This window comes from Hydra viridissima, unplaced genomic scaffold (assembly GCF_058129835.1).
Source record: "Hydra viridissima isolate aposymbiotic clone 2 unplaced genomic scaffold, HvirCarnegie_v1 scaffold_12, whole genome shotgun sequence".
In the NCBI taxonomy this organism is placed as follows: Eukaryota; Metazoa; Cnidaria; class Hydrozoa; order Anthoathecata; family Hydridae; genus Hydra; species Hydra viridissima.
Window position 1 is genome coordinate 8,439,973 of NW_028324311.1, and position 60,948 is coordinate 8,500,920.

General features: G+C 30.2%; 3 protein-coding genes, 1 long non-coding RNA gene and 1 pseudogene across 14 annotated transcripts in view; 3 read left to right on the top strand and 2 right to left on the bottom strand.

Moving 5' to 3' along the window:
* Positions 1–5,538, top strand: part of LOC145194564 (DNA topoisomerase I, mitochondrial-like) — a 29,316-nt gene extending 23,778 nt beyond the window's left edge. For 4 of the 9 annotated variants that reach the window (XM_090068569.1, XM_090068568.1, XM_090068567.1 and 1 more), the window contains exons 11-17: positions 1–101; positions 639–1,012; positions 1,131–1,300; positions 1,471–1,713; positions 1,921–2,097; positions 5,041–5,111; positions 5,283–5,538. The exon at positions 1–101 is cut by the window's left edge and continues 129 nt beyond it. In XM_090068569.1, coding sequence (XP_089924695.1) covers positions 1–101; positions 639–1,012; positions 1,131–1,300; positions 1,471–1,713; positions 1,921–2,097; positions 5,041–5,111; positions 5,283–5,385 — 1,239 coding nt within the window. In that variant the 3' untranslated portion in view covers positions 5,386–5,538. Of the gene's footprint in view, positions 102–638; positions 1,013–1,130; positions 1,301–1,470; positions 1,714–1,920; positions 2,098–2,192; positions 2,250–5,040; positions 5,112–5,282 lie in introns of all 9 variants that reach the window. The other 5 variants (XR_016445553.1, XR_016445551.1, XR_016445550.1 and 2 more) reach the window with 2 other exon arrangements.
* A 5,192-nt stretch (positions 5,539–10,730) lies between these two features.
* On the top strand, positions 10,731–13,663 carry LOC149881091 (uncharacterized; annotated as a pseudogene). Its single transcript, XR_016445999.1, has 2 exons — positions 10,731–10,893; positions 11,353–13,663. The product of XR_016445999.1 is annotated as an uncharacterized LOC149881091 (transcript).
* A 4,028-nt stretch (positions 13,664–17,691) lies between these two features.
* Positions 17,692–22,260, bottom strand: LOC145190917 (zinc finger MYM-type protein 1-like). The gene is made up of 2 exons (XM_090069264.1): positions 22,066–22,260; positions 17,692–21,761 (listed from the first exon to the last, which is right to left on the bottom strand). Exon 2 carries the CDS (start codon positions 19,438–19,440, stop codon positions 17,893–17,895), a length of 1,548 nt encoding a protein of 515 aa, XP_089925390.1. The 5' UTR covers positions 19,441–21,761; positions 22,066–22,260; the 3' UTR covers positions 17,692–17,892.
* Positions 22,261–34,931: 12,671 nt separating this feature from the next.
* Positions 34,932–36,251, top strand: LOC149881092 (uncharacterized). Its single transcript, XR_016445777.1, has 4 exons — positions 34,932–35,445; positions 35,570–35,617; positions 35,715–35,915; positions 36,011–36,251. It is a non-coding gene; the product is annotated as an uncharacterized LOC149881092 (long non-coding RNA).
* Positions 36,252–43,408: 7,157 nt separating this feature from the next.
* LOC145193888 (serine/threonine-protein phosphatase 4 regulatory subunit 1-like) lies at positions 43,409–59,630 on the bottom strand. Of its 2 annotated transcripts, XM_090069887.1 has the most exons (18): positions 59,475–59,630; positions 56,864–56,975; positions 55,840–55,943; positions 55,406–55,545; positions 55,024–55,170; positions 54,799–54,903; positions 54,503–54,568; positions 53,501–53,551; positions 53,257–53,364; positions 52,981–53,150; positions 52,353–52,812; positions 51,580–51,765; positions 51,315–51,434; positions 50,920–51,062; positions 50,284–50,404; positions 50,074–50,186; positions 44,148–44,305; positions 43,409–44,067 (listed from the first exon to the last, which is right to left on the bottom strand). In XM_090069887.1, the coding sequence occupies exons 1-18, from the start codon at positions 59,542–59,544 to the stop codon at positions 43,502–43,504; spliced, it is 2,940 nt and encodes a 979-aa protein (XP_089926013.1). In that variant the 5' UTR covers positions 59,545–59,630; the 3' UTR covers positions 43,409–43,501. The 2 variants fall into 2 exon arrangements, with proteins under 2 accessions (XP_089926013.1, XP_089926014.1); XM_090069888.1 differs by lacking the exons at positions 54,503–54,568; positions 54,799–54,903; positions 55,024–55,170; ... (2 more) ...; positions 56,864–56,975; positions 59,475–59,630 and adding an exon at positions 53,790–53,916.
* Between the last annotated feature and the right edge of the window lie 1,318 nt (positions 59,631–60,948).

Here is a 60,948-nt window from a genome sequence, read left to right on the forward strand (position 1 = left end):
ATTGAACCACCTGGTCTATTTCGAGGTCGTGGTGATCATCCAAAACAAGGGAAGTTAAAAAAGAGAGTCTCAGCAAAAGATGTTATTATTAACATTGGAAAGTAAGTGTATAAACCACAAATGCTTTTAACAAAATAAAGTTTTGCTATAAAATTAAGCAATTTAAATAATTTAATGCATATTTTTTATACTTGTTGAAATTGAATAATACTGTAAATGCTGTAAGTTTTTATTTTTAAGATATAAATTCCAAAACAATCAACCATAAATTCCATAACAATCAAAAATTCAAATTGTTTTAGTGTCAAAGAGGTTTTTTATGTTTAACAACAGTAAGTTGTTAATAAATCTTAGCACTGTCAATCTCTTTGACATTGACTGTGACTTGACTTGGCTTAGTTAAAATTTTTATATAGTAGTTATGAAATTGATGTTTAAGTTTTTTAATCAAATTAAACGTCAATTAAACATTGCTACCTAAGATATTTCTTTTTTCACTTTTGTCCTGATTGCCTTAATAGCTAGTGTTTTTTAAATTTGTTTTGATAGCTATGATTGTACTGATTTCTTTCTTTTTGTGTGTGTATGTTTAATTAAATTTAATAAGGCTCAATTTTAAAAGGAAATAATTTAAATAGGGAAGCAAAAGTGCCTAAACCCCCTGAGGGACAAAATTGGAAAGCTGTGCAACATGATAATACTGTTTCATGGCTAGCATGCTGGGTGGAAAATATTGCTGGAGGATACAAATATGTAATGTTAAATGCTGCTACTCGTCTAAAAGGAGAAAAGGATTGGCAAAAGTATGAGACTGCTCGTAAGCTGAAGGAATGTGTTGAAACCATTAGAGAAAATTACAGAAATGATTGGAAATCTAAAGAAATGAAAATTCGTCAGCGTGGCGTAGCTATGTATTTTATTGATAAACTTGCCCTTAGAGCTGGCCACGAGAAAGAAGAAGGGGAATCTGCTGATACTGTAGGCTGTTGTTCTCTCCGTGTTGAGCATATTAGTATGTTGATTTTACTTCAGGCAAAATATTTTCGTTTTATGATTGTTAACTAAGTGAATTTGAAAGTAAATTGCATCATCTTAATTTTTCAATAAAAAGAAAAAATTTGTTTTTCAAGCTCTTCATAAAGAAAAGGATGACCAAGAAAATGTGGTTGAGTTTGACTTTCTTGGTAAAGATTCTATTCGATATACAAATAGTGTTCCTGTGGAAAAAAGGGTATTTAAAAATCTTCAGCTCTTCATGCAAGGAAAACAAGCTGGTGATGATTTGTTTGATCGACTATCAGTAAGCAATAAATTTTTTATGAATTTTGATTGTTTTATTTAAGAACAATTTAAAATATTACCATTTCATTTGCTCTTCCAATTCTCATAGTTTACTTATTTCACACTAGTAGACTATTAGAAATATGCTCGGAGATAATATGGCCAAATCTGAAATTTTAATTTCTTTAGACTACTTCATTGAACAAATTTCTTGGAGAATTAATGCCTGGATTATCTGCCAAAGTATTCCGTACCTATAATGCCAGTATAACACTACAACAACAACTAAATGAACTTACAGAAGATGGGGCAAGTGTTACAGCAAAATTTTTACAATACAATAGAGCTAATCGAGCAGTGGCCATACTATGTAATCATCAACGTGCTGCTCCAAAAACATTTGATAAACAAATGGAAAACATAGTCAATAAGGTTTTCTATTTTAATAGTGATTTACATATTTTTATTTAGAAATTGTAGTTATTTTTTTGTAATTTTAAATATTTAGACATTATAGTTTTAGCATTTTTGAGTTTCATGAAGTTTTTATTTAAGAAATATTTAACAGCTTGAATTAATCACTAGTTTAATCCTAATTTCAAATAATTTGTTTACATTATTGAAAAATATTTTTTTCAGTTAAAAGATAAGAAAAAACAGATGAAGGGTGTTAAAAAAGAAATAAAGGAATTGAAGCGCGAATATCATGAGAAAGGGAAAAGCGAAAAATTAAAATCTACTATAGAAAAGAAAAAAAAACAACTGCAGCGTTTAGAGGAGCAATATTTTAAACTCGAAGTCAACATGACTGACAAGGTAACTTAAATAAATTGAATACTTTGAATTTGTACCTATCAGTTCATAATTTACAATAGTTGCCAAAAAAATGAGACCACCTCTTTTTTTATCAGTTTTTGCTTTGTAACTCTGAAGTTTACTGTTAGAAATTGGTGGAATCTTTATAGTAGGTAGTTGTTAGTATTACTTGTTAATTTTCTTTAGTTTCTTTATTTTTATTGTGATATTTTACAACTTGAAAAGTAATTTAACAAAAACTGTCCTAATCAAAATCATGCAGCCATCACATTTTTGCATTAACTATGTTTGAATAATTTTAAACCATTATATAAAATATAAATCATAAAATTACAGAATAAGAAGATCACAAGAAATCTTGCAAAAGAAATTGGAACACATTCATAAAGTTTGAAGAGTTTTATCTCAGTAACAATCAGTAGCTTGATTTGTAGTCTTAATGTTGAGATTATTACAAGATACTTCAGGAAAACCAGATTCTCAATTGGTTGAAGAATCACACAAAGTATGTAGAATTATCTGCTGTGTCAAAACTATGTCTGCATCCTTTAGAGTTGTTTAAAGAGGTGCCCTGTCAGTAATTAATTTTTTATAACAGTTGCGTCACTCAAATTGAGTTAGTCAAACACCATCTTCACTGGACATCAAAAGATTGGTTCAATAATCCCTGCAGTTAGTCAAAGTTTATTCTGTCTGGATTTGGTAGAATATAGTATGTTCAATGTTCTGCCAGTCGAGGATTTGATTCCAAGTATCAACTTCTGAAACATTATGGAAGGTAATTCCATGTAAAAACATCTAAATTTTGGAAAAAATGTTACCCAAAATCTCAGATTTTGCTGATTTTTGCACCACTAGAAGGTTCTAATAAAATATGAATGTCCCCAAACTTTTAGTTTCTAACTCCAACCTGTTAAAGATTTTGCAATAAAATCTCTATGCAATTTTTTAACATTTGTTTTGCACCTGGTTACTGTTTAGTGTGCAATAAAAGAGAAAAATGACACGTTCACAGATTTTGAGGGAAGGAATACACTGAAACAACTTAAAACAATTTAAAATAATTAGAAATGTTTGAATTTAAAAACTTATAAATTGATTGAGCTTAAATAGAATAATGCTGATGTAAGGGAGATTTGAAGGTGGTATTGAAGGTACTTGACTGGTGTTAACATTTGGTTATTTGTTAATTTATTACCTAAGGTTGCTTTAAGATAACATTTAATGTATAATTTCCATTTCTAGCTGATTTGGCAAAATTTAAGGTGACAATTTTTCAAGTTACTAAAATTTGCTGCTAATTCGGCACTGAATTGTAAGTTCATGTAATTGTGATTTATACAAAAAAATAAAGAGCTTTTTATTGTTAACAAGTGTGCCATTTTTAATAGTCTTAGGTCAAGATTGTGCTGATTGAAAATGACCAGCTTGGTACTGGATGGATCACAACATTTGATATTGTTTATGTTCAACTGTTTATATTTTTTGCATATTATGATATTAATGGTACCACATGTTTTATATTCCTGCATTAGTGTAATTTACCGTTGTTTTAGACTGCAGTAATAAGAATCTTCACAATTGGGACATGGCTGAAATGCCTTTGACTGCACAGTCTTTAACATCCCACAGTCAAAGATATCTTAAAGACTGTGGTGGACCAAAGTATTCTAAATAAAAGCAGGCATTATCTTCACTACCTCAAGATTAGCACTTTAAAGTTGCCTCAAAAAGCTGAAAAAAAAAAGCAGGAGAGTGATGTCATTGTGCTTGGTGTCAGCTTGGTGCAGTCTGAGAGCAGTTGAATGGAACTTATCAAATACTCTCTGCATGCACTGGTAGGCTGAGGAATTGGAACTTATCAAATAATCTTTACATGCACCGAAATATTCTTCTATGGATCAATTTTATAGAGCTGCATAAACTGGTATATAAAAATGCTTAAAAACTAAATATGTTTGCCATACTTCAAATGAGGATATGCAAACCCTTGGAGTACAAACAAGCAGGCTGGTAAAGACTGGTTCTAGATATTCATGCACTGTCACAAGAAACTCCTTATCAGAAAACCAGAGCCGTTTAAAGTTGGAAGCATGTCAGCTTTCAAAAGCAATAATTTTGGTTTGTTCTGCAATAATATTCATGTGTTCTATCTAAGCACCAGCTTGAGCCAAAACAGTTTTGAAATACCCGAGGAAGTTCTGTGCTTCACCAATAATTGAATTAAATTATGCTTTTTTTTTTTTTTAGATTTTTTGCATGTTTCTTAGTATTGTTTTTTCTTCAGAATTAATCCTTTGCTATTCTTTCTCTGACAGTTGTGTTTATTTGTTTTTGAGAAAAGTGTTAAGCGTGGAACTTTTTGAAGTTGGATTGATTTATATGTTTTGTGTATGCATAATAATGTTGTATTTTACAATTGTCAAGCAAAGAATTTTTATTCATGGCCATTTTGGGATTGTAAAGGATCAACATATTCTTTTTTATGAGATCTAAACTATTTAAAACTTATAAAAATTTAGTCTAAATCAGCATTTAACTATTTGAGCTCGGTCATGTGAATTTCGGTTGCATGCTCTGGGTGTGGGTTCACATAAAATTGTTCTGGAGGAAGCATAATGTTTTAGAGCTGTTTATGCGAAACACAATTTTTCTCTTGCATCTAACATTATTCATACAGTTTTCGTTATTTGTTTTTAAAACTTATAAAATAGTACCCTTCTCTATCTCAAAATATTGTTCTGATTTCATAAAAGACCTAGAATAGAATTCGGAACAGTATTTTGGGACAGGGAGTACAATAATAATATAGATAGCTATAAAAGATCTAACAGTAAATTTCAGTCACAAAGCAAAAAAGCATTAAACTAAAATTGGTTCATTTTTCTTCTACTGTATTTATTCAAATCTTTTTATTTTTGTTTCGTTTTATTTTGTTTGCAGGAAGAAAACAAAGAGATAGCTTTAGGAACATCCAAACTGAATTATCTTGACCCAAGAATAAGTATAGCATGGTAAGTTTTTTAAACTTTCGCCTATGAGTTTTATTGACGACGATGTGATGAGCAAATGGTAGATTTATTCCCATATCGGTTCGTATTTGAAAAAATTTATTTCAAAACTTTTGCTAAAAACAGACGCTTTTCTAATTGCTGCGTAAATCTATGTTTAATTTCTGTTTTTAGGTGCAAAAAGCATGACGTTCCGATTGAAAAGATTTATAATAAAACTCAACGTTTAAAGTTTCAATGGGCAATCGACATGACCGAAGCAGATTTTGAATTTTAGGACTCTAAAAGTATTTGGGCAAACAGTTTTGATGTGGTCAAGGGAAATAAGTCTCTGAGCAATGAGAACTGTGTCATTTCTATAACAATCGAACCTTGAAAACTTTTAAATGTATTTTAAACTCTATTCAGCTTGTGATATCCTAAGTTTAAATGGTTGTTATATAATTTTCTTTGTCTATATTTAATTTGACTTAAAATCTATATTTTAAAAGATAGTTAAAATATGCAAAGAAACAGCAAGAGTTAAAGGCGCACAGTTATAGTAATATGTATTAAAGCTTTAGGTAAAGGAATATGTTACGAAAACAAAAAAACTGTAAAAGGAATTTGTTTTTCAGCGTCCTGCAACCTTTTAAAGTTTTTTTAAAACTCCTCATCCACTACACGATAAAATCTAATTTGATTTTCCAAAAATCAAACTTTGTTTTTTGTGTAAATGATTTAACCGAGTTTTAATATTTTAAAGTTAAAATTATTTTATTTTTCCACAACGACGCCATTCATGTGTTTTATGATTTATTCCTCAAAATTAGTTGCGAAAAAAAGGTCTGCTAGTAGCTTACTTTCTGTTTTTTAAATACGAAACAGATATAAAACACATTTATGAAGAAAAAAGTCAGTGGTTATTATTTTTATCTGACCTACTTGGGTTTTAATTTCAAAATATAAAATTGTTAACGTTTTTATGGGTTAAAAATGCAATTATAAAATCAGCTACAAGCATCAATAAGGTACGAAATGATGCAGAATTAAATCTTGAACATGTTTTATTTAAATAAAATTTTTTCCCAAGAACTATATTAAATTATTGCCAAAAATCTTTTTTGTTTTTTAGTTGAAATAGTGGCATATATTACAAAAGTTTATGACAACTGATACTTTTAATATATTACAACTATATTCACATTAACTCTTAAAAATTTTGAATTAATTTGAAATTTTTGATTAATTTCCTGAACCTAATTTTGTTTCGAATAATTCCATCTCTGCGATCGTGTCCAGCCATAAATGCTGAAGTTTCAATAAACAAGTTTTACATGTCTTTCAACATTTTGGCTGTGACACTCATGTCTTAACTTAAATAATTTTTCGATGAATCCAAGTATTTTATCTTTTTCAATCAGTCTCAAAACCGGTGGAGTTGTGTGCCATTGGGAAATTGGGATCAATCTATAATAACATACAGATTTGAAGCTAATCTTGGGTTTTAGAAACACTCTTACATCTTGATTTATTGAAGGGTAATCATTTTCACTAACATTGGCTTATCACTCTCAGCCGTTCCCCCTACAAAATCATCTTCTTCACCATGAAAATCTTCTACTTTTAAAAATATAAAATTCTATTAACTGCTTTCCTTCTGACCTCTTCATCTTCGTCGGCTAACATTCCAATTAGAATATGTTCACCATGAGCAAAATAACACAGGCCTGCAAAATGAGAGTCATAACTTCCTCTCCGGAATTTGATAGCTGATTCTAGGGTATTTTGGTGCGCTGATTACGAATATGTACTTAGTTTTTCTCTATCACCTCCAGATTTTTCAAAAAAGGCACAGATAGAAAATAGCAAAAAAAACAGAAGATTTCACATAAAAAAATATATATTTAAAACAGAACATTATTTTTAACTTAAAAAACTACTAAAATATAATAACAACTTAACACTAGTCTAAATAACATTTAAATTTCATTTGTGGAACCTGGTCCTTTTCTCCTGGAAGCTTCGATCCAAACCGGAAATTTAAGCGAAATTTTCGCTTAAATTTCCGGTTTGGATCGTCGCGCTTCAATAACCAACAATAGTCCGCCATCATGTTGGTATTCCATCTTCCTTGATACCGGACTTCAAGCTCTTTCAAATCTTGGTGAAATCTTTCGCCTTGTTCTTCGCTAACGGCTCCTAGATTTTCTGGGAAGTAATCAATATGAGAATTTAAGAAATGAAGTTTAATGCTCATATTACAACCCATTACACCCAAATTGGAAATCATTTTGGCCACAATTTCTTTATAGTCGGAGCTTTTATTGTTTCCCAAAAATTTTGTCACCACTTCCTTAAATGACTGATATACTTGCAACTCGATATCATTAAGTTTTTCATCAAACTTTTCATCCGACATTAATTTCCTAATATCAGGGCCGACGAAAATTCCTTCTTTTATCTTAGCTTCTGATAAAGATGGAAAAACTGAATGCAGATATTTGAAGCCTTCCCCCTCTTTATTTAAAGCCTTCACAAATTGCTTCATTATACCCAATTTGATGTGCAATGGTAGCAGTAAAACTTTTTCTCTGGGAACCAAACTCTGTTTAAGTACGTTTTTGAATCCTGGGGTTAGTTCAGTTCTTGGAGTCCATTCCTTTTTGGTTCAATGATGTTGTTTATCCCGGCTATCCCACTCGCAAAGAAAGCACGGGTATTTTGTATAACCACCTTGTTGGCCTAGTAGCATGCTTATGATTTTCAAATCTCCACACAACATTCAACCGTGTTGCTCATAAGCTATATTAGTCAAAAGCTTTTCCAAATTTTCATAACATTCCTTTAAATGGACAGAATGTGCAACAGGTAACGAGGCATATGTATTCCCATTATGCAGAAGAACTGCTTTCAAACTTCTTTTTGAGGAGTCAATAAACAATCTCCACTCGTTAGGATCGTATTCAATGTCGTACATTTTCGTCAAGCCTGGAATATCTTTACAGAACACTAAATCTTCATCTTCAGCGAAGAATGGAAGAAAATCTTTTTCTCTGTGACGGTACCATGAAAATGAAGTACCAGGTGCCAGCATATTTCTTTCTTTTAATCGTGATCCGAGGAGTTCCGCCGCATCTTTAGGAAGATTCAAATCTCTTGTCAAGCCGTTTAAATGTGACTGTGAAAAGAGCTGACAAGCGTCAGAATCTTCATGAAATTCAGGATCAGATTGGTATACATCCTCTTCCTCTATATCACAGTCAGAATTTAGAGCTGGAACCGGGGGCTGCACCATTTTTGAATCGCCAAATATTGCAGGCGTAACTGATGACACGTTTGGATAGTTTATGTCCCTTTTATTTTTTGATTTGTATCCAGTTATGTCACAACAACAAAAGTAGCAATCTTTAACATGGTCGTTAGGCTCTCTCCATAGCACAGGCGAAACGATTTTGAAGCTATTTTTCTGTCCTTTTGACCACTTGCGAAGTTCTAATAAACAAGTCGTACAAATTTTATGAGGTGCCCAAGTTTTGTCTTGGTTACTTAAAACGAGTCCAAAATAACTTTTATAAATATTTTTTACAAAGTCTGTAATACTGTTTCGTTGTTTTATCACCATAAATTTCCCGCAAATATAACAGAAACAATTAGGAGAGTTTAAACAACTTCGCGATGCCATTTTAAAGTTTATGTTGCAAGATGCGCACTTCAGCTGTTAAATTTCTAAATCAGTGCGGGTACTTATACAAAAATCCTTTGGTTTATCTTAATTACACCCTTTTCTAATAATATTCACAACAATTAGTTAATATTACCAAATCATTATGTAATAATGAGCTCATTACTAAAATAAGCCAAAATGACCCGTTTTTGACATGTTTAATGCGAATTACTAATACTTATTATGTAGTCATTAACAAATTACTAATTGGCATTAATTTCTATGTTCCCTTACACTAATTATATGAAATAAAAATTGAGCTGAAGTAAATTAATAACGTTTTAGACATTTCAAAAGGTAGGCGCTCAAACATTTTAAAGCAAAATCTTAAATATTCCATATCAAAAAATCCTGACGTGATAGATTTTTTTAATTATTTTTCTCGTAATCAGCACATCAGAAACTATAAAAAACGTTACTCAGATTTTAAAGAGGAAAACCATTGCAGGCCTGTGTAATTGTTAAAACTGTGAGAAGGGAAAATGAGAAAATTATGAACATCATCTTCAAGTTTTACCCGACTCAAACATATTATATTCGAGTGCAGAAAAGAGCGAATCAACAAAAACACCAGGTAGACACACATGTCGAATGACATGAAAAATGAATAAGTCCCACCATTATTGTTTAAAACTGTTTCCACAAACATGACTAGAAACACAATGATAGGAGTTTTAGTAAAAATTCTTGAAAGTTCTGTAGCCATTCTGAGACAAAAACTAATAAAAAGAAAACTTGTAAAGCCTGTTTTAGTATACGATGACCCAGAAGTTGAAACAAAGCACTAAATGATTTTGAAGAAAAAGAGATCGATGGTCTGTACGAGAATTTAAAAATAAAGTCTGCGGACAGATAGAAAAGGATTTTATGAGAAAATCTTACAGATTTCTTTCAGGATTTTTTTGGGAGTGAGTTTTTCTTTTGGGGAACTTATTGATGAATTCTTATTGATGAAGTTTTTGAAGATGTATTAAGAAAAGAATTTTAATAGCTTTAAAGAGGATTTTATGAGAAAAGAGTTTTGAAGACTTAAAGAGAATTCAATGAGAAGAATTTATGGAAATTTTAACCCCTTCGTACACGGGCACATAAAATGTGTTTAAAAATTTTTTTTTTGAAATAAAAATAATGTGCTAGGCCTCCTTATGGGGTATGTAAAGTTTTATTAAAATATTTCATCAATTATTCGAAATAGGGCATGTGTACATTTGTATAAAGCGTTTATCAATCTTACTGTAAAGGTTTTTGTAGACAATATTACATCAAAAAGAAATCCTTACAAAAAAACTCAAAGCTAAAGCAAATCAATAGTTCATTTTTTAACCTTTCATTTAAAGATATAACAATACCTATATCATGTAGTTACCTCACAACATTACCAAATCAATACAAAAAAAGAACAAAATGTTTTTCAGTTCCTTGATGCAGACAGGGAAATAGTCGAACCGATCATAGCGGATCTCTACGGCTGGTCTTTCTACCGGTCTTGCCCGCTTTGGAGGAGGTATAACAACAGAAGAAGTTGATGTTGACAAATCACCTGAATCTGTGACTGGTGCTGTAGCAGTAATTCTTGGCCTTCCAACTGGTCGGCAAGCAATTAGTGTTGTCTAGTAGGCTTTCACTAATGTGGCAGCAATCTCATTTCTGAAATTGAGGAGATCCAAAGTTTTTCTTTTACACTCTAAAAACGACTCTGTTAAAATCGTAACAGAGTTCGTCCATAACTCATTGAGAAACAGAATAGTCCTTAAATCTAAGTGAGCATTCCGTTAATTTTAAAAGTATTTCCGTTCGATCAACGGAGTTAAACAAGGTTGAAGCTTGATAACGGACGGTGTTGCGTTAAAAAAGTTAGTCGTTAAAAAAGTTTATTAAATGTGAAATCTGCGCATGCGCGAAATATTTGCAACTTTTTTAACGCCTTACGGCGCACAGTGGAGTATTTCAAAGTAATAGTCGATCAAAAGTCGATTACAAAAATCTTGTAAAAGTGTACTATTAACTATATATCATGAAAGATTTATAAAGGCTACATCACTAAACAACAATTTTAGTGTTGCCCACTCCCCCTTCCAGGTATAAAAAAAGTTTAAACTCGGACTTCGCGTGAGCTCATTGTATTTGTTTTTTTACGCTTCCTGTCAAACACAACTTTTAAAAGTATTATTTAAGCTTGTATGCTGTAAAACCTTTAATAAATCACGATGAACGTTGAAGAAGAAGTTATGTACATACAAAATAAATGTGTAGTTTCTTCATTTTACTTAACAAAGTGAGATTTTTTTAAATATATATTCGAGATTAAAATTGTTAGATTTTTTTTTGTAAATACCATATTCAAAATTGTTTTCGTATATGAATTAAGCTGAATTTAGCAAAGATTTTTTATGTAACTTAAACATTAGTTATTCTAGTTAGCATTTTTGAAATAAAATGTTCCCAAAAATCTTCCATTTTTTAAAATTTAATTTTGATTAAATAATACGACAAAAACGTTGTCTTTTGAATAAAAACTTATTTCATTTTTTTTTTCAGAATCCCAACCAATGGTCAAAGAGATGACTAGAAAAGAACTCTACGATGTTATGAAACAATGCCCAAAGAAAAAAATTGATGACAAATTTGTGTTTTTAGAAGATCATCTCAAAATTATTACAAAATGTACTGAAAATGAACAAAGTTCACTAAAAAACGCCTTAAATACTTTCAAGTTTCATTTTAAACAAAAATGGATAGCTGCTAACTAGATAGAAGAACGTTTTTTGAAGCACAATGAACTATGGCTCAATGGTATCATAAGTTTACCCACCTGTATAATAAAAAGGCCTGGTCGACCATCAAAAGATTTCGAGTTGTTGAGTTTGCCAAGCAAGGCAGCATAGGTTAGTTGTGCATAAGATTATTCGCGACCAATAATCTTATGCACAACTAACCTATGCTGCCCAAATGAGTCAGCGTGATGCAGGACATTGTGATGCGTCTAGAATAATGAAAGATATTAGCTGCTCACCGGAAAAGGCAAACAAATATATAGAAAACTTCAATTCCATTCAGACGAATGTTAGAAAAAAACACACACCATCGGAAGCATTATCAATTTTTGTGGAAGCCAATATGACAAGGAGACAATATGAAATAATTCATGCAGCTAATAAAAATATTTATCCATGTTATTCGCTTTTGAAAGAATCAAAAAAACAATTTTATCCTCCACAAGAGTCAATGACAGTTTCAGAAACATGTTGTGAAATTAAACTACACATATTCTAGACCACACAACTAGACGCTTGTGTGAATATTTAGATGAAGTTTTGGAAACCTTAAACGAAGAAGAAAGAAGCAATTTAGAAATGTTATCAAAATGGGGTTGTGATGGCTCACAGCAGCAAACATTTAAACGAAAATTCCAAAATAGTACAGATAGTGACTCTAACATCTTTCAAAGTTCATTTGTGCCTCTACGGCTTATATGTCATATTGGTAGCCAGAAGATTATTTAGCGAAACCCTGTGCCCTCTTCTACAAGATATTGTCGCCCAATTCGAATTCGTTTTATCCATGAAACTAAAGACATAACAAATGAAGAAATCTGCTATGTAGAAGATCAAATAAAAAACTAAAAAAAAACTGAAATATCGAAGTTTTTAGGTGGTATTATACATATAAAGCATACCTTGGCATTTACAATGGTTGATGCAAAAGTATGCAATGCTGCAACCAACACGACATCTACTATGAGGTGCTATATATGTGGACTAACATCAAAAGACTTTAATAATTTAACCATAAAAAACATAGATAATCCAGATGCCCTTAAATTTGGTTTATCGATATTGCATACAAGGATTAGGTTTTTCGAATCTTTACTACATTTATCATACCACATTCCCATAAAAAATGGTAAGCGAGAACACAAGATGATAAAATAATTGTAGCTGAAACAAAAAAAAACATTCAAAACAAATTCAAAGAGAAAATGGGGCTGCTGCTGGATATTCCAACTGCAGGTTTTGGGAATACTAATGATGGCAATACATCAAGAAGATTTTTCTCAGATCCTCAAACCTCATCCTGCATTACAGGAGTTAACATTGGACTTATTAAAAATTGTGGTATCATTTTGGAAACCTTGTCAAGTGGATATAAAATAGATATCAAAAAATTTGAAAAGTTTGCAGAACTAACAGCAGAACAAGATATTGAGACATGGTGCCACAATAATTGATCAAGCTATATTGCCTATTGGTCAATTATCGGAAGAGGCGGCTGAGGCTCGAAACAAGCACTTCCGTGATTATAGACAGAATTTCTCGAGGAAATTTTCAAGAGAAATTTGTAATAGGGATATCATAAACAGACTTCTGTTAAGTTCCGATCCTTTGTTGAGCAGTGTCAGAAAGAGGCTCAAGAATAAAAGAAATGCTATTTCCAGTGAGGCATTAGAGTTCTTGCAACTAGAAACATTGAACGAACTACAGCAATATGAAGAGGAGGCATCTAGCGAAAATGAATCAGACTAATGTTTATTTTTTATCGTTTTTTAAGTATATTTTTTTATTTTATGTTGTTTTTACCTTTATAGTAGGGTTTATTTCACCTTTATAGTATGTGTATTTGTATATTTCCTTTTGTTTAAATTGTTTGTATTTGCATCATTTTTTTAAAACATTTTTACTCTTAAGGCATTTAATGTTTTAATTGAAGTTTAACAGTTTATATTGTTGTTTAGTTTTTTTTTTTATTTTTTTATTTTTAAACTTCTTTTTGTATGGTTTATATGCAAAACTGTGTTTTGAGTAAAAAAAAACCTGCACAATCATTTTAAATATTATATTATGATTTCAAACTGCTTTTAATTGTTTATCTAATTGTTAAAAGCCATAAAATAATTTTGATCAACTTTTTACCATAAATACTCCACTGTGCGGCGTTAAAAAAGTTTGCCCGTTAAAAAAGTATTCAAAATGGTACCGTCAACCGGGGTAACTTTGGTCGCCGGGGTAACTTTGATCAATAGTTGATTTTTTTTTAAATTCCTAAAATCAAACATGTTTTAATTTTGTTAGAGATACAAACAATATATATCGACTATTATATCAACAATTTTGGTATATCAACAGTTTTTGTGAATATAGCACAGATACTTCGTAGACTACATTGAGTTTATTTTGGCATTTTTTGACACTTCTGATACATTTATTGTACCATTTGAATTCTTAGCCGGTGAAAATCCCGAGGAAATATAAGCGAAAGCGTGGTTCAAGAGCATATGCAACTTCATACAGTCAAGAAACGTTGTCCAATGCTATGAAAGAATGTTTAACTGGAAGAATGAGCGTGAGAAAGGCTAGTCGACAGTTCGGAATATACGCTTCTCATTTGCTTCAACCGCTGGACGTTGCTGTTTTCCGTCCGCTAAAGATAGAAACGTGCATCAAAGAATCAATACCAAAAAATCAGTTCCTCGGTCTTCTTGCTTTACTGCAACGTCAATTGAAAAGCGACAATTTGAGATCTGACTTCAAGGCTAGTGGAATATTTCCCTTCGATAAAGAAATGGTCATGAAGCGTTTGCCACAGGTTTACAAAGACATTGGAGGAGGTACCGGTGGTACTGTTAAGGAAGTATTCAACGAAGATATAGCAGGTCTATTAGTGAAACATTGTGGACAGGATGGGAAAGCAAATCGCACCAGAGGAAAAGAGATCACACCTGGCAAAGCGATAACACCGCAAGATCTGGTGAATAACACAACTCCTACCACATCAAAGAATAACAATAACATCAAGAATAACAAGAAAAGGGCAAGAGTTGAACAAGTGTCATCATCCTCAGATGACGATAATGACCTACTAGAAAATGACTTTTGCACAATAACAGGGAGTTAGTTGCAAAATTTTTGTCTATTTAAATGTTTTTTTCATGTTTCTCTAAGTGTTTAAGGACTGATGATTTTTTAAAACTCCAAAAAGTGACCAATGTTACTCCATAGCAGGGGTATTATTGATCAAACATGATAAAACCTGGGGGTAACATTGGTCACTTTTCAGCGTTTAAAAATAAATATTTGTAATAGAAAAATTAAAAAATTAATATAGAGGCCTATAGCCAAGACCTATAATGTTATTACCACAAGAGAAAACTGTAAAAAATTAATAAGATTTAGAGATGTTTAAGAAAAACTGCCAAAACTGACAAAATTACCCCGGCTGACGATACTCTTTTATTTGCGCAACCCTCAAATCCACAACAGAATATGCTTTGAAATTTTGATTAAGGCATAGGGAGGCATTCTTTTTTTATTTTTGAGCAAAAGCTCTCAAAGAGAGTTTCAATTATTTTTTCCAAATTTTTTTTCCCCGTAATTTTCTAATTCTACAAAGTTATACAATTTTCATGACATTTTTTTTTTTCATTTGACCTCCTCAGAGTATCAAAGCTTTTAAACTCCTAAATAAATTATATTTCATGAAAAAATAGAACACAGATACTCCTAAAAGAATTATACTAATTATAATAATATATACAAAATCAAATATTTTTAGTTTCTGACATTATAGTTCAGAAATATTAACATTTCACCATGAAGTCCTGTTAAACTTTTTCTCTTTGCAGTATATACATTTCCACCAATACTAAAAAGTCTTTCACTCTCCACAGAAGACGGTGGGCAGCTTAAATACTTTAAAGCAAGCTTTGCTAATAGTCGCATTATGGTTTTCTTTGATTTCCACCACAACAAATGATTGCTTTCTTTGTCAATAAGGTCTTCATTTAAGTAGAGTTGAATTTTGTTTAACAAACTTTCATTTGAAATTAAAGTTTGTGGTTGACCGATTTATTTAGAATTAAATCCTACAAGTTCTTCGAAGTAATTGTCAAAACCCATTTCTACTATATCTTTGTATTCATTTAGTACTGTACGATTATTTTCATATTCTGAGTCAATATTTTCAATATCACAAGCTGCAGACCAATCATTTTCAGTAACTTTGATGTTTTTTATATTTTCATGGGTTTTAATAAGTTGAATGGTTATGTTTTCAATACTTGTTTTGGCAGCTGAAAAGACGTCTTCATTTTTGAACATTTTTAATTTGAATCTGGGATCAAGAAATGTTGACAAGATGATGTTATAGTTATCAGTATATTGTTTGAAACTATTCTCCATTGAATTAGTTGTCATCGATTAAAGCTTTATTAATGAAATGTTTCAAAAACTATCTGTGGTATAATATCTAAGACAATAGAATTTCTTTCACTCAAGCAAACTCTTGTTTTGTGGAAATCTTTTAGCAAAACACAAAACTGTCCAATAATCATCCATTTGTTTGCATTTAATAAAGGAAGCTTACCATTTTCAAGTGCATATATGGTTAGAGGTTTCCTTTGTTCATAAATTTGTTCTACATATGACAGGTACTATTCCACCTTGTTGGAACATTTTGAATAATTTTGTGCTTAGGAACATTGTTTGCTTCTTGAAGAGCTTTAAGTTTAGGGCAGGCTTGGGGAGAATGGCTGAAATGCGCAACAACTGAATGGTAGTTTTCAATGACATTCTTGACAACTGTTTTTTCAAAAATACACTCATTAATTACTAGTTGCAGTGTGTGTAAAAGCAAGCCATACTATTATATGGGCTATCTTAATAATAGCCTTAACAATATTTGTACCATTATCTCTAGCTATTAAATGAATTTTTGAAGGTGATATTTTAAATTCAGCCATAATATCTTCAATCAATTCAGCAATATTTGCTGCTGAATGCCTCTCAGGAAATGGAGCTACTCTATGTACAACAGTTTTCTGATTAAATGTATTATCTAAACAGTGACTTGTCAGGCTCATGAAGCTTTTATTTGAACTACTGGTCCATATATCAAAATTAAAGCTTATGAATTTAGCAACTGAGTAAACATGGATAGCCCTTTTTAATATAAAGTATAAAATAATTTCATTAACTGAGTAAACATGACAGCCATTTTTAATTTAAAGTATAAACTAATTTTTAATATTTTACATACCCTAACGAAACATGCAACTTTTTTAACGCCAAATTTCATTCCCTAACGAACGCTTTTTAACCATACTGCGCACGCGTAACGCATGCGCAGAACTATTTATTAACTTTTTTAACGACTAACTTTTTTAACGCAACAACGGACAACTCACTCAGCTAAAAAACAAGGGACTACTCTGTTGAAAATTCCGTTATTTTTAACGGACTCGTTTTTAGAGTGTAGGAGTAACATTTTGTATTTCAATGTCTTGATACTCAAGCCATGAATTGACAAGGGCAAAGTCCACGAAGTGAAAAAATCATGCGTACAGGCCACTTCTTAGTTTTTGCCTTTATCCTATACAAAGTTATGAGGAAGTCCATTTTGTCCACTCCGCCATGTTTTCATTGTAGACTTTCACAAATTTGGGTCTGTCCACTTGAATATATTCCTTTTTGCTTTCACTCCACCTTTTTACTGTGCCCATTTCTTCGATTCCAACAAAGCTGGAGGCAAGAGTGACAGCTCTATTGTCCATCCATCTGACCACACATGTCGCCTTCTGCTGAGACTTAGCAGTCGGTTAATCTGCGTCCATCCTACTTCATTTCTTTTTCAGATTTTAACGGACACCCAATTAATCTGTTGGATTTAACAACACCAAGGGACGGAATCTCTAACATTTTCAGCTGTTTAATTAGGATCATGCCAGTAAAGTAATTATCAAAACAGAGCTTGTAGTTTATATGTTGAATAGTTTCTGACAATCTTAGGACCAGGGCCGGCCTTACGAATTGCGGGGCCCAATTTAGCGAATGCTTGTGGGGCCCACCTGATTTTTTTTTTTTACAATAACTACTATTAATAAAATTATTGAAACACATTTATTATACAAAAAAACATAACTCCACAAACGAATCAATAAACAATAATAAAAATATTACAATGAATTTAAACAAAACAGTTCTTGTTATTGTCATAATAAACAAATAATCTATAAGTCAAAGTGGATCTTTCTTGCTTTTTTGCTTGCGAAATCTTTTAGAATTTTTTCATAATTAATTTCTCTACTTATAGGGATTCAATTGATATTAGTGCCAAATTGTTTAGTCGTTCTTGGTTAATTACTGACCTAAGGTAGGTTTTAATTAATTTTAGTTTTGAAAAACTTCTTTCACCGGAAGCGACTGTAACTGGAATTGTCATCAGTATTTTTAGGGCTATGAACAAATTTGGAAATGCAGTCGACCTATCATTACAAGCCAAATATTTAAAGACTTCTTTGGGTTTTTGTTGTTGAACGGGCAGTATTGGCTTATTTGCCTCCATTTCTTCGGAAAGCATGAACCCTTCTATATCTTTTGTAATGTCTGTCAAAGCAATTTCTAGGTCGGCTGAATGTTTTCTGAGATCTTCTTTAGACATATTTTGAAAATTATATAGAAATCCAAAAAGTTTATGGTGTTCTTTCAGCTGCATAAACCGTGGTTGAAGAGATTGCAATGCTTTGTCTACAACTTGATTGAAAAAATTTACCCGGAATTCTGTCTTGGGGTCTAAAATTGGTTCGTCAGAAGATTCATAAAGAAACATTTTCTTTTTCTTGTAACAGCGCTTCTGTTGAAATATGGGTTCAACTTCTAACTCATTTGCAAGCTCTTTGGCATCAATCAATGCTGCTTCAAAGCCTGTCTCTCGGTATGTCTTCAACCAATCAAACAATTTTTCAAAAGATGTCAGCCCCGCGGCAATGTCTATGGTATTGCTTTGAAGTTCCTTGCTAGTAAAATTTACTTGAAACAATAAAGAGTGCCAAAAACATAGTGCAACCAGAAACCTATAACTTGTCATTTGGCTTACTAATGATTCAGCCTCACTTTTCCCTTGAGCATCATTTGTGCTTTTTGCTAGTTCTTCTAAAGCATCACACACTTCTGCGGCTTGAAATCGTACAGCTTTAACACTTTCCATTCTACATTCCCATCTTGTTTCTGATAATGGTTTAACAGACAGGCATTTCACATGCTTTTTAAAAACAGTCCATCTTTTTGTAGATGAAGCAAAAAGGGTGTAAATACGCTGCAGGGTTCCAAAAAATGTCATGGCATCTGAACACGTTTTAGCCATATCTCCTAGAACAAGATTATAATTATGGCACACACAAGGAGTATAGAAAGCTTGTGAATTTCTTTCCAAAAGTCGTGCTTGCACTCCAGAATTGTGCCCTTTCATATTAGCTCCATTGTCATACCCTTGTCCTCTGATGTTTTCAACATCTAGTCCTAGCATTTCAATTTCTTTCACAAGAGTGTTAAATAAATTTTCACCAGTGCTGCTCTCAACTATAATAAACTTTATAAAATGTTCATAAATTCCTGCTGGGACATCTGAGTGTGTGCCATCAGCGACATATCTTAGCACCATTGACATCTGTTCCTGATGGCTGATATCAGGAGTGCAGTCAAGAGTCACTGCAAAATACTTTGCCGACTTAGTTCTAGCAATAATTTCCTGTAGAACAGCTTGGCCTATAGTATCAATAATTTCATCTTGTATGGTCTTGCCTAAATAATGATCATGAATGTCTTTGTTAATAATTTTCTGTATATGATCTTGCATAACTGGATCAAATTTTCCTAGCAATTCAATGACGCCTAGAAAATTGCCATTATGTGGATTTCCAATTTGTTCTTCAGACCCACGAAATGCCAAGTTCCTTTCTGCCAAAAACTGTACAGAAGCAACAAGTCGCTCAAAGACTTGATTCCAGCGTTTTGCTTCCTGTCTTATTAATTTTTCATTTAATGTATCAACAGTTAATCCAGTAGATAACCTTTGCTGCAGTTCATAGCAATTAAGTGTACATTGCAAATGTTTTTTTGATTTTTCATGATCCTCTAATCTTGTATGAATATTTGACCAGCTGTCAAATCCAGAAGTAGCAAGTGCAGAATCAGAATTTGTGTCAAAAAGTTTGCAATAGTAACAGTAAACTTTATCAAATGATTCAGAATATATTAGCCATGGTTGTTCTATAACTTCCCCATTTTTTAATTTTCTTTTACAATGAAATTTCGAAAAATGTAACCCTTTTTCATTTTGCGGAAAATTTTCTACAGTGATCTTAGGGGGTCCTTCGTTCACTAAATAATCTCTGACATTTTGATTTATTTTATTTGGTCATGTAGCAGGGTCATCTTTTATCTTTAAAATATCACATAGTGCTGGGTTTGAATTTTCTTCTCTTGATTCTGAAATATCCTCATGTATTTTGTTGAGCATTACATCCAGAAAGAAAACTACTACTACCTTCTGATATAATTTCTTTAGAAATATTTGTTTCAATGTCGTCTGACTCGACTTGTTTGTCTGATTTTTCAGTTTCAAACAGATCTACTGATTTACTCAAATATTTATCTAACGCACCTTTTTCTTTTTCTGCTTCAGTTTTCTTTACCTTAGCTAAGGTTCTCTTCATGTTACCACTTAGATATTTTCTACCGACGTCCCTTTGTCTTTTACTCATATTTTGGCTTGTGTTCTTCAAAACTAAAAACTTATCTCTTTTTTTACTACTAAATTGCACAATAAAATAAAATAGTTTAATTAAACAGTTTAATTAAACTATTTTATTTTATAAGATTATTATTTTTTTTTAAGAGTCTTAAAATTATCCAATAAAATTTATATTGTCTTAAATATAAAATATTTACTGAAAAGCGAGAAAAGTTTGCGTTAAACAAAAGTAAATAAAACTAATAGTAAACAAAATGAAAAATAATTATAGCATAAACAAACAAAAAATATATTACAAACATTTCAAAAGTAAATACAGCTTAATCTTTAACAATATAAAAGCTGCCGCCATGTTCATTGCTTGCCTCGTGAATTTTCGGAAATAAGTACTTCTGGAACTTTCGAAAGTAGATTGGAAACTAATATTTTATACCATATACCGCAATAACTAAGATAAACTAAAAATAACAATAGAGGTTACCATGCGCATTAAACGTTCAACGTTAACTGTACTAATTATATTAAGATTGATAGAAATTTATAAAAAAAAATTACTGCCATTTATAATAATATGCTATAAATTGCGGGGCCCCTACCAAGCGCGGGGCCCTATTTGGAGCAATCGGTCAAACTGGCCTAAGACCGGCCATGCTTAGGACGATAGAAACACCAAGTCCCAGGTGTTTGTGCTCTTCCGATATGCCTGTACCTGCACCCTGATATAGTTTGAAATCAACTGCTCTACAAGAGGTGCCACAGACAACAAAGTTTTTAACCCCTACTGGATTCGGCTTTCCTTTGATGTGCTGTTTAACAGGTACTCTACCAGTGAAAGGGATCATCTGCTCATTCACAGAGTTGTACTCTTTTCTTGTTATCTTGAGACAGCAAGAACGTACTGTGTTTATCAGAGGCTGAAACTTTCCAGAATTTAATTGTTCCTTGTTCTGGATTAGGATCAGCAGTGCTTTTTCGTAACTCTAAATAGCGATTTACAGGCATTACATCTGCCACTACATTTACTCTAGTGGCTCTTTGCCAGTACATCCTTATTCTGGGAAAACCTAAATTTGCCATTACTATTGTTATACCAAAAAATTTCAGAATTTCAGCTGTTGTAGTATTAAAGTTTTAACAGTTTTGCGTAGATGTCCTGCCATTCTGAGCTGCTTTCAAATGCACCTCGAAGAGACTGTCACTTGATTTGAGTCTTTTTTTCTCTTTTGTTCCCACTGTTCACAGATGTGCTGGGCTGATTATCTTCATCTGGTCTTTCAATTTCATCCTCATTTTCATCAATCAGCATATCAGCAGCAGAAGGGTTAAAGGTCTCATCCCCAGACTCATCAGAATCTGATAATTCAAGTTCCAGACATTAAGATGCTGCAACACATCTTCAACTGTAAACCGCCTTCGTGGATTATCTGAAAATATATTTAACATATTATACTTATTTATCTTTCATTACAAAATCAATTTGATAAAACTCAGTGAAAAAATAAATATGACAGGCTTAAAACAGATGTTTGATTATACAAACACAAAGGCAGGGATATTAGCTTCAATAGGTAGGCTTAAATAATTAAAATATTCTATTTTTAATGATTCTATTACTACCTTTTGATATTAAATGAACAGCTGTACTACTAAACAAAATACATTTTTTATCTGAGATTTAAAGAAATATATATACACACATGCAATTATTAACTCAAGACAATTACTCACAAAGAAATCCAATTTTGAGTTTCATCTTACTAGTTTTACTATTCTCTCTTCTCGTTGCTATTGGCACACAGTGTGTACAAATGTACACAGCATTATAAAAAAAATTCTTCAGCAAAGAATAGTCACCTGTTATATTTTTAACTTAAGTGTATGCAATTATAAACATATTATTAAATACATCTGATACAAAATTTGACTAGAGATAATTTATAATTCTAAAACTACTAGGGTCAATCAAAAAGTTCATATAATCAATTTTTTTTATAACAAAGAATAAGCATAGAACAATTAAATTAAGAGTGGATCATAAGTAGGCACCATGCTTCAAAATAATCTCATTTAAATCTGTTTTCAGTTTTTCCAGTTGCCGTTGCATATGATCATGTGAATGTGACCTAAAGTTTGTCTCCATGGCTTCTTGAACCTCTTCCTTTGTCTGAAAATCCAAATCCTTGCGATAAAATTCAAATGAAGGGAAAGCATATCTGTCCAACAAGTTAAAGTCAGGGCTATATGGAGGTTGAATGACACGAGTGACTTTTTTCTCAGCAAGAAAGTCTCTGACTGCAGCAGACACATGTGGCCTGGCATTATCGTGTTGAAGGAGCATTGTGTTCCATGTTACTCTTTTCATGCCTTTGTTGACAAAATTAGAATGCATATTTGATAGGAAAAGCATGTACACTTCTGAATTGACCGATTGTCCATTTGGAAGTACCTCAACATAGGCCTTGCCATCAAATGATACTTTTTGCATCAAATTGTGATCTTCTGATACGTTTCGGAGCTTCTTCACCCTTTGAAATCAAAGCGCGATTACTGCGTTTGCACCCGATCGATCTGTGGTAAATCCACTTCTCATCCACATCAATTAGACGTTGTTCAACAATCAATTCATCTCGTAGGATGGTCAGAAATTTATGCGCAAATTCAACCCAATTTTGTTGATTTGCTTGGGTGAGGCCATATGAAATCCATTGTAAACAAATTGATCTTTTCATCAATTTTTCGGTGATTATTGAATAAACTGAATTATTAAAAATTTGTCTTCATCAAGCAGTTGTTGAATAATCTCAATGTTGTCTATAGTTGTTGAGGTACTGGGTCTACCTGACCTCAATTCATCTGAAAACTGGCTATAATCACTTATGTTTGATGTAGGATACTTTTGATAGTACTTGTATGCTGTTTGAATGGAAGTTGCATCCTCACCCCAGGCAGTAGCTATGAATTTGTGAGCATCAGATGGAGACTTCTAATTACGACGACAAGTCTCAATTAACAATCTAATACCAACTTTGTAAATTTGCATTATAGCTTTAATTATTTAAATGATCTAAATTTAAAAATATCTATTTTATTAAGCATATACAGTATTGGACAAAACATTTGCAACCAAATAATGCTAGTTTAGTTTCTTTATATAAAAGTGCTGCATTTTTTCAATTTAGAGAAATAACTATGTAACTGTTTAGAGACAAAGTTCTTCAAGTTTTATTCATCACAAAGTTCATTATTTGTACACGAAAATTAATAAATTAATCAAAAGTATTAAAAAAAGTTGATTTCCTTCTGGACAAAACAAGTGCAACTCGACAAAATGTTGACCAAACTGTATTTCGCTATCAATATTTTGTGACGAATCCTTTATTGTCGATCACAGCCTTGCATCTTCGAGGCATAGATTCGATCAGGTGATCAATGAAACTTTGTGGAATCGCTGCCCAGGCCTTTTGGATTTGTTCAAACAGCTGATCCTTATTACGAACGCCTTCACGATTAATTCTGCGGTTGACGATCTCCAACAGGTTCTCGATAGGGTTGAGATCCGGAGATTGAGGCGGCCAATCCATCACCGATAGGTGGTTGTCTTAAAACCACTGCTTGACTACTTTTGCAGTGTGTTTCGGATCGTTGTCTTGCTGAAAAACCCATTTTATTGGCATATTCCATTCAGCATGAGGTAACATAACATCTTTCAGGATATTTTTACACATGAAACGGTCCATTATTCCATCGTTTCGATGTATTGGACCTAGACCGTTAGCAGAAAAACACCCCCAGACCATTACATTGCCTCCACTATACTTCACGGTCTTATGGCAGTAACGTAAATCGAGGCGTTTTCCGGCCGGTCGACGTACACGGCAAATGCCATCGCTCCCAATGATGTTGAACTTCAATTCATCACTGAAGAGGACAGTTCGCCATTTCTGCACATTCCAGTCAATATGAGATGTAGCAAACAGGAGTCTTTTCTTCTGGTTTTTTAGTGAAATCAGCGGTTTCTTTGCAGGGCGTCGAGAAAACAATCCGGCTTCAACAGCACGTCGTCTGATTGTTCGGTCCGATACAGGCAGCTCTAATTGCTTTTGTATCTCGACTGATGATATCCAGGGATCCTTCTTGACGGATCTGACGATCATAGAATCCTCTCTAGAAGTGGTGGAACGCGGTCTTCCACCTTTGTTATCTGTTGCCAACTTCCCCGTAGAACGATATTTGGAACATAGTCTTGATACGGTCCATTTTTTCACGCGATATTTATCACAAATACTTTTTTGTGACATTCCACTTACGTAATCGCAAATAATTTTCTTTCTTAGTTCCAATCCAAGACTGTCGGGAGCCATTTTTGCACTTGAAGTCATAAAAATAATAAAAATAAATAATCTCGCTTCTCAAGGCTTACCGTGTTACATTTACCTTGTGATGATACACTAATGCTCTGTGGAACACAACGTTTTGGTTGGATGTGAACTGTATTGATGTAATGAAACACTTGTTGTATTTCACTTCTTGTATTGATGTTCTTCGATAAAACACTTTGATGAAACTCACTTTGATAAACTGTCTCGATAATACTGACTGATTGACTTCCATATACTAACTGAATTATATGTCGATTTACATGTCTCTTATATAGTAAAATGAACCTGTGTGAACCTGTTCTGGAAGATTCTATATGCTTCTTTTCGATGCTTCTGGAAGCTTCTGGATGCGTCTGGATGCTTCTGAATGTTTCTGGATATTTCTGGATGCTACTGGATGCTTCCAGATGCTTCTTGTGGAAACTTCTGGAAACTTCTGCATGCTTCTGGAAACTTCTGGAAACTTCTGGAAACTTCTGCCTGCTTCTGGAAACTTCTAGAAACTTCTGGATACTTCCTTTAATTATTACAAAACTTCCGTGACGTTGACACGGACCAGACTTAAGAAAATGAAACAAACCAAAAAAGTTGCACTTGTTTTGTCCGCTGCAAAATGGCACTTGTCAACGAAATTCTGCCTGTGTGCTGTCACCTGTCAGCTGATTGCTCATGTCATGGCATGCTATGACTCCAGACTCCTGAACTGTTTGCTGTGGTAGAATAGTTCGTTTCATTTTTAAGACATGTAAAATTAGGAACACTTTTTAGCATTGTTCGATGTTGGTTGCAAATGTTTTGTCCAATACTGTATGTACATAAGTTAATGTTAAGAATATCTATAAAAAATTTTATTGGCGAGAATATTTAAACACGAATTATACGAACTTTTTGATTATACTAATATAATAAAGAAAAAACTTACCACGAAGTATTTTTTTTTTGCCTTGCGATGCCATGTTAAAATATCTAGATATTTAAACATGGCAATCTTACTTAAAGAAGACAAACTAAACGAAAATAGGACTGGTGTGCACTAATGTACGCATGTTGTTTCAATTATTATACAGCACTTGTTTAATAAGACTGTTCAGGATAAAGTAACTACTTCACGCGTTGACAAATTACTGAAGAAATTACACCAAGGTAAAGGAAATGAGTTGTCGGCACGAACAAATTTTCATCATTTTTCCAAGATAAACATTAGTAAATTTGGGAACTTTTTTCGAGTAAACAAAGCTCCGTCAATAATAAAATAGACCTGTAAGGATAATTTTAAAATGACTAAAAAAAATATAGCGAAATATAAAAAAGCTGTCTGGTTTTATTCAACTCCTTGGTCCTTCATTCACCAGGCTTAATTTTGTGTATTTTTAAAATATTTTTTCCGATATGTCGCCATTTTTTGCCTCGACTACTCTATAAGCTCCATAATACATATTCCAATATGCATTATTTTTTACTAGGTGTATTTTTTTAATGGAATTTTTTATAATTCATTTGATAATGCAAAACCTTATAAAAAGTTATTCAAATTTATAACTATCTTGCAAAATGCGGCCAGATAATTCATGTTTTCGTTTTTCATATTTCATATATTATTTCATCTGTCATAAAAAGTACATAATAACCCTTTTGGTTTTGTCAAATAAAATTTAGTTTATATATAGCTGGTTAATCATACCATGTTAATATTAAATAGAGGAACATGGGGTAAGATGACGAATGAGGCAAGATGAAAACATATTGTTATCTTCAAAACTCAACTAAAAATGAAATCTGACTGTAGCACAGTGGGCCATTGACTGGACAAAAGTATAAAAACCAAAGTCAGAGTTTTAATGTCATAATGGTTTTAAACAATTATATAGATATTATAAAACAGTTTAAAACTGTTTATATACACTTAAAATTTTAATGCATATACAAATGATGTGGTTGAAGTAGACGCAAATGTAAATTACAAAAAAAAAAATTATAAAGAGAAAAATTTTGTTTAAAAAATCGATGGAAATAAATAACGTTTACATAAAATATCGCGCTTTTTAAAATATTATATTATAACTCTATATATTATCTGGATTTTAAAAGTTGTTTGACTCAAATTGGTATGTAATTAACAAAGTTGCAGCTACTTTAAACAAGCTTATTATTTTATATTTTATTGTATGACTTTTGTTTTTATTTGACAAAGTATTTTTTTTTATTGTTACATCTTGCTTTTATACTTAGATATTTTGAAGCTTCTATATGTTTCCTTTATTAATTTCATAAATATGGCTGCCACTAGGCGCCACCTTGGTTTTCTTTCACATTTGAACATCTCTTTCCTAACAAAAAATCTGTAATTGCGCTCAAAAATTTTTATTTGCACAAAATTTTAAAAAACGCGGAAAACATATAATACGATCTTACTCATACTAAGCGTAGTACTGAACAATAATATATATATATATATATATATATATATATATATATATATATATATATATATATATATATATATATATATATATATATATATATATATATATATATATATATATATATATATATATATATATATATATATATATATATATATATATATATATATATATATGTATATATATATATATATATATACATATATAGATATCGTAATTCAAATTTAGTTCTTGTTAATTTAGCGCTTGTCAAACCAAATGGATTTAATAATCTATTTTAATTGGTTTGGTTGGGGTTACTCATTTTAGATGTTGAACTGCTGTTTTTATTTAGGTTTAATGAGTGTCACAAGAAACGAAATTCACCAGTTTATCAGACTCAACAGTCTGTCAATACATAAAAAAGAAGACAGTATACTTGTATACAACTTTATTAAAGAACATGATTTGAAGCTTCAAGGCAAAAAGTTTGAGAGTCAATTTCATTTATTTATTTCTGAATATGGTAAAAGATGGACTCGAAGTAAACGAATCGATGCTAAGTTTATTTAGGAAGAATTCAGCTTGGCTTGAAAATGATTTTAATACCACATTAATGAAGGAGAGTAAAAATAAACAACTCGGCAGACCTATATTACCATTTGAAGATTCGTCTTCAAAAACAAAGAAAAGAAAAGTTGCAACTTTGTCAGCTTCAAATTCTTATGAGCTGTTGTTTGCTAGTGGCACACACCTGTGGAAAGAAGGTAGAAGAAAAGATGCTCAGATAGCAATAAAGTTGGCTAATAACAAAGATGCTGAACTAGATCATTCTGATAATACATCTGAAGAAGCGTTGGCTCTTTTGTTAGATAATGAGATGAGCAAATCTCAGTATCAGCGCTTAAGAAACAATGCGAAAAGCAAAAAAAGTAATTTATATCCACCATACAATGATGTACGTGAGGAGAAATAGAGGTGTTTGCCTAGTCGTGAATCATGGACAGCAACAGATTACTCTGCAGGCATCAATTTCCAAGCATTGGTAGATCATACTGTTCTGCGGCTGCTGGAAGTACAACATAATGTTATCAATTCGTTTGTTTTTGATAGGCTAGTTCTGCGCTCAAAGGTAGGTTTTGATGGGTCAACTGGGCAAAACATTTATACACAAGTTACTGACGAGCTGGAAAACAGAAGCTTTGTCCAAGAAGCAAGTTTGTTTCTTACCTGCTTTGTACCACTTGAATTGACAGGATTCTCTGGTGAAGTGGAGAAGATTGTTTGGAGAAATCCACATCCGTCATCAAAATTGTACTGCCGAATTGTGCGGTTTAGGTTTGTAAAGGAGACAACTGATGTAATGAATGCAGAGCATCAATTTCTTGAAAATGATATTGGAAACTTAACTACAACTGCTTTGCCTAAGTATGAAAACTTAACTGTTCTTCACAAAGTTGATGTTACTATGATAGATGGAAAAGTAGCCACTGCATTATCTACAATTACTAATTCCAGTCAGTGCTGCTCAGTTTGTGGTTCAATACCAACTCAAATGAACCAACTTAATATTGTTTGCAATTTGCCATTAACTCCTACCGGATTGAAGTATGGTTTGTCAACACTTCATGCATGGATTCGTAGCATGGAGTGTTTGTTAAAAGTCGGCTACAAAGCTGGAGTGAAGAAATGGGCATCAAGGTCAGATGCAGACAAAGAAAAAGTTAAAGCTAAAAAGAATTTAATTCAATCTCGGTTCAGAAATGAAGTTGGGCTGGTGATTGATATCCCCAGGTCTGGTGGTTCTGGATCATCAAATAGTGGCAATACTGCCCGACGTTTCTTCAGAAATGCTGAACAAACAGCAGCAATTATTAATGTTGATGTGCATTTAATTAAAAGGATATATGTTGTGCTTTGTATTTTGTCATCTGGTTTTATGATTGATGCCTATAAATTAAAAGACTATTGCTTAGAAACAGCACAGCTTTTTATAAAACTTTATCCCTGGTACTACATGCCACAGAGCTTGCACAAAATCTTGATACATTGGGTGGCAGGTTGTTGATGAGATGGTGTTGCCAATTGGGATGATGAGTGAAGAGGCCTTAGAAGCACGAAATAAAGACTTTAAAAAATTTAAAAAAGGAAGTGTTCGCGTTTAAAGACAAACGAAGATCTTTTACGGCGCTTTATGTGCTCATCCGATCTAGTAATCAGTGCTTTACGATCACCTAAGCACCCTAAAAAAGAAAATTTTCCAGATGGTGTTGTGCAACTCTTAAAAGAAAGCCATTCTTTTATTTTGTAATTTCGCCTTATTTATGTTGTACATAATTAATTTGTATTTTTAAATATGTAGACCTAACACTTACTAAGCTTGTACTACTTGTAGCATACATTGTCAAAGATTTTCGGTGATTGTGAATGCATGGGTACAATAATACCCATACAAATTTGAAAAGTAATGTAGACGCTTGTAAAATCTGCTAATTAGAAAAACTAATTAACTAAGCTAGAATATAATTATTTTACAGGAAACCAAGTTTATCTAGCGACGAGTAATAGCACGTGTAATAACACTAGTTAATATGACACGTTTAATAACACATATTAAACTGAAAAAAGATTTGCTTTCAGCGAGCGAGGATCAAAGGGAGGATTTCATAATAAAACACGTGCTAAATAGTGTACTTAGCACAAATAAAACATATACAACTAATAAAATTTAGCTGTTGCTAAGTAAAATTAGGTATCCATAGCAACTAAATAAAAAATATGTTTACTTTTTTAAAAAGCGTGACCTCATATTGGTACTTATGTAAAGTTTGGTGAACATAGCACTTGTAAAAATATCTTAAAAAAAAACTATGTTTTTGCTACCCAAAATTAGGCATCCATAGCAACGAATTAAAAAAATAACACCTTCATAAGAAGCGCAGACATCATATTATTACTCATCCTAATTTTAGTCAATATAGCCCTAATATTAAATTAGGTATGAACTTTGTCCAGTAAAAGTGAATTCTGGCCCACTGTGTGTAGCTGAGAGGGAAGTAAATTACATCTACGAGATTTATTTATGCTTTCTTTATAAATACTATTTTCAAAATCAAAGATAATTATTAAAAAGGTTTTTCTTATATTAAAGAAAAAAAAAAATTATCCACTTGTATTTGATTTATTTTATCATTACATTACCAGCCAAAGGCAAGCAAGAATTTCTCATTCAGTTTGCTCAATTTGGAAGCCATACAAGTAGTATTAAGCTATGATAACTTATTTATGTAGATTAAGTAGCCTAGGGGCAAGATGAACCGGGCAAGATGACTCGTTCGTCGTTTCGCCAAAGTACGTGTTTTACCATAAACCTGTACTGTAATAACCTTTGTGTAGCTTAAACATTATTACATTGCTTTATTATGCATTGAAATATTTTGTTTGACATTTGCTTTATTTTGTTGTGAACTGATTAGTAGACTTTTTTTGCATAGCCCTATATAAATATATAGTTTAATTGTTTAAAAAATCACATTGCTATTACATATCTTACTAACTAGAATTTATGATATCGTGTTATTTGAGAAGGTAATGGTATAATGAAACTTACCTTTTTTAAAGTCGCCATCTTGCCCCGCATATGGGGCAAGATGACAATTTGAGGTAACTTTGGTTAATGAGTTTTTTCCAGGCTATTTTTAATTTTTATATGGTTTTTTTTTATACATACGTGACACATAATAATTTGTTTTCCACTTTTTAGTAAAGTTTTACTTTTTGAAACAGTAATTGAATAAGATATAAGTGCTTTTCAAAACGTTCGTCATCTTGCCCCATGATCCCCTATTTAGTTATTCTTGTGGTTTGCCATAAATTGGCTTTGCTAAATTCTTTAAAACTGTGACAAATTACTTTTTTCTTTATTGTATTTACATTCATTTTATGTATAAGTTATTTATCCTTAACTGTATATATTTCTGTTGTTAAACATAAAAGTAGAAAATTCTATACTATTCATAAACTGGAAGTCTGCAACAATATAATAGATGGAGTAGTTCCCTGGACATGAAACCATTGTGCTCCAGGTAGCTACAAAACTAGTTGATATTTTGTATCATTAATTATATCTCTAGCTATACAGGTACTAAAGTAGTTAAGTAAATGATCTCAATTTCTATATCATCATCAGCGTTATTTCTTAAAATATTAAGAATGTCTTGATTTAAAAAATTAAGCTTAAAACTTGATTTATTGCTGTTATCTTTAATAAGTAAAAGGAAGTTGATGTGACTGGTTAGATGAGACCAAAAACTAGGGTTCATTATTGAAATTGGAAATTTCGAAAATTTTCGATTAAATCGGCACCGAAATACTTCTTTTTTTTCGAAATCTATAAAAACTTATGAAAATAATCGAACTAGCCAAATTAATTTCGGAAATAAAAAAGGAATTTCGAAATGTGAAATTAATTTCGAAATAAAAAATTGCACTTCGAAAACTGAAATTAATTTCGAAAGAAAAAACAGAATTTCGAAATGTGAAATTGATTTCGAAAAAAAAAAGTGTATTTCGAAAACTGAAATTAATTTCGAAAGAAAAAACAGAATTTCGAAATGTAAAATTGACTTCGAAAAAAAAAAGTGTATTTCGAAAACTGAAATTAATTTCGAAAGAAAAAACAGAATTTCGAAATGTGAAATTGACTTCGAAAAAAAAAAGTGTATTTCGAAAACTGAAATTAATTTCGAAAGAAAAAAAAGAATTTCGAAAAATGAAATTAATTACAAGAAGAAAAAAAAAGAATTTTGGAAAGTTAAATTTATTCCAAAAATTGGGGCAAGAGGGGCAGTGCACCCCCAGGAAATTTATACTTATAATATATTATCACGGATTATCATGAGGGCGAGAGTATCTAATCGCCCCCGAGATAATCCGTGATAATATATTATTAGTATAAATTTCTTTGGGGGGCACTGCCCCTGTTGCCCCCGTGAACTCGGCGCCTATGTATATAATATATATATATATATATATATATATATATATATATATATATATATATATATATATATATATATATAATATTTATATATATATAATAATAATATATATATAACAATTATACATATAAAATAATTATATATATGTAATAATTATATATATGTATAACAATTTGCCATATATACATATATATGTATAATATATATAGATGTATTTTACATATACATGTATATATGGCAAAATAAGACTATCTTGGTAAATTTAAGGTGGCACACAACTGAAAACAAGTTGTTTTTTTTAAATAATCAAAACTATGATTTTTTTTTTTTGATGAGAATAAATTTATATTAAAATAAAATAAAAAACAGCTTTTTTTTTTTTTTTAATTTTACTATCCATAATGGCCAAAAATGTGTTGTAAAACACGTGTTTTTAGTTAATCTTTAAAACCTAATAACTTGATTTTGCCTCAACAACTCGAAATGTACAAAAGACAAAGCAAACAACCAAAATATGAAGACAGACTGCAAAGATGCATCACAGAATTCAACAGCAAAAAAATGGATTAGGAATATTACAAGTTTTGACGTTTTTCTCAGGAAAAAATAACTGGAATTGAAACTTTGCTTTGTAAGAATTGAAGAATTGTTATTTACCAGTGAATTTACTGCATAGATATTTTTGTCATGTTTTTGGGATGAATAAAAATTCTGAAAACCAAATTTGTTAGTTACTTACCAGCTATGTATTTAATGGGATTTGATGCAAAATTTGAAAATGGATTTTCTTCCACGGACGGAGTAACCAGATTTAGAGACTTACCACCTAGTAACCACCAATGATAGTACAATCATACCCCCCCCCCAAAGGATTTTTCTGGGTCATAACATCAAGCAATATTTCATTTTTTTACAACAATTACCTAAGTAATGTTCTTCGACAGCGGTCAAGATGGAGATTGCCAGTCCTTATGTTTTCTACCGAACTTCATGTTATTTCAATTAACAGTCGTACACTAAATAAAAGAATGAACTTACAAATATATAAATGATAATCAAGAAAGTGACAAAAAATTCTGCGGTGAACACAAGAATTATTAGAAAAGTAACACGATGAAACTGAAATTTTTAAAGGGACTTCACTTATATTTTTAACAGACGATAAAAATGTAAATGCACTTTATGAAGCAAACTACTTATTAAGTCTCATACAAGTCTTGCAGCCAAATCATGAAGCAAATAAAGATATTAACATTTCATATAATTTGATATTGACTTGTTTACTTTAAATCCAGCAGTATTTGAGGCTTTTCCCAAGATTTTGGTCTTAAAGTGATTTGTTTTAAAAATTCTATGGCAGCTTTTTAGCGTGACAGTTAGAGAACACAAATTTATAGTTAGAAGGAAATGGGATGATGTGGGAAACTTCTTCTCAAAAAAAACCTATATCGTACTTTGTTCCTTGTTCCACTTCTCATCACCCTCCTACATGGTGCTTAACATTTTGTTAAATGACAAAGGCTGGCGTACTATTAAACGACGGCCGGGTTTACTTTATAGAAATATATAGAATAGGGTTAATAAGTGCTCCATTTTTTTTTTCTAAAACTGGTTATAAAAAGTAACAGATTTCCTTTCTAAGAAGCAGTTGCTTTTTGAATTTCTAGAGAGTAAACCAAAGTTACTTAAAAAGTGGGAAATGTTTGTCACAAATCATGTAAAAATCAAGTAAAAACTCTGCTACACATGTTAAATATTTTGATGTAGAAAAAGAATTTAATGAGAACAATTATAGTATGGAATAAACTTTAAAGTTTTATAGTCAATATTTACTGTTTGTAGATGTATTTAATGCGGAATATCAAATAAAACACTCTAAAAATAATCCGTTAGAAAAAGTAATGGATTGCGTGTCTCGGTTAAATTAACAAAGTAATTTGTTTCCAAAAACAACAAAATTAACAGATGTTCCACCCTAGGTCTGTTTTTAAACGAAGCCTGGCTTGGGGTGATGTTTCTGAAACAAAACTGATGAAAAAACTGAATATATTGTTTAATCTAAAATTTAAACTAATTGATTACCTTTGGTTTAAAAGATATTTTATATGCTCCAACTAAATGTAACACAGAGGTAAAAGGTACCTTTATATTTGATCAGAGGTACCTTTATATTTGATCACCCATACGCTTAAGTACGCTGTTTTATGATCCCCTCCCTCTCCCTATTAGCGTAAGTACTTTATGGACGACCCTTTATCGGGCTTATTTTTAATATATTGAGCTTAAAAGTTTCCCTCCTCGGTAGAAAGTAACAATTAACCAAGAGCGCGTAAAGAATGCAGGCAATTTACTGGATGCTCCAATGTGGTCAAAAACTAATATGGCACTGAACTTGAGCATTTTCTTATTATAACTTTATTGTTATATTAATTCAACTCTACATAAAAAGCACGCATGGACATATGTTTGTCCGAAACATTGACATAAGTTTGTTATAATACATATTTCATTTTGTTTAAAGAGAAAAACCCTTTTGATAAAGGGCATCGACAATAAATATCTGTATCACAAATTTGTACCTTAATAATCAGAAATAATTTCATTTAATTTATATTACAGATCAAACCGTAAAAAAAAAATTATAGAAAAAAATCAGCAATCGAAAAAGATAATTACTTTTAAAACTTTCAATATCCACAAAAATAATTATTTTAAAAACTTTTAATATCCATATTTGGGGTATGCGTGTCAAACTCGGGGTAGGTACCCCGAGTTCGGCATCCCGAGCTAGGCCCTGCGTAAAAACCAAACTCGGGATGGAACCAAACTCGAACCAAAGAGTAAAGTTACATAAAAAATATTAAAGTTTTGAATTGTTTTTCTATAATCATATAACGATAAAAAAAAATATAGATGTGTTGTAATTTTTAATATTTGTATCATAACCTTATATGTTTTTAGCTTTAATATGTAGTTTAAGCAAGTTAAGGAATTACATTGACATCAGCTTACAATCGTTTAATCATGTTTAAGTATTACAGTTATCTATTCCTTGTTATTGTATTTTTTTTAAAAAAAAATTTATCAGTTACATCAGAAAAATATTATAAAAAATGAGTTGTTAACAATATCTTTTGTTTACAGGATCTTTAAATCACATTTACATCGTAGATAAAAGGTTTATTGCAATAAGTTTAATTTGCCAGATTTTTTATAGTTATGCAGTTTTAGTATAAACTAAATGGTTAGTTACACAATTATCTTTATATGGCTCATTTATATTCTTATAATCTGCTACTTTAGACACATAGCATGCAATATCACACTGTGAGTTTAAATTAGTTGTAAAATTAAAAAAATTTTAGGTTTTGATTTGCATTTCTTTTGGTGGGGATATTTTTTTAGGTTAGGTACAACTAAGTTTATGTATGCCTTGTTTATATTTGTTTAGAATTTACTACATTAGACACGAGGCATGTGGTATGAAATTGAAATTCTGGTATTGTTATTTTCATTTCTTGTGGTGTGCTTATTTATTTTTGTTTTAATTTATTGTTATTTAAGTTGGAGACCTTTTTTTATTTTGTTCCTTACAGGTTTTGAAGTATGTGGAAATTATAGAACCTTTCAGTTATCAGATAAGATTATCTTTTGTTACACATTTTTATTAAAGATAATATTTAGTTGTTGCATTGAACTTTTATCTTTAGAAAATGGTATCAGAAATTAATAAAATAAAAATATTTCTATTATCAATTTATAAATAAAGAACTAGCAACAACAATATTTCTTAAAAGGTAATTAGTAAAATTTTATTTTCATTTCGTACTATTTATATCATTTAGGTTCCATATTTTTTTTATTGTATTTTATTTTATATTTACTTTTGAAGAATTGATAACACGTTGCTGGAATTGAAGCGTGAAACATGTGCTAAGAACAGCAGCGTTAAAACCTAAAACCTAGTTTGTTAACAATTGGTTTAGTTTAAACATCTATTGTATATACGGGTGTGTGTGTGTTTGTTTTATACAGATGTTTTATAACCTAAAATATAATGACTATTAGAAATATATTTAAAAACTATTTTGATTGTAATTAAAAGTTTGTGTACTGAATAACATTATTATAAATATTTGATTAGTTTTCAATGTCCAGTTAAAGAGTTTTAGAAGCTTGCTAACAAATTGAGCACTATATTTCTCCTAACCATGTTAGTTTGTATAATTAGTACTGCTTGTATCATATGGGTGGTAATTATTACATTTATAATGGTAAGAACCAATGTGTATTAAGAATATCATAATGAAATAATCCATGTATTAAAAAATGTAAGGATTTTATTATCAAGTTACAATACTTTGTGGCTTAACTCGTCTTTAATTATAAAAGAGTTATTTTAACTGATTATTCCTACAATAACGTATTTTAACTGAATAAAAACAGCGGATAATTTGATGCATTAACGTAATAACTCCTTTATTTAAAAGGATTGTTTAATCGGAAAAATATCAACGGACTTCAATCCGTTAAAAATTTAATCCGTTAACTTAACGGAAAAGCCGTTGGTGCAATAGCGATGGATTGATCAGTTACCCAATTGTATACAATGAATTTTTTTTTTAGAGTGTAGAAGGTTAATGCTAAATACCTACCCCTAAACAAATTTTAACCTTTCTTGGAACCTTTTGTAACTGTAAAATAGTAAGGAATAGCTTAAAAGATACTTCATATATTGGAGATGGTGACATCGTTTTTTGTTTTGCTCCAAAACCATATAGAGATATAAGTATTGAGAAACTTAAATGTGTTATTCACGTTCAATAGCCAATGGGCACTCATCTTTGCAACTTGCAACAACGCCTTAGAAGTAATACTGATATTAAACTTGGTCAAATAAACATATCGCGAGGTTAGAATTATTTTGTTCTATCTCCAATTTTAAAAGTTGGGAGAAAATGAGTTATTAATTTTAGTAATAATAACTTTTAAAATACGCATTATTGTTTAATTTTTTTTCTAAATAATTTGCTTAAACATAAATTAATTAAAGCATAAGTTATTATTTCTTTAAAAATAAAAGCTAAAACTTTAAACAATTTTTTCTTTTAGAAAAAATCAAAAACTTTTTCCCAACATTTAAACTTGGAGGTAGAACAAAATAATTCTAACCTCGCGATATGTGGCACATATGTTAATGTGACCAAGGTTAACTGTCAGATAAAACAATCAATTTCAACACTATAGTAGGATGGTCAACTGGGAAAATATTGAGAGTTTTTACAAAATGCAGAAATAAGTGTGGGTTGTCTTTTTCTACAATTGTGAGATTAAAGAAAAAAACCATCTGTCACCAATTCTGCCCAAGATCAAAAATAAGCGTCTATGAAAGTTGGATTAGTTAACTAATTTATCTAACTCAAAATAAAGAGAGCCTCCATTATCAACTTGCAAATTTCTGATACCAATATTCCAAGATCTTTTTCATCAAAATTAGGGGCCGACAAATCGCCAAAAAAGGGCGATGTACGATACATCGTTTACGATGTACAGGTTCTATGTACGATATGCTATGCATGCTTCGATGTACGATGTACATTGTATATCGAAAATGCATCGTATAAGGCTTACATCGTAAATCGTATCATCTATTATTTTACAGTATTTTATATCTATATATTAATATATTTTCATTACTTTCTTCAGGTTTTAACTTAAAACACTTCCATTAAATTACATTCCAATATATTAAATAAAATTTAATTGAATGTTATTAAATGTAAAAAAAAATGGTTTAATTTCATTTTAATTAATAATGCTGTATTAAAAATGGTTATTAAACCAATCAATATAAATAGATTTCATTTCTTTAATATCAATCATTCAAAATTTGAACCCAAACAACTAAACAACTATCCTAAAACAATAAAATTGTCTACAAAAGCAATCATAAAAATTATAACTTTAAATCATCATAAAATAGTTGAGAACTTTAAATTTTTTTTACAATGTACGATTTATTGTTTCGATGTACATCGTACATAGAAACAATAAATCTATAACAACGGTTAGTTTCGAAGTGCGATGCACAGTGACTCAGAACGATCAAAAAACGGTAAAAATTAAATAAAATTTGACATAAATTGTAAATCAATAATGTTATATATCAAAATAATAATTTTTGGGTCAAAGATTTCAAATTTATTAATAAATTTTTTTTTATGCGTAGCTTCGACGCGTATAACGCGCGCTTATGCGCGTATACGCGCGTTTAAGGTGACTATACGCGTACAAAAATTTTTTTTTCCAATTTTTAGAATCTTCAAGACAAACACATTATCTTGATATATTACTCTACTTGATATTTTTATAAAAATGGTTTTTAAAGGAGGTTGATACATAGAGAAAAAAAAACTGTATTTATTACATTCATTTTATTATTTACATTACAATTAATTTAATAACTTCATCTGGTAACGGTTTTCCTCGATAGCTCTTATGTTTTCTAAAAGATATGCTTGATACTTTTGGATCTGATCTTACTAGAAGGTAGTGCATCTGATTCATCATTGTGTTTAACCTTGAAATTTTTGCCGTGTGCTTAAGTCTAGAATTTCTTATCTGTTTATTTAAACTCTCCAGTGCATCTTCCGAATATACCCCGACTGGCAAAGGTAATTTATGTGATATGGAAGAACTATGAAGCAGCAGTTTATGTACAGTGGGAGGCATAACATACCAGTTGTACAAACTCACTATACGTTTAGCTGTTTCAGTGCAGTATAAATCTAATTCATTGATGTTAATAGAATATGCACAAGATATGGTTATGAGAATATTATGCAATCTTTCAATTATATCACAATCAACTTTAGTAATTTCAGAAAGAGCTTTACTATTTTTAAATGCTCTTCTGGCAGTATTGCCGTCATTGGTATTTCCAGACCCAGTTTTAGGCATGTCAACATATAAGCTTAACCGTTCTCTGAAGAGTACCTGAATCTGTTTTTTTTTTAAGTCTACAGATAATTTTTCCTCAATTGTTTTTGGCTTATACTTTTTAATTTCAATTTTATAACTCAAATGAAGAATAAATTCCAAGCATTTTATCCAGCAATGCAAAGCTGAAATTCCAAGCCCCAAGGCTGACTCATTCTCAGTTTTTGCTTTTAATAAACCAATATTGTTCATTTTGTTGGGTTTAGCATTGCAAACATTGCAGGATTGAGTGGATTTTGTCTCTGTAAGTGCATTAACTACTTTATTATCAAACATTGTAAGATCAACTCTATAGCTGATATTAAAGGTCACCTTTCTTCCTGCAATATCAAAAACTTTGCAAAACGTCTTTAAGGTATTTATTTGATTTTTTAGATCTGATTCTTCTTCTCTGGATAAAATTGGACTCTCTTTTTTATATTGTAGATGAAGAGGTCTACAAAAGTGACAACTTGAAGGATTTGCATTTTTCCAAATTTCGCCATCTTTTACTTTGAGCAATAAAGGCACAAAAGCTGTACTAAAAAGATTTTCTTCACTCTTAAGTTCTATACTTGTGATGCTTGTCTCAAAGTATTTCTGTTTATAAACACTTTGGCTTGATGCTCCATCAAAACCAATCTTTCCATATAAAACTCCAAATATTTCGTTACCTTGACCACAATTAGGCATATCAATCATTTCAGTTATTCTACTCACAGTGTGATCTAACATGCTTTGAAGAGTACACTTTGCAGAAATTTCAGAAAAATGTATATTCTCAGGATAACATTTCAATTTTTCCACCAAAATATCGTGCAAGGTAGGATAAATATGTACATTGTGAACAAGAGCTGAGTTTCTGATCATTTGATATTGTTTATCGCTGAGATCAGTGTTCATTTTTAATGCAAGAGCTTCCTCTACACTCATAATGATGGGAAAGGTTTTATCCAAAGTTTTATCAACTTTTTCTATCTCTAAAACATCAGACATATTGTTTTTTAAAAAAGAAGCTTTTTTTTTTTTCTCCAGCAGCATTTGCACTTTTTGCAGAAGCTAAAAATAGAGCTTCATGATGTTTAGTGGCTAGTTCTTTTAATTTTTTTTTCTTTTGCTTTGCTCTCCAAGAACACTCAATTGCTTATGGGGCCTTCCAGAACCAAAATGACTATTTTTATTGTTCATAAGATTTCTTTGAAGCCAACGATTTTCTTTTTGTATAAATGTATCATAGTTTACTTTATTTAAGTTTTCTTTGCGAACTTCTTCAGTATTTTTTATTTCATTAAGTAAATCCTTCCATAATCTTAATTTATCCACTCCTAGTTCACGCATCATCTTTGGGATAAGATCTAATCTTTTCATTGTTATTGTTTTTAAGAACCATCAATATAATAAAACTAATAAATCAGAAACATTTTAAATTACATTATGTATTTTTTTACTTTACACTGTTTAAAATTTTATTTTGTAATGGCTTTAACAATTGTCACATTGTTACATCCTGTAATAACACTATATTACTAAGTTAACTTTATATTACAGGAAATACTAAAGTTGTTCAGTTAAGCTTTTTCAAACATGTTGTACTTATCAAATAAATACTTTTAAAAATGGCGGAAAACGAGGTTTTTAAGTGTTTATCAACATTTTTATTTCTTTAATAACTTCCAATACCGCAGGAGACCGCAGTAATCCCTTTATAATTTTAAAGTAGAAATGTTAATTAACTAGAAAAAATGTATATATTTTTGGAACTCGGTGGAACATTTTTTTAGCTGATATATAAACAGAAAAAATACAATTTCTTGCAACCTTTTTTTTAGAAAAGTCTTTAAATTTAAACAAAAAAATCAGACTTTTTTTTTCTTTTGAGTAAATTTGAAATATATAGAGCCAAAAGATTATCTTTAAAAAATATATACACTTTTATTTAAATTAAAAATAAAAATCTCACATTTTTCAGATTTCTTTGAAAATAATATCAAATTTTTTTACTTCTTTTAACTATAAAATACAAAACAAAAGTTTTATGAAACAATTATTTATACTTTTGAAATAAAAAATTATTGCAATTTAATATTATTTAAAAAAGGGCACTTAATTTATAGAAAAGTTGTGAGGGGTTTATTACCATTTTTTTGCTGTTTTGAGTCACTGTGCGATGTATAGGTTCGATGTATGTTCGATGTACGATGCATCGTCGGCCCTAATCAAAATGCAGTCAAATTCAGAACAGCATATGTCTCGATAGTCAAACACAGAACAACGATAAAAATCTGAATACTGTTATTTGGAAAAAATGTCTAAAGGATATTTAGGTAAGAAGTGTTTGGAACGATATTTATGCTCAGATATAATTTGCCCGAAATTTTAGAAATAAATAAGAGGGGGGGGGGGGGGGTAATGATAAATGCAAAAAAGTCTTATAATGTATCACACATATTGAAAACAAATCAGAAAATCAGAAACCCATCAACAAAAGCATAAGCTAAAAGAAATTAAAAAAAAGATTCTTGGATAAAGAAGCAGAAGAAACTGGCCCTTTTTATGTACCTGAAGCATTTTAAATGACTTTTCTTTCTGCTTTACAATAATTTTAATAAGTAAATATAATATCCAGATTGGCTAGTTCTTTCTCTTCCCAGTTTGTTTTAAATACATTTGAAGAGGGTCTTGGTAGCAGAGGGTCCAGTTGCAGAAAAGGTAGCTGGAGGAGGTCTGGTAGCAGAATAGTAAATTTTTGCTTTTTATAAATTTATACTTTGGGCATCTTAATAATAAGGCAATTATTATAATTTTTGAACAATAAACAAAATAGTTAATTTGCTTTGGTACCTAATGTATATAAATTAGCAAAAATGTTTAAAAGCGCTAAAAAAAATTTTTCCTAAAAAAACATCCTAAATAAGGTGTTTTTTTTTGTTTTTTTTAAATTGATAATTTTAGCTAAATTACAATATAGAGTAAATTTAATGATATAAATTCTTTATTAAACAAATTTATTTGAACTGAAGTTGACCACTTTAATTATAACAACATTGTTCTAAATTTTTACACATATAAAAGGGGATTTTTTACATTATTTTCTTACGTTAAAAACTAGTAAAATTAATTTACCATGAAAAAAAGCTTTCCGAATGAGTAAAATTTTATTCGGTTAACCCTTTCGAGACTCTAGGTATATAATTTAGTGGTACATTTATGTACGACTAAATTATATAGCTGATCAAGACGCCTTTTCTGAGCAAAATTCGCTTGAAATGCATATATTTTTATTTATTGATGATGCTTTAGGAACGTGCAACAAAAATAGAAAATAAGACTGCTCAAAATGTTGTTTCTTGCCCAGAGATGATTGCATTTCATCGAAAAATGGGGGGAAGGGTGGATTTAGCGGACCAAATGATAGGACTATATGAACTGGATAGTAAATCGAATAAATGATGGAAGAAAGTGTTTCATCGCTTATTTATGTCCCTTGTAAATGCTTGAATAAAACATAAGGAGGCCACAAAGAACGAAACTCCTTTGTAGCAGTTTTTGGTTCGCCTGGCGGAGGAAATAATAGATAAGGGAAGAAAAACTAGTTGTACAACGTTCATTGTAGAGAGGGAGACCATCTATGAAAAAACTATGACTGAAAAATGTATCTCCACAACTTCCTGTGGAAGGAACACCAAGACGTAGATGTAGAAGATGTGCGGAAAACCAAACACAAAAACGGACAAAAACAACTTGTCTGGAATATGACCTTCCATTATGTTCAAAATATTTTGCAGCCTATCATACATAAAATATTTTGTAGTGTGCATGTATGTTTATGTCAATTAGTTATGTTATGCTCAAAATATACAATATTTATTGAGCAAAAATACTCTATTATCTAACAATAAAGAATTCAACTTTTTTTCAAGAACAATATTTGTATGGTGCTGATGGTACACATATGAACCACCACAGAAGACTGCTGGTACATATATGTACCCCCCCCCCCCGCCAACCCTTTGATGTTTTATTTGCACTTTTCCAATAGATTAGGTACTATTGACTAACAAAATTATAAAAACACAAAAAAAACATATTCATACTTTTTTGAAAAAAACCTTCTCGAAAGGGTTAACTAGCAATTCATAAATGCTTACTTTAAATAATATATAAGAATAAATATTAGTTAATACAAGCAAATATACTGTACGACAGCTAACAACAAATTACAGTTTTTTTTGTTGGCTCCTCAACCTGTAGCACCAATTACATCTTCTCAAGAAAAAACGATAAGCGGTTTTTTTAATGAAGAAACTTTAAGTAACGGAGTATTATATTTAGAGCATAAAAATGTTAAAATACAATTCTAGTACGAAGTATGAAACAATAAAAACATGTTATGTGCAAAAAATGATCAGCTTTTAATATCTGGATCTAATATACATATATTGTCATTTAGACTAGTCAGGAAACTCTCTTGGTCCAATTCGTTACCTTCTGCACTATCTCTATGATAAATAGATTTTAGTTCATCATTTTCACACTTTTGATGACTAATTTCAACTCTTGTTGACATCTCAACAGTCTTTAACGATTGAATATCATTTTCAAGACCCACGTAATATTCGTGAACTGCAATATTGTCTTTGACTTGATTTAAAGGGTTTGTGGGATCACTTGTTTGAAGTGGATTAATTTTGTTATGGTCAAAGAGTGTTTGTTTCAAATATTTACTGTCCGTTTGTGATAAATTGTCACTGGGTTGATCTCCATCAAAAGACCCTATCATGAAATCCTCGTCACCATCATTAAGTGAATATTTATTGAAGGATTGTTCTAATTTGATTGTTTCGTTAGGTTGAAAAGCCATTCCTTTAGAAAAGTACCTTACATCTCTATCTACATCTTTTGATAGTGCTTCAAGGGTGCATTCAACAATATTTCTGACATTGTCATCCTCCGTCAGACTTTGAAAGTATACTAAAAAAGACGAAAAAGAGCGTAACCAGCAGTAAATCCATAAAAAAAAATTATTTAAAAAATCTTATAAATCAGCCTACTGGTACTTTGATAGGCTAGTAGAGCTTTCGAAGCAACGAGACGGACATTTGGAACGCTATCACCACACAACTGTAGTAAATTAGGAAGAAAATCTTTAGTGAAATTTACTAGATCATAGCAGCAGTTTCGCAGAAAACTTAGATAAATCTGTGAACATCTGGAAAAAATAAATCTTTTATTTATAATAATAATAATAATAATAAAAAAAAAAAAAAAAAAAAAAAAGTGTACTAAATTTCTGAAATCTCTTCTAAAGCATTTACTCTGTAAAGTTTTGTTCTTTTTTAAGTCTGGTGAATCATAAACTTGAAATTAAAAGCCACAGCAAATGGGCACTGTTGAAATAGGACGTTCGGTATAAACGTTCAGTCTTAAAAAAATAACAGGTTTTCTAGTTTGTCTCTGCATATCACAACAATACCAATATTTGTAATGAGTCATGAAAACGACTATTGCCACTTTTATTTGATTTTTGAAACTAATTTCGCTTCTTACTTGCAATTTATTCTCATGACTAGGGACCGGAGACCTGAACTCGGACTCGGGTAGTTACTGTGAATAGGTTTTAACCCACCATAAGTTTATTATTAATTTTGATTTTATCGTAAAAATATAAAGGACTTATGAAGTAAAAAATAATCAGGTCTATAGACACATATATTATAAACAAAAATATCTAGAAATAATTTGATAAAATATGATACAAAAAGAAAGAACAATTAATACTTTGTATGTCCGCCTTTTGCGTTGATCACAGAAGCGAATTTCCTGGGAATTGATTCATATAAATTTCTAATGAAATTTTGTGGAAAATTGTCCCACTCTCTTTTTAATATTCGAAAACATTCTTCGACATTTTTGGGGTTATATTCAGCCTTTTTTTTATCCAAAAAATCCCAAACATGTTCAATAATGTTCAAATCTGGACTTTGAGGAGGCCAGTTCATTACTTCGAGAACTCCCTCCTCACACATGTCCTGTAAATAATTTTTGGCCACTCGGGAACAATTTTTGGGATCATTGTATTGCTGTAGAATGAAATTATTACCAATTAGTCTCATTCCAGATGGTATTGCATGATGTCTTAAAATTTCTTTATATTGTTCTCCTGTCAGTTTGCCATCAAATCTGATTAAATCACCTACTTCAGATGATGAAATATAACCCCAAACTAAAACAGAACCTCCCATATGCTTAATTGTTGGATGTAGACAATCAGGGCAATTAGGCTCTCCTACCCTTCTTCTTACATACTGTCGTCTTCTGCTACCGAACAATTCAAATTTTGATTCATCTGTGTATAGTACACGGTTTAACATTTCTTGGGTCCAATTATTATGTTGTTTTGCATATTTAAGTCTTTTTTCTTTATTGCCACGACGTAGTAAAGGCTTTCGAACTGCAACACACCCTCTTTACCCAGCTTTTAGCAAATGTCGTCGAATGCAAGATGAGGAAACATTTGCCCCAGTCGCAGCCTGAATGTCTTGGGCTAGTTCACTGGAGGTGTTTTTACGATTTTGGAGAGACACATTTTTAAAGTATTTTATGTCATGTTTTTTTTGGGTTCAAATCAGCATACAATAAAAATAAACACGTTAGGTATCTAAATACAAAAATCTATGTAAAATTTTGATAAATATTGCTTTTGTATGTTAATAGTGTTTAGTATTGTTTGAAGTTAGACATTATTTTAAATTAAAAAAATAATCGGAAGCTATTATTCAAAATCTGTTAAAAAAAAAGAGTTTTAATAAGTGGGCTAAAACTTATTCACAGTACTGTATATTGGGTGATTACCCGTTATAAAATATACGATATTTTTTAAATCGGGTAATACCCATTTGTTTTTTATTCCCGATACTTGATACTCAGAGAATACCCGTAGAAGTACCCGAAGAAGAAAAAATACTCGAGACAATTCAATTTACTAATTCAACTACAAATGACAAAAAAAAAAAAAAAAAAAAAAATGAAATATGAATATTTGCACTGAAAGAGTTCAAATTTCAGCATTAGCAAAATTAGAAGTAGCCTGGCCATTTTAAATCTGAAAATTCATCCAGTAATTTACTGTTCTCTTTCATGGGCACTAGCTGCCCCATTTTGCTAACACTTAAATATGTTCTCCTTACAGTGCAAATGTTCCCTGGACTTAAAATACTCTTTCAGAAATGGCAGATAAGGCTGGGATAGCCAGAACCTGCCTAGCAAGCCTTGCAAGCATAGGGTATTTGCCTGCATTGACTCTTCAAAAGTCTAAAGTGTCCAGTTTTTTCTGTTGGTGCATCACCAAGGTATATGTGTACCTTCTTTATTAGGTTTTCTTTTGCAGCTGATTTTCCTCCTTCGTTTGTATATGTTGCTACATACGTTTGTGTGATGGTTGTCCAACAAAGTAGCCATAAACTGTCGGCATCCAAAAAGTTCGCAGCCTCTATGTTTTGAAATGAGGATTAAGATGGATGGGTTGCAGTGTGAAGTCTCTGTCAACAAGGTCCTTCAGTGTGTTCATAAGGGTGTTGCTCTCAAGGTTAAAACAGTCCAGTCTTTCTGTCATTGCTCCTTTTGTTTGAGTATCGAAGAATATTCCACAATGTAGGAATCTTCTATCAATCTCCAGCAAAAAGTAGTTAGTCACTTCTTGGATTAAGGGATCCTTCATCAACTTTTGAGTTGTCTCAAGTCCTAACTTTATTGTAACAAACATGGGTAAAACCATGTGGATGATCAAACAACAAACATTGAGCTGTTAAAACAGTTTACCAAACTTGTCATATTTTTGTGAAGTTGCTTCCTTTGTTGACATATGTACATTTTCTTTTCCTTGCTTTTTGCAGCTAGTAAACCCATGACAATCAAGTGGATCTTGTGGTCAACACACCACGTATTGGTGTCAATGCCACTATTTATTTTTACTTCCTTTTGATTGTCTGTGGCGCCATCTGTGACAATGGTGATCCATCTCACTGTTTTCGGATTCAACTCTATTTTGTAAACCATATCTATTATCTTGATACTGATGTTATTTGCCATATGGTCCTCTGGAAAATACTTATTGTGAAAAGGAATTTTCTTAGGTGGAAATTTTTATCTAGGTAGTACCCTGTCATGCTTATGTAAGAATTTTTTAAATTAAGCAATTCCTTCAAATCCATCTTTTTTAGTTAAGGCAACTTGTTCAAATCCATCTTTTTCTACAATTAATAAGTCAATAATTGTTTTTTTTCATAAAATTATAGATTTTTGGAATTGCTTTGCAACACAGTGTATGTGTTGAAATCTCATTGCATTAGCCTAAGGTAGCACTTTTGAGCATACAAATGAATACTTTAGCCTCCACTACTGAAAATGGTTTCATCTCTTCTACCAACCACCTAGTGATATCTGTGATCAGTTTTACTTGATGAATATTATCCTCATGCCAGACCTTCCTTCTTGGTCTGGGCCTTCCTCTTTTCCAGTTCTTCTCTTGGCTTTTTGGTGGGTGGTGTTGTGGTTCAGATGGTTAAGTTAGTGATTGCAATTTAGAATCATCAGAATCAACTTCAAAAGTGTCATCAGCCCTCATTTTGTTTGCATCCTTTCTTTTCAACTCTGTGAACAGATCTGCATGTTTGCCTTTGAGTTGTTTGCGCAAAACACTTGTACATCCCTGCTTTGCTGTGAATTTTTTATGACACTCATTGCAGGTGGCTTTGTCATCATTGGCCTTAGTAAAAAATTCCCATATGCTTGATGCTTTGGTCATCTGAAATGAAAAGAAAGATCTGTATACATAAAGAAAAGAAAGAAATACACATTACCCAAATTTTTTAAAAAAATCTCCCGATTAGTGGGTACAGCTGTATTTCAGGTAGTTCTGATGATCAGGTAACAAAATCGGATAGCGTATTAAAGCATACTACCTGATTTAACTACCCAACTAGTAAAAAAAAGAAAAGGTCTTAACATAAAAAAAAAATTTAAGGCTTCTTTATATTATAAATTAGTCATAAATAAATAAAAACTGCCCTTAAAATAGGTATAAATAAAAATGTAAAAATATTATATACAAATATACATATAATTTTATAGAAAAGGCCTTAAAAATAGCCATAAAAAACTGGCCTTAAAATAGGCATAAATAAAAATATTAAAATAAAATTTATATATATATATATAATTTTATAGAAAAGGCCTTAAAATAGTAATAATTAAATGAATAAAGAAAAGACCTTAAAATAGTCATAAATTAAAGAATATAAAACTATTTTACATATTTTAAAGAAATGTTATGGAAAATCCATGAGATATCTGATTTTATTACCCGACTAGCAAGTAGTTTTGAAATACAGGTAATTCCGATGATTGGGTAACAAAGCGGGTAGCGCATTAAATAAAAAGTTAATGAAATAAAAAATTAATGAAATGAATTTAAAAAAAACTTTTACTTACTTTTATACTTAAGAGGTGATAGCACTGTTTAAAAAAAAATGTTTGAGAATTGAGTATTAATTCCACCTATTCCATGTAAGTATTAATTTTTAACTAAAAATTAATACTAACATGTAATAGTTGGAACTATTAAATAGAAACAAAAGTGATATTAAAAGAGTTAAAATAAAATTTTAAAAAATGCAATACAAATAAAATAATGAAAATACCCAATCATACAAAAATTTTGGTCAAATGATCGCGTAAATAAATTGGGTATTTTATTAACCAATTTTTGGGTATTTCTACAGGTAGTACTTTGAATAATACCCGACCTGAAGGTTAGGGTATTGGGTACCTAAACTTATTAAAATTGTCTGTCTACAGGTACCCTTGGGTACCTCAGGTTTGTTTTTTGGTCCTTACTCATAGCCTTTATCATCTGTCAGAATTTATGTTGTAAAAAAAAGCAGCCTAAGCTTAACCTATCAAGATAAAATTAAGATCATCATTAGTCATAGGATAGTTGATGTTAACAGATACAGGTCAAGTATTAATGCCCATACAACAAAATTTATCGTACAAGCATTTCCTATACCTACTTATACACAAGTAGGTACAGACATTGCCTGTACAATGTGTAACTTGCCCATATCTGCTTGATAGATTTTAAGTGCATTTTAATTATACTTGTATATGCCTGTTAAAAAAGATTTGAGGTTTAAAGTTTGATGAAACCTCAGAGTGAACTTTTTCTGTTTAACAAAGTTTCAAAAGAACTTTGTGATCTCAAGCGGTGGCAGAACTTCTATTTGAGACTGTTCTCTTCTCCCCCCCTTGCCCTGCACTGTCAAAAACTCTCCATTTTTAATAAAATTATGAAGTTCTGAATTTAGAAGTACCCTCCCCATAATGACTGTAAATTGAGTTCAGCTCTTATATTGATTTATTCAACTACTTTAGGCTCATTCACCCATTCACCAATTCTGATAAAATAATTGTATGTTTGTGTATAAATGTGTGTCTGTTTATGAGTATAAGCATATTTAACTTGAATAACAACATAAATATCTTCTCATTTTATGTAATCTTTTAACAGGCATCCTAAAGGTATTGGGGGTAGAAGGAATGGGCTTTTTAAGAGTAGAACTTTTTTATATGCCCATAAAATTGTATGGGCATACACAAGTACTTGTATAAATGTTAGTTGGACGGGCATTTAATGGGCAATATTACTTTATTTGCCCACTTATTGAACTCATATACCTCGAGTATCTTGTGACTAACCATCATACATTATCATGCTACGATACTACAAGTGCTAAAGCATATTTATAGTCTTTTGAAATGAATTATACATAGAATGTGACTAAACAGTGTTTATTTTAAAAAATATACTAATATAAATAAAAACAAATGTTATCAAACTAATAAAAAGAAGTTTTTTTTCTTATTAGCTTAGTAACAAAAAAGAAGTTCTAGATTACAAGAGATTTATCGACAACTCACGATTTTCTTTTCACCCAGTGTTGGGTTTTTAGGCCCAGATCCTTGATATTCAATGTAAACTTGTGCAAAAACTGATTATCTACTGCTGACAAACGTTTTATTAGCATGCACAACTAAAAATGTAGATAACCAGGAAGTAAAAATATTAATTAAAAAATTAGTAAAAAAAAAATCTTTTTTAAAATATTTAATTCAAGGAAGGAGTCATACCAGTTCATATGCGTTCTCTCTGACTTCAGCCACTTTATCAGCAGCCAAAGCTAATGCAACTGGACAAATAAATTCTCCTAACTCTGCTTCAGAATATAAACTTAAAAGGCCCATTAATTGTCTAAAAAAGCAGTAATATGAGTAAAAAATTTTTTTAGAACAAAAACTGTAAAAAAAAAAAAAAAAAAAAAAAAAAAAAAAAAAAAAAAAAAAAAGCATTTTAAAAAGGTAAACTTTTCAGTAATTGACCAGGCGCTTTTCTTTATTGAAAAATAGATTTAGTATTAAATTATTTAAGATAAGATTTTCATTACTTTTTCTAAAACTCCCTTCAACCTGAGTATTCTAATAATAATATATCTTTAAAATATAATTAAAATATAATTTCAAAAAACTATTAAGAAGAAAACACTTTTATGTGTCAATAAGGATTTTTGTATCTTTCTATCTTTTTTTCTCAAAAGTGAAACAACATTGCAAGAGTAAAATGCAACAAATGAAAGTAATGTTAAAAAAGTCTGCTTAATAAATGTATATAAATTTGAAACTGGTCAACCACTAATGCATAGTTAATTACTAATGCATTTAGCTTACATTATGATTTTATATTCTGGGATTTATAACTGCAACACTTACTGTGCAAGATCCATTCTAAACCTCCAGTTTCTGGAGTTGTCAGTGTTTAGAAATTCACTAAATATATGTAAGTAGTCTTTTTGCAAGGAAGATGGCAAAACTTGAATAAAGTTACAAAGATGCTTTAACACACCAACTCGAACCTAATATCCAAAAAACTTTAAATATTATTCTCTTCATTCACCTAAGAAAAAACTGAACTTTTTTTACAAAAATAAAAAACTCTTGAGAAACCTATACAAATTTTCTTCCTCTAACAACTCATGATTCTTAATTGATTGATGACAATGATGATGATGATGATGATGATGATGATGATGATGATGATGATGATGATGATGATGATGATGATGATGATGATGATAGCATATTTCATAAACCTATAACTTAATTACCTCATCAAGATCTTTAAGGAAGCCATTAAATACTGGCACAAGGTCACTAACACTTATTTCCTGTCCAAGGATTAGAGCAAGATCATGCAATGAAAAAGCCAAAGTGCGTCGAACCTTCCACTGTTAAGAGTAACACAAAAATCTTATTTCAAAATGTCAAACTAATTGATTCAACAACTAGCACTATATTGTCATGAAAAAAATTTCACTTAATACTTTTGCAAAAGCTTCTTTATAACATTAATATATCAAAACATTAAATTACCTGCATGTCACTTGAAAGAAGGTTATAAATATCTTTTAAACAATTCCAGTTTTCACGTCCAAGAGCTAGAACTACACCAGGTAATGTGAAAGCACAATGTCTTGATAATTCACCATCTATAGTCTGTGCCTTACTAGGTTCTGTCATTGAAATGTAATGTTCAAGGAGGGCAGGTGGAACAATATTCTTTAAATAAATAATATTTACAACTTGGTATGAATTTAGCAATAAAATTATGCACTGTATACCTACTGAAATGTAGCAAAAGTTAATAACAAAAACTACTTCATAGCAATAATTTAACTTTAAAAAAGTAAATAATAAAATATATACTAAACTTTTTGAGAAAATATTCTTAAAAAGTCAATAGTATATTAAGTGATTTTAAAAAGAAAAGAATGCTAAAACTATTGCTATTTATGTTGAATTTAATGAAAGCTTTGGTACTGTAAAAGCAAAAGTTAAAAGAAAATTTGAAAGCAATCCAATGATAATGTCCTTTAATAAGGCTAGAATATATATATATATATATATATATATATATATATATATATATATATATATATATATATATATATATATATATATATATATATACCTGTTTTTAATAAATATGTACCTGTTTAAATATACATATACTTGTTTTTAAATTTACATATTCATACCTGTTTTTTTATATGCTCTATATTTGTTTATATATATATACCTGTTTTTAATAAATATGTACCTGTTTAAATATACATATACTTGTTTTTAAATTTACATATTCATACCTGTTTTTTTATATGCTCTATATTTGCAGATAAATTGTGAACTGAATTATCTGAAACATCATCATCATCTGAATTCCCTTCAAAAATCTTTAAGTAATCATTATCAATAGAATGATTAGAGTCAATTGTGTCTGTCTTATCGATTGAATCATTAGATGGAATACATCTTGGTGTATCTTTTGTTAAATGTTCTATGGTATTATCATTAGTGCTACCATTATCCCTTTGCTTTGTTTTTGAATCAATTATTACATAAGCTTTTAAATATTCTGCAGAACTTTCTGATGAGTAATCTGCTATTAATGATGAATCTTGGTTGATTTGAAAATCGCATGCTAAAAATTCATTTAAACTAATATCAGGTAAAGGAGTTCTCCAAAACTCAAAGCTATTAAAAGCATTCTGTTGATCAATGATATCTTGCACAATATTTTGAGTTTCAACATTTTCTTTTGTCATACTATATAAAAAAATTATTAACTGGTATTATATATCAATTTTAAACTATAACATAACTCAGTAAAATACTTTTATTGCAATAGATTTTTTTGAAAAGGTAGAAACATAATAATGCTGATCTTTTTTTTTTTTTTAAAAAAAAAATAATAAAATAAAATAAAGGTAAAACCTAGATGTTTCAGACTGCAATAAACCTGCTTCTAAAAGCGAAGCAGTTTCACACTCTTGTACTTCGCAATGATACAAGAGACCCTCTTCGTTCACATCAAAACCAGTTCTCCCAGGTTCAGCAAATGTAGCAATAAACTGACCTAGAGCTTGATAAGCTGCCATTTGTACCTAACAGATAACATCATTTTACTTAAATAGTGATTTGAAAATAATTAATAAATGATTGCATAGTGTTTAAATAAACAGAACTATTTTTTTTATTATTATAACCTACCCAACGAGATTTATCACAGAGAAGGCCAACAAAAAGTGGTGATAGTATTTTATATTTAACATGGCGAGAGCAAGCACCTGAAACTGCCATAAATGTTTCAGCACAAGCCTGGTTGGAAAAAAAAAAAAAAGAAATAAAAAGTTAAATAAACATTAAAATATATTTAGATTACATATTATATATTTAGATTCATTAAATATAAGATTTAAACAAAGAGCCTTAAATGAAAAGGAATATTATTCACCTTTCTTACTCCCCAAACCCCATCCTCACATAATCTTGAAAATAATGGTAACTAAAAGAAAAAAAGAAAAAATACCCACTGCAAAAACATTTTGCATAATATGAAGAAATTATAAGAAAAGCTGAAAAGCAGTTAATGCTAGTTTGAGTAATAACAAGCTACTGAAAATTCCAATTTCATCTTTCTCTTAATTTCAATTAGGAACTTAATTCTAACATATATTTATTCTTTATATCAAACTTCATGCCTAGCAAGCCCTTAAAAGATCACTTGAACTGCAAGGTCTTACATTTATCTTGTTGATATGTTTTGATCACAACTCTCTCTTCACCCTTTATTGTGCAACATGTACAGCAAGTGTATCAACCTTTTATGAGTAAGATCAAGAATGTGGGTAGGGATCAATCCCATGAACTCTCACATCTAAAGTGAGCACTTATACCACTGAGCCATTAAGCATAAACTTTATCAAAAAACCACTAACAAAAATTTATTTCTATTAAATAAACCTTATATTATTGTGATTTTAGGATGGTAAAAAAGTATGTTTAAACAATATTTATTTTTGTATATAAATTTTTTAATTAAAACAATTGTATGTACAAGCAATTTACCAGCAGCCAAACTAAACAGGAAAGTGTAATAAAGTTGCTGTTTCATTTAAGAAGCAAAACATCAAAACTTTTAAAATTAAAGCAATCAATTAATTAAACTTTTACTTAAAACAATTGTTTGCATAGCTAAATAACTTGGCAGTCAATTTGAATAATAAGATCAAAATCATTAACTTGGGGGTATTCATGTTGTATGCAAACATTAACAAGAGTTTAATGTAAGAACCTGGTTGTACAATTTTTAACAAGTTCACAGAGATCTACATTATATGAAATTTTTTCCTTAAGTTGAATACAAGCTCAAGTAAAAACTTTAAAGTTGATAAAAAAAAATCTATTATTTTCAACTGTTCATTATCTAAGGAAATCACCAGGAAAGAAAACATACCAGTTTATTTTCTGTAGTTTCAGGTGCAACAACACAAGAAAGATCTCCAAAATTTGATGCACATACCTAAAAAAAGATTTAAACTTGATAAAAATCCAATTGTTTATGTTTAACATAAGACTATTGTTATGAAATCAGGTTATACTATGCAGTTACTTTAAGACTGTATACACAATATAAAGAATAGTTAAGAACAACATCAATAATTTTATTTGAAGTATACAAAGCAGGGTAAATATGAATACTAAAACTAAAAGGATGAATGAAATTTATAAATTATTAAACAGAAAACAGACCTTACGAACATGAAAAAGTGAATCTGAGCATAGTTCTCCAAATCTTTTTAAGAATATCCTTTCTGTAGTGGCACCTCCAAGAAGGTGAGCAATTTTTGTCATCAACTGAAATTGAAAATGATTATTTAGAGCTTTACTGAGAAAGAGAAAAAAAAAAAAGTGCATTACAAAATCTTTGAAAAATCAATAAAAACCATAAAAATTGTTAAAAAAGTTGGTAAACACCGTAATGGCTTCTGTACGAAAGTCGTCACTACTGTCAGGTTCAGTAAGTTTGATGATTACTGGACATATTTGGAATTCTGCATCATCAGGATGTAGTAATTCTTGATCCATCAATTGCAGTAAAGCATTTTGACTCAACTTGCGAACCTGAAATAATAAAGTATAAAAAAATATATACATTTATATACAATATATACAAGATACAATTAACCATAATGGAACAGGTGTCACAGTGAATAAAAAAAGAATTTACAAGATATCTAAAAAAACTTTCTCAAAAAAGAAGATACAAAAAATGTAATGTGAAACTCAAGCAATAAGAGTTGTTTCTAAAATTCCATCCAAAAAGAATTTCAAAAAAATGTGTAAACTAAATTATTACCTGATTGTTTGTATCAGTTAAGTACTCAACCATAACAGGGAGTATATAACCAGATACTGCATCAGGTACTAGTTTCAAGTCTGTCATAAGCATACAACATGGTGGCAATTGCTCAACTAATTGCCATCTAACAGATGGTTCTAAGATAATATAAAACATCAAAGATACTAAAATTAATTATACAAAGGAAAAACATAAATTCCCAACTTAAAGCTAAAAACTACCAAATAAAAGTAAAAAGTTAAGAATATATTATTTCAAGGTGTTGACTTTTATAGACTTATATTTTTTTTCCATCTAAAATTGTTAATCCAAAATAATGATTATTTTTATATCTTAGTTATTGAATTTTCTTTATATTAAGATAACTTTCAACATTTTCAACTTAAAATTTGTACCTAATAATAATTTTTATTTACAAATACTATTGTTACCAACATCCTGTGAAAGTTTTGTAACAATTTCAAGTAGCGCCAGACATTCCTGTTGTGTTGTAACAGCTTGAGCTGTTTCAACTATACTACGAGCAACCATTTGCCTAAAAATTTTACCAAAGTTATAACTTGAGTTTTCATACTTTGTTTAGAAGAAAAATCTGATAATTAAACTATAAGTATGTTAAAATTTGGAAAGCTTTATAAAGTTATAATAAAACTAATTTAAAATAGAATATTTTGATTTGAAAAATAAAACAAAAATTGATTACAGTACACTTTTATAGATAACTACCAACATTTTCATTTTTTAGAATGTTACATATTTACTAAATTGACAGATAAAAAACAAAATTTAAAAATAATCTTTTTTCAATTATTAATTTGGCTCCTTAATAGAAGAGAAGTTTCAATCATCAAAATTTCCTTCTCAAGTAGAAATATTATGTTGTTTCATTTACATGAAGAAAAAAAAAAAAGAGTCTTAAGGATAGGATCACTAAGATTGCTGAAATGTTATTACTAATTTTAAATGGTCTGTTTGATATTTCACATCAAATGTCAAAAATCAAAAATCTTATCTATAACACTAGAAACTTAAATCTACCTCAGGGGTGCTCAAACAGTTGATAAAAAAAAGGTTATCAAGTCACAAAGATAAAACAATACCTACCTTTCTAGCTAGAAGTAGATGACTATGCAATTAATAAATATCTTCTGTTTTTAAAATTGTTTTTTATTTTTTTCAAAAACTAACATAATGTCTAATAATTCTATGGTGGATCATCAATAGTGTAACTCTGGGTACCCCTGATCTATATTTTCCATCACAAGTTCAATTAAAAAAAACTCAAATTCAGGAGGTTGGTATATATATGAATCAATCTATTTACAGTATAATGCATAAATTGTAAAGTATAATTATTATAGTAAATGATAATTTTAATCATCTAGAATTTTGATTTTCTTATCAATCATAAAAAAGAATATTGATATTTAACTTAAAATAAAATAAAATACAGACCGAGTAAAAATATTTTCACTTGAGCAATACTTATGCAATTTTTCAAGTGGTGTAAGCAGATCATCAGGATTTGAATGGTCAAGCATAGAGGTCTCATAAAACCTGCTGTAATCTAAATAATTTTCCAAGTAATAAATATACATAACATCAAAAATAATACTTGATAAAAATGACTAGAGTTTTTCATCTAACTTAGATTAAATTTGTAAAACTAATACTCTTACATTAACCAACAGGCATAATAACATTGACAGTGGTGTAAACTAACAAATGGCAGCTCAGATTTTTTTTTGAGTTGGCATCAGTTAGTAACAAATATTATTCAATTATTTTAATGTTTCACATATTAATTGATGATAGCAAAGATACATATATTGTGGTCATGAAAATTGTATGTTACTTTGGTTCATATGCTAATGGACAACAAACTAACAACTCTAATTAGCACAAAAATATTAACATTCCCAGTAATGGCAAGCTATTACTACAACTAGTGAAGACAGAAATCAATAATCACTCATGGTAATTAATTTCTTATTGAACAATTATTTACTGTTTTCACCTAAAATATTCCACATAACTTAAGTAGTAATAATATAAAATTAAATTGAATTCCTTTATTAATAAAATTTAGGTATTCAAAGGCATGCAGTTTTCTTTGTAGTGAACTGGGAGTCCACTTTAAAACTGCATGCTCTTGCTATTTTATCATGTTATCACTTTGCAGGCTTTGCACAGTTGGCAGCAAAGATTAGCCATCTCTACTTTTAAAGGTTAGTTTAATAGCTACTTTTTCTTTATGGTCACTTAAAACTTATATCAACAAATTTTTCTCAACTCTAAAGAAACCCAAATTTACCTAATTAAAGTCATTTAACTATGATTTGTTTCTGCAGTGCAATATATTCAATTACCATTTCTGCTAACAAAACCATAATTTAATTCTATTTTTTTATTTTATTTTATTCATTTTTCTTTTGTGAAATTTCTTATCGGTATCAATTAATTTTCTCTTTCTTTAAATCAAATCGGTAGCTGACACTTAAAATCAAGATTTAGATTTAGAAACATTTAACAAAAGATACACCAAGCTCAGAACATGCATAAAAGTAATTATCAATAAACTCAATCTAATAAAAACACTTTGCTTCATTTTCACACTCCAAAACAGTTTAAAAATATTTAATAAGGATTGAGAACTGTGATTATAGATAAAAAATTTATCTTCCAAGATTTCATAGCAACAATAAAAAAAAAAAAAATTAATTGAAGTTTGTGGATAATAACAAATTGCTTCTGTTTCATATTCAATTTCAGCTATTCACTTAACTTTTTCTTTTTTTTTTCTCTAAACTTTCATGATTTTTTTTGCAACTTAATTTTATCTTATCAATAGTAGCTTGCAAAGTTAGGCATACAGAAATATGTAACTTTGTATTTAGTAGTCCCTGTAGAAGTTATCAATCTCAAGTTTTTGCCAACAACTCTACTTCTTTTACTTTCTTTGATTCTACTACTTCCACTCAAACTTTGTTTAATTTTTCTGTTGTTTAAAAATTCACCACTCTATTTTATGCAATTAATCTTTTACTGAAAAAAATTAACTTAAGTACATGGCATTAACTATTTTATAAATTATTTATCATGGAATTTTGTTTTAAAGGATTAAAAAACTAAATATTAACAGCATTTTTCTTTTTAATACTTGATTCTATTGGAATTAGATCTACCATTACAATTTTTTGCAAATTTAAATATTGTAACTTACAACTTCGAATGCTAGCTTGACCTCAGCAAGAAAAACATAATCTTTCACCCAAGCATTAGATCTTCCACCACCAGAGAGTCTAATCTCTGATGTGTTAAACTCCTTTTAACTGTTTGATATTTTATTCAAGGATCTTTGCTGATGTTTTTAACACTATCATGCTTTACTAAAACCACTAAACCATAAACTAAACTTAGATTATGATTGACAAAGAAGAAGCAAAATAGCAATTAAAAAAAAAAATTTCAAAGAAAATTTTTTGAGGCCAACCATTGTTGTGTTTTAGAATATCTAAAAAAATCCAAATGCTGCTAATATTTGTTTACCCTCACTTATAGAAATAATTACATGTTAGAATATGATAAGAAATACTATAAATTTATGAATTATACATAAGTTTTTATTTGTAGTACCTTTTAGTACTGTTATACAATTCAAAGCCTTTCATAAACTCAATCAAAAAACAAAAATATTGAAAATTACTTATACAAACACATTTACTTAAATAAATGAATGCTGCCAAACTATATACTAATATCAATATATGGCTTACATTAATAAATATTACAAAGATTTAAATAGATAATATTTCATTTTAAGTCAATAGTTATTCTGCTAAAGGGTTTTTTTTACAATATATTTATACTTTTGTCCAATATATTGATATCAGTTTTGAAAATGTCATTTTTGTAACTTGATTGTTAAAAAAATAATATTTTTTCTTTGGAAATTTTTTTCAATTACTTTTCTTATTTTAAAGTATTTAATGCTGGTAACACTAAAACATATCATATTAATATTTGTGTCTTTATAACTGAGAAGAAAAAGACAGAGATACCATACCATCATCATCCTGTTCATCTTCTTGATTTCCGGAGCCATAATTTTGAAGAAGCAATTTAATATCAGCCATGAAATAGCAAAAATTATAGTATTATATGCATATATACTGATATAAAAATTTATTCCTGGAAAAAAAAAAAGATCAAGAGTAAACTAGACTTAGTTTTTAATCTTTTAGAAAAAAATCCTGCTATTACTTAACGAAGTTTAATTAGTTTTTTAAAATAACTTTTAAAAAATTTTATAAAATTCGTCAATAATTTAAAAAGAAAAGTAGTCTTTGCATACAATTCAACATAACTACTCTTGCATACAAGCTAAAACACTTCTTCTATGTAACTAATAATTATTTATTTCTGTAGAAATAGATACTTTCTAAATACATTTTTACTTATATCTATATATAAATACCAATTTAATATCTTAAGCAGGTCAGGGTGGATCGAAACGAAACTGGCTAATAATTGGATAATAAGTGGGCAATTCGAAAACATCCTCTATTAAATTAAAGAAAAATTATTATAAAAGGTGGTATTTAATGTAAATAAACAACAGAATCATTCACTACATTAACAGAATCTAATATGATTAGAGATAGCAACATCGAACAACCATTTTGCAATAACAAAGACCATCCGAAGGGCCGCCAATAAACATTCATGTCAGTGGAAGGAAGTTTTTTCGAACTGTGAATTTGTTGATTTCCACTTTTACCACACACACGTAAACATAATTGAAGTTATTTCTTTGAGACAAGCAATTCACAATTTTGTTTTAAATTCAATATGTAATTATTTAACATCTAAAAATAACAATTAAGAAATTAATATCGAACGACTTTTTTGTATTTTCTTCTTTTTGTCCTAAAACACCCTGCCAAAATATTCTATTATTACCCTAAAAATCCCAGTTGTTTCCAAAACCTCGAAAAATTTGCTGATTGTGATCTATCTATTCAAATTAAATGCCTTAAGCATCATGTCGAAAAAGCTTGATAAAACAGGAATTTTTTTCTCTTGTCGAATTTAAGTAATATTAAATGTACAATATTTCGTTTATATGGTAAAAAATTTTATTTAAAAATAGTTCAAAATAGTTTATTAAACAGGTTTTCGAATAGTCCCGGGCATCATTCTGAACCACCTATAATGAAAAGTTTTAATTTAACAGAAAAATATTATTTATTCTGAACTTCATAGTTCAGTTATTTAAATTTTTTTATTTATCTATAGATAAATAGTTTAGGGTATTAATCAGTAAAAAACTGGTAATCAGGAGAGTTTTCTCTAAATCCGGCCGCAGGCCAAGCCTTAGTGGGCCGAGTCAAATCTTAAACACTTTATGCTATAACCGCACCTGGCAGATTAAACACTTTTAAAAAATATTTTCTATTAATTTTATATGGTTTATACAGTGTTTTCATGATAACGCACACTTCTCTCTGACACTACCACTCAAAGTAATAAAGGTTGTG

Coding starts and splice junctions, on each gene's coding strand:
- LOC145190917 (XM_090069264.1), bottom strand. CDS start 19,440: ATGCAAGATCATATACAGAAAATTATTAACAAAGACATTCATGATCAT.
- LOC145193888 (XM_090069887.1), bottom strand. CDS start 59,544: ATGGCTGATATTAAATTGCTTCTTCAAAATTATGGCTCCGGAAATCAA. Junction 51,435..51,579: donor TTCTTTCAAGTGACATGCAG/GTAATTTAATGT, acceptor TACTCTTAACAG/TGGAAGGTTCGACGCACTTT. Junction 50,405..50,919: donor TTTAGAATGGATCTTGCACA/GTAAGTGTTGCA, acceptor CTGCTTTTTTAG/ACAATTAATGGGCCTTTTAA.